The 70,404-nt window shown below is 51.8% G+C and overlaps 1 protein-coding gene across 2 annotated transcripts; it reads right to left on the bottom strand.

Annotated features, from left to right (window-relative positions):
• Positions 1 to 17,099: 17,099 nt before the first annotated feature.
• On the bottom strand, positions 17,100 to 51,968 carry VSTM2B (V-set and transmembrane domain containing 2B). 2 transcript variants are annotated; one of them, XM_021666665.2, is made up of 5 exons: positions 51,297 to 51,968; positions 50,580 to 50,764; positions 49,537 to 49,566; positions 47,715 to 48,186; positions 17,100 to 17,797 (listed from the first exon to the last, which is right to left on the bottom strand). In XM_021666665.2, the coding sequence occupies exons 1-5, from the start codon at positions 51,376 to 51,378 to the stop codon at positions 17,709 to 17,711; spliced, it is 858 nt and encodes a 285-aa protein (XP_021522340.1). In that variant the 5' UTR covers positions 51,379 to 51,968; the 3' UTR covers positions 17,100 to 17,708. The 2 variants fall into 2 exon arrangements, with proteins under 2 accessions (XP_021522340.1, XP_064237607.1); XM_064381537.1 differs by lacking the exon at positions 49,537 to 49,566.
• Positions 51,969 to 70,404: the final 18,436 nt, after the last annotated feature.

Raw genomic sequence — 70,404 nt, forward strand, 5'->3', positions numbered from 1 at the left:
CCTATCCCACGCTCTATCTGCTGATTCCCTTTGCAGATTCTTAGACTGTTCACAGGTTTAAGATTTGAAACTAAGAAATCCTGTCACTGCCTGGCCTGGTCTTGACTTCCCCTCTAGCTACTACTCTGTTTCCCATCTCAGACAGGCTTTGTGAAAGTGTGGTTTGTGCCATTCTTCCCATCTCATTCACTCACCCCACCTCAATCTTCTCTGGCAAAGGGGACCAGTTTGTTATATTAGCAAAACAAGCAGAGCCAGCACACGAGAAGCAACAGCACAGGTGTCCTCACAGCATGATGGAATCGTGCCTGGAGCCTGCCCTCCTGACATTGTGCCCACAGACTCTGGGGCATTAGGCACTGTGGATGCCTTCAGCTTCTTGAAACTCTGCAAGCCCTGGTTTCCATGACCTCCTTCTTTGATGCCTTTTCATGTACTTCTCATTTTCTTTTGCTTGTCTACTTTGTGGCCTCCTTTGTGTCCACCCTGTTCCAGTGAATTTTGTCTTTAAGACACCATAATTCCTCTACTAGAAGCTCCCCCAAGCTGTGTTTTAGTTAATAGCTTTATGCATTTGCTTCCAAAATGTATCTCTGGTTGCAACCTCTCTCATTACTTACAACTGTTTGCTAGATATCTGCAGTTTGGTATTCTGCAGGATCCTCAAATTCAAAATGTCCAGAGTAGGCTTCTGCTTCTGGCTGTGATTAAGTAATAGGGACTGGATTTACCTGCCCATCATAAACAACTAAAAAAGCAGACAAAATATTTGAAACGACTGTTTTTAGACATTGAACAAATGGCAGCACAAGGCAGTAACTCATGAGGGAAAGGAAACAAGTGGGATGAAGCCTGGATTGCCTGAGCTTACCACCTGGAGCGAGTTTCTAGGAAAGGGATGGGGGTGTGCCTGGGTGTCCAGACAGAGCCCAGTGGTTTCCTTGAGTTGGAGAGACAGTATGGGGTGGAGAGTGCTCAGATATCTGCTGGTCCCACCTGGGTCTTCTGCTGGGTACCCATCAGTGCATGCATATGAGGAAGCTGCTTGAGGCCACTGAAAAAACACCAGAAAGAAAAAGGTAGAACAATTTCTGGAACTGACAAGGGTTGGGCTAGGTCATATTCCCAATAACCAGAATGGAGAGACTTTGTAAGACACAGGTAATCAGGAAAAATGCTCAGCGCCCTATGATTTAGATGAAGTGGGCAAAGTTTTTGAAAGACACAAATGGCTAAAGCTTACTAAAAATTTTTTAGATAACCTAAATAGCCCTATATCTATTAATGACATTAAATTTAGAGCTAGAAATCTTCCTTCAAAGAAAATTCCGTGTCCAGGTGGCTTGAGTCATTTGAGAAATAAATAATGCCAATTCTACCCAAGTGCTTCCAGAACACTGAAGATGAGGTAATACTTCCTAATTCATTCTATGAGGTCAGCATTACCACTAATCTCAAAGCAAGAAAAAGGCATTATAAGAAAGGAAAACTACAAAGATTCCACATAAACACAGATGGAAAAATTCTTAGCAAAATTTTAGCAAGTAGGCTCCAATAGAACTTAAAAAATCATGACCAAGTGGAGACTTGATGACGAATCAGTATGATTCACTTTTACCAGGCTAAAAAGGAAAATCACATGCTTATCTCAATAGATACAGAAAAATCACTTGACAAAATCCAATATCCGATCTTGATAAAAATCCTAAGTAAACTAGGAATATAGAGAAATTTTCTTAGCCTGATAAAAAGTTTCTGTGAAAAGTCTTCTACCAACATCATACTTCACAGCAAAAAACAAAATGATTTTCCCATAAGACCAGTAACAAGACAAGGATTTCCACTCTTAGAACATCTGTTCAACATTATTCTAGAGTTTCTAGTTGCTACAATTAGGCATGAAAAGAAAAAAAGCACAAGCATACAGTTAAAAAAGGAAGAAGCAAAATCATCTTTGTTTGCTGAAAGCATCTTCACCTCTGGAAAAAATCCTAAGGAATCAATCTAAAAAGCCTACAGAACTTATAAATAAGTTCCGTGATGTTGCAAAAAAAAGATCAATATGCACAAGTTCGTTGTCTTTCTATATATGATCAACAATAAAAAAGTTAAATTTAGAATAATACAATAGCATCAGAGATTTGAAATACCCAGAGATAAATTTGGCAAAAGATGTACCTGACTTGCAGACTGAAACCTACAAAACATTGTTGAGAGAAATTAAAGAGATCTAAAAAATGGGGGGAAATATACCATGTTCATGGATCAGAAGACTCAGTTTTATTAAGATGTCAATTCTCTCCAACTTGATCTACAGATTCAACATGATCCCAATCAAAATTCAAAAAGTTTTCTTTTTGTAGAAACTGACATGCTAGTTTAAAAATATATGTGAAACTAAAAGAATCGAGAATAGCTAATTAAAAAATTTATGTGCAAGTAAAACAATCTAGAATAGTTAAAATGATTTTGAGATGGAACTAATTTGGAAGACTTATACTAACTGGAAAGAGAGCAGGTGTGGCTAATCCATATGTATTGATCTGAATTTGGTAAATCTCCTTCCATCTACATCCCACGGTCAGGGTCAAGTCATGTGGCATTTACAGATTGGGGGCCGTACCCACCCTGATCCTCTTGGATCACTTTTATCAACCCCATGCAGCTATCCCCAAGCATCTGTGTGCTTTCTGCTAATAGACCATACCTGCATCCTGCAACCTCCTGTGGGCTGCTGTTGGGCACTAGAGCCTCCTCCCACACATGCAGAGAAGTACCTTTGCATCTCAGAGCAGCCCACAGCCAATGACTGGTTGGGAGAAGAAAAGCCCAACATCGTTTGAGACCAGCCTGGCCAACATGGTGAAACCCCGTTTCTACTAATAATACAAAAACTAGCCGGGCATGGTGGTGGGTGCCTGTAATCCCAGCTACTCAGGAGACAGAGGCAGGAGAATTGCTTGAACCTGGGAGGCAGAGGTTGCAGTGAGCCAAGATCACGCCATCGCACTCCAACCCGGGTGACAAGAGTGAAACTCTGTCTCAGAAAAAACAAACAAACAAAAAAACACTATCACCAACAAAAAAACACACCAGCATCATTTCCTTGGTGCAGGTCAAAGTCTGAGGTGCAATTTTATACTCCAGAGGTTCCCATGGGGTTATGCTGGGTCTGGGTCTTCATCCAAAATCACACCCTTGTTTTCCTTCTCCCCTTCTCTATATCTGCCCCTTGCCCCACTTACTGACTCCTTCTGGCAGCTCTCAACCAATCAGTGGCATCCGAGAGAAGCAGGTCTGGTCAGCACCTAGTCTCACAGCCCCTTATTTACCTCACTTTCTTTCTTTCTTTCTTTCTTTCTTTCTTTCTTTCTTTCTTTCTTTCTTTCTTTCTTCCTTCCTTCCTTCCTTCCTTCCTTCCTTCCTTCCTTCCTTCCTTCCTTTCTTTCTTTCTTTCTTTCTCTCTCTTTCTCTCTCTCTTTCTTTCTTCCTTTTTCCTAGTAACTCTTTATTCTTCTATCTTTTTTTTATACTTTAAGTTCTGGGGTACATGTGCAGAACTTGCAGGTTTGTTACACAGGTATACACGTGCCATAGTGTGGTTTGCTGCATCTATCGCCCCGTCATCTACATTAGGTATTTCTCCTAATGCTATCCCTCCCCAACCTCCCCACCCCTGCTATTCCTCCCCTAGCCCCCCACCCTCCAGGCCCCTGTGTGTGATGTTCCCCTCCCTGTATCCATGTGTTCTCATTGTTCAACATCCACTTATGAGTGAGAACATGTGGTGTTTGGCTTTCTGTTCTTGTGTCAGTTTGCTGAGAAGGATGGTTTCTAGTTTCATCCATATCTCTGCAAAGGACATGAACTCATCCTTTTTTATGGTTGCGTAGTATTCCATGGTGTATATGTGCCACATTTTCTTTATCCAGTCTATCATTGATGGGCATTTGGGTTGGTTCCAAGTCTTTGCTATTGTGAACAGTGCTGCAATAAACATACATGTGCATGTGTCTTTATAATAGAATGATATCTAATCCTTTGGGTATATACCCAGCAATGGGATTATTGGGTCAAATGGTATTTCTATTTCTAGATCCTTGAGGAGTCGCCTCACTGTCTTCCACAATGGTTGAATTAATTTACACAGACTAGGTCTAGGCTTCCCTTCTCAAGGAAGCCTCCTCAGCTTGTCTCCATCGTCAAGTGGCTCTGTTGACATCTCTGTTTCCCCTTTGCTAGACTCTGGCCTCCAGGTGCCAGGAACTAAGCTCTATTTTTCTTTGCATCCCTGCTGTTCATGCAGCCCAGTGGCAGGCATAGAATAACTGCTGGACACATCATTCCTGAACTTCAGGTCTCTTCATGAGGCTGTTCTGCTGCAAGCATGAGGTGTGATCCAAGCAAGGGATCTTTGCTCTCTGCTGCCTCTCAGATGTGAAGAGAGGTGAGATATTCAATAAAGCAGCTGGAAAGGGAGGCCGTACCCCTGCTGCTGTCTTCAGGCCAGATTCCCCCAGCTCTGGGCTTTGCATGGAAAGTTAGATCATCCCTGGCCCCCCAGGCATCACAGCTCTCAAATTACACACTCTATTGCTCTGCAATTAAGCAATAATGCAATTAGAAATAATGCAGTGAAGATGATGTTCTGTGGGACCCATTCTTGAAAATGCTTGACTTGAATATTGAGCTTGGTGCAGGGAAAGATTAAACACACATATTTCTTTTTTTTTTTTTTAAACATAAAAAGGCATTGTCTTAAAACAGTTGTGCATTATGAGTCATCACTCCTGCTCAGCCTGCAGCTTTCTGCTGTGAGATGAGATGCATCGGAGGAGTTGCTCCCTTGTATATCTAATCTTCACCATTCGGTGGGGGTGGTTCCGCAGGCAGATGACATCGCTTGCCACTTTTGCAGCCCCTCTATGCTTTGCCATGCCTTCCTTGAGGACCAGATGACAGCTGCCTCCTATCTGCCACCCTCTTCCCTTTCTTGGGGCCAGTGGGGCTGGCTGGTGAGTCAATGGGATAAAGGAGGGGGCCGGGATCAGAGCCCTATCCCTGGATCACAGGGTTTCCATGACAGTGGCCTCAAGAGGGGCTCCCCTGGCATTTCCTTATCATGAGGGAGAAAGTCAGCCCAGTAGACTCCAGAGTGACATGGCTCCCTCGCTCTCAAATCTGGTCCAATGAACACAACATGGACAGCACAGCAAGGTATTGTGTGCTGAGATGTGACCTTCCTATCTTTTTGGTTAATATGTCCTTCCCGTCTGAAATGGCATTAATAATGACGTTTTTCTCAGTGTTCTTGCTCACCAAAACCAGCTTTCCGATTGTCTCATATTAGGTCAAATCACGTGAAATTGCTAACATTTGACTGTTTTTGACCCATAAAATGGCAAATTTGCTGTATTTCATCATCGTGACCCATAAAAATGGCAATTACAGATGGTTCAATCTAATATTTTTACTAATTTATGAGAAACCTAACATCTGGGACCCAACTGTGTAGTGGAAAGACCTTTAAGCTAGAACGTGGTGAATTTAGAGATTTGTTTGGCTTTCACCTCTTCCAACTACTCAGGAACTCCCCACCTGATGAGGCCTGGTTCCCTCGTCTGTGGAGTGGAACTCATAACCCATGTCCTTCCCGTCTCGCAGGGTCACATGAAATGATGCACATTAAATTGCCTCTTAAACGGTAAAGTGCCCTGTGAATGTGGGGTTAATGGCCTGCAGTTGGGATGACTCTTATGTGTAATGATCAAATCCCCAGCTTGTGTTCTCTGAAAGCAAAGTGTTCCTTCTTTAACCCCCTGTTTTTATTTTTTTGAGATGAAAACAAGTGGGGACAAACTCTGGGGACTGGCCGTAGTAACCCGCCAGAGGCTGGTGTTTACGTTTGCCATGGCAGCATGTAGTCAAAAGTCAGAACAATTGAGTGAAACATGTAAAAATCAATCTGTCAGTGACTTTGTCTCTAGAAGGTTATGCAACCGGTTTGGATCTTTTAAAAAAAGAAATTGACTTAAAAAAAACAAACAAACACTTAATATTCAGTTTTCTTTTCTCAGGATGGCTTAGAGACTATGTTATTTATAAAATGTTTTGAAATTCTTAGTGAGAATAATACCGAATTGGAATAAAGTATCATTCTCCAAGCAGACATTTCTAACATTTAAACCCCATAAAGAGACTTCACTCAATGGTCTGTCTATCAAAAATCTCTATTGACTATATTTTTGTAAGGGGCTTGACACAGCAGACAATGATATTCCTGTGCTAGACGTAGAGGGATCACGTGATTCTCCAGTGACTTTTGGATCTCCATGGCAGTGTAGTTCAACATAGTTATTCTTTGGAAATTGGTGTAGCAGATATGGTTGGCTCCCTGTCTGTATCCTCTCACCCTTCCCACTTTCGTCCGTGTCAATCCCACTTCCAGTGGCCAGAACCTGCATCTCTTTGCCTGGGGCTCCTTTGCCAATAAGCACAGCAAGCCAGAAGTGCCGGGAAGTCAGCAGCCCCAGGAACAGCTTTCAACAGTGACAGACAGCAGTGGGAGTATCACTAGCCCACTGTCGTCATCCCTTGGGTGGGAGAACTCTGATGTGTGTTTTGTGATCTCCCCTGGGACTGGAGTTCTCCAGTGGGATTCCACATTAGGATTACTTCCAGCCTCCCCAGTGTTCCTAATATGGTTTGGCTGTGTTCCCACTCAAATCTCGCCTTAAGTTGTAATAATCCCCACATGTCAAAGGCAGGCCAGGTGGAGATAATCGAATCGTGGGGGTGATCCCGCATACTGTTCTCTGGTAGTGAATAAGTCTCGTGATATCTGATGGTTACGTGAATAGTTCTCCTGCACACTTGCCTGCCACCATGTAAGGCATGTCTTTCCTTCTCCTTGCCTTCCGCCATGATTGTGAGGCCTCCCCAGCCATGTGGAGCTGTGAATCCACTAAACTTCTATTTATTTATCAGTTACCCAGTCTCTGGTATGTCTTTATTAGCAGCGTGGGAACAGGCTAATACAGTTCCTCAATGGGATTAGTTCCCCTGTTGGATTAGTTCTAATCTTCCATAGTAGTTACTAGTCTGACAGCACACGCTTTATAGGATATCTTCCCTTCCCTGTCTCACCTACCCTGCAGATATTTCATGACCTCCCTAAGAGACTACTTGTGCTCAAATCCTAATCTCAGGATCTTCATCTGGGTCAAACCAAATTAAGAATTTCAGCAATCCGAGAGTATGGTGTGTGGGGCTCAATTACATAAATTAGAATTATGGGATTATCCAGGACATGCTATTCCTTGAGTCTGTTGGCTAACTGCTTAATGTAATATTATGTGTAGTAATTGCAAGTAAAAGAGCAATGCGGTGTTCCCAATAATTTAGTTATTTTAGCCAAATTGTGATTTGCTAGCTTTCTTTTATTAGCAGCTCCTCAACATCTCTCTGGGGAGCCCCGCCTCCCACCCTCAGTCGTTAGCTCTAGTGTCAGGCTTATGACTCATGCCTGCCCAATAAAAGCACCACGTCTCCCTGCCACTGTGAATGGCTCCACATGGCACACAACCCAAGCCAGACCCATGGGCCCTTTCCACTGGTTGCTAAACTAGGAAGATGTGAGGCAGGAACCCTGGGAGCCAAAACATGGAGAGGAGCCAGCCTCGCAGCCAGGTCAGCCCGAGGAAAGCAGGATGAGGGAGAATTGGTCCTGATAATGTTCATACCCTAGGTCCAGCCATGCCTGCACTTTGCAGTCACATGAGCTGTTTTTCTGTTGCTTGCAGTGTAGCCAGTCCTGACTATGCTGCTGAATTGAGGAGTAGGGGTTTTCTGGGTGTGGGGTAGGGATGCAGAATTCCCTTCTCAGAAGTTGCTTCCCTAATGACAATTGCAAGCCACTTTGTGAGCGTGGATGCCCAGAAGAAGACTCTTGGCTCTGGGGCCAGGCCTACATCCAAGACTAACTTCCGTGAAGGCCACAGGTACATTCTGGGACCCAGTTCCGGCTCTGGATAGTATTGAGAAACTTGCTTTTCCAGAAGGCAGCTGTGCAGAGGGTGGGTCAAAGCATAGGGTACAGCGGCCGTGTGAAGTGCCGAGTACCTGACACATGGCTGTGTTCTTCTGCACCAGCCGGATTCCCCTTGGAAGGCAGTCCCCAGAACACAGTGCCATGTGGCCCCCCCAGGGTCCTCAGATCCCTGTTTCTGAGGCTCTGAGAAAAGGGACATATGGACCTCCGTGATCTGGCAGCCTCACAGCAGGCACTGCAGCATTCAGTTTGTAGGGTCACTGGTGAGATGGTGCTGCTGCCCTAAATGGGCCTTGACCCATGTCTGGGGTACCTTGTGCAGAGACCTTGGCCACCTGCTGACTGACGGCAAGAAGGGAAGCTCTGTGAAGGGCCACACTGGCTACAGCCACGGAGAGCAGTTGGAATAGAAGAGGCTGGGACCTGCAGCGATCCAGGTCACAAACACGACAGGATAGGAGCAGATGGAGACCAGGGAGGGGAAGGCACAGTATGTGTCTCTGCAGACCAGGACCCATCTCGAGGGAAGGCAGGAGACACCATGACGCAGGGGCTGAGATTGATAGGAGGCTGGGGGCCCGGGGTGAACAGCCGAGGACTCTGGGGACTGGGCAAGCAGACAGATGACAGACCACTTTGACATGGCCAGTTGATGTGGTTGAGGCAAAAGTGCTGTGTCCTGATGTAGAATTGCCATTTATAATTTATCAGTGATGTTCCCATCACCATCCCTGGCAGATGATGGGGTGAGGCTTAGGGCTGGGGTCTGATTGGATCTGATTTGCTCGCTACTTGGTGAAAGTAATTGCTTGGCTGAACATTTAATGGTTTGGTTTGTAGGCTGTGTTAAATGTCCCTGTGTAAAAAAAGCTCATCAAAATGTCAGTGACAACTCACCCCTTATCATATCGCAACAAGCTAGAAGGCTTCCTTTCAATCTTTGCAGTTAAACAGTCAGGTTTCTCTCACTGGAAGGAAGAAGGGGTGGGTGGCTTCCTTGGTGAGATGAAGAGGGGGTATGTCCTCCTTACCCGATCCAGGATGCCCCCTGCTACTCAATGTATGGCTCCTACACAGTCATATCAGCAGCCCCCGAGATTTTGCTAGAAATCAGACCCTCAGGCCTTACCCCAGGCCCAGTAAAGTAAGACCTGTGTTTTAATAAGGTCTTCCTATGATTTGTGTGATTGAGATCACGGAAAAGCACTGTTAAGGTGAACGTCCATTTTTTTTTTTTTTGAGGCCGAGTTTTGCTCATGTCCCGCAGGCTGGAGTGCTCAGCGCAACCTCCGCCTCCTGGGTTCAAGCAATTCTCCTGCCTCAGTCTCCCGAGTATTTGGGACTACAGGCACATGCCAGCTCGCCTAGCTAATTTTTGTATTTTTAGTAGAGATGGGATTTCACCATGTTGGCCAGGATGGTCTCGATCTCCTGAACTCGTGATCCACCCGCCTCGTCCTCCCAAAGTGCTGAGATTACAGGCCTGAGCCAACTTTTCCCAGCTGAGGGTGAGGATTTCGATATAAGAATATTGGGAGGACATAAACATTCAGATCATAACCCTGCCCTGATGCACAGGTGAAATTCCACAGTTGGGTTCCATGAGGCTCCCCCACATCCTGATACACACCCCTGGCTAGTCTAGGCTGGCTTGAGCTGACTCTGTCACTGCAGCTAACCATGTCAGCTGGGGATCCAGGTGGCACCCACAGAACCTGCACTGCTCTCTTCCACTGGGGAGAATCTCTTGGTGGTAGTGGTAGAGAGGGGTGTCAGGAGCTCAGGGGAGGTAGGTGGCATCAAGGGACCTGGGTGGGCCAGGCAGGAGAAGCCACAGCCAGGGCCATACAGCAGGGACAGTTCAGCAAACCAAGCCCCTGCCCCTGGGGACCGGCAGCGAGCTGCTCCCCTCACCCTTGCCTCCTTCCAGGGGAACCCGATGGCTCAGGCATGAGTCAGTGCTTGTCCCCGAGGTGGCCTCGGGGATGGGGAAGGGAGCATCTGGCCACTTTGGTTCTCTCCTGGATCTGCCTCCTCCAAATCCGTGCACACACCAAGAGCATTGTAATTCCCCAAGAAAACACCCAATCAGGCTGGGCGCGGTGACTCACGCCTGTAATCCCAGCACTTTGGGAAGCCGAGGTTGGGGTATCATGAGGTCAGGAGTTCGAGACCAGCCTGGCCAACATGGTGAAACCCCATCTCTACTAAAAAAATACAAAAATTAGCTGGGTGTGGTGGTGGGCACCTGTAGTCCCAGCTACTCGGAGGCTGAGGCAGGAGAATCGCTTGAACTCGGGAGGCGGAGGTTCTGGTGAGCCGAGACCTTGCCATTGCACTCCAGCCTGGGTGACAGACTGAGACTCCGTCTCAAAAAACAAAACAGAACAAAACAAAAACAGAAAACACCCAGTCTGCGCCCCGATGAAGGAAAGTGGATGCTGGCTATCACATAGCAGCATGGTCTGTGTTCTCATCAGAGCCTAGGGCAAGGACAGAGAGGGAAGTCATTTATTTGGGGGTCAGTCTCCAAAGTGGGAGAAGGAGCAAGAGAGAGTGAGTCTGGAAGAAGAAAAAGCCACGAAAGGTTGTGCTATGGAGTTTGCTGCTTGGGCCATAGGGGTGTGACTGTACGCTGAGGGGCAGGCACAATCTTCCCGGAAGGATGAACCTGTGGACAGGGAGATGCAGCCATTCAGCTGTGGAACCCTCCGGGAGCCACCAACTGCAGTGTGCTTCCGGGGAGTCTTCCATTGAGCCAAACTGGGTATATGGCTTAGAGGAAGCCCCGGAGGGAAAGTCAGAGAGGCGTGGGGTTCACCCTTGAGTAATTGCTTCTCCTCCACAGGAGCCTAGGTCTGTCCTGGAAGCTTCCACCCCAACGGGGGCCGAAGTCAGAGAGGCCTGAGGGAATGTCATTCACGGCACAAAAAAATTCTGCTATAGTCAGGATACAGCTAAAGGCCACATCTCTATTCCTGAGTGCCTGAGTAAGCCAGGCTGGGGGAAGATAGGAGATACCTCACATTGGAGTGGCTGAATCATTATCTCGAGGGTCATTTGCATATGATTTTTTTTTTTTTTTTTGAAATGGAGTCTCACACTGTAGCCCAGGCTGGAGTACAGTGGCATGATCTCGGCCCACTGCAACCTCCACCTCCCAGGTTCAAGTGATTCTTCTGCCTCAGCCTCCCGAGTAGCTGGGACTACAGGCGTGCGCCACCATGCTTGGCTAATTTTTGTATTTTTAGTAGAGACAGGGTTTCACCATATTGGCCAGGCTGGTCTTGCCTATGATCTTATAGAGAAAATCCCCCTTTTCATCTTTAACAGTGACCTACACTGGGAAACCAAGAACTTCAGAGCAACAAGCAGGGACGAAATCTCCACTGTCTCTCTGGTTTTTATGGATTTCTATTTTGTAGAAAATGTACACCATAGCATGCCAAACTCTGCACACCTCTTTAATAAATAACAACCAATTGCTAAAATATTTCCTGCTTGATGGATCATTTTCTTAGTCTCTGCCTCATAAAATTTAGGGGGGAAATGGCAAATTTCTCATTTATTTGACTGATTTTAGTTTTTGACACAGTCAACAAATGCATCCCATGGCTCTCTCTGACTGTTCATTTGAGAAACGTCCACCAGCTCTATTTCTGTTGTTTCGGCTGAGTCTCTGTGCATGGAGCAGCCAGGCTTTGGCAAGGCTAATAGCTGACATTTCTCTAGTTTCATTTGCCCGGAGTTTTCCTTGTTATTTTTGATTTGTGGTGTGCCTGGCTTACCCCACACATCTGTCTCCATCATGACAGGTGCCCTCTGATTCATGCGGTGCAGCCTGTCTCTCCCAGGCACCGCTTGCTGCAGCTGCTCAGGATGGCCACTCTCCGGGGCTGACTCAACGTTCCACATATGCCGCCTGTCACGGCCCTGTCCCGCCCTTGATTGGGCTCTGAGATGTATCCATGCTCTGGAGTGGGCTCCAAGACTCCCACACAGGCCGCCTGTGGCTCAGATACCCCGAGATTCACTGGCTCTTGTTTCCACATCTCAACACGTGCCAGAGAGGGATGCAGTGAGGCTGCCACTTCTGGTGACAGCCACTGGTGAGAAAGGATTGACTTTTACCCAAATGACAGTGGCTCTGTTTGTAGGGGAGATCCAGCTGTCTGTGTCTAATAAGACTCTCCTAGCATCAGGGAGCAACAAGGAGGCCTCTTAAGACACAGCTCAAATGCCACTTGAGCTCATATCCACAAACATTTGATAAATCCCTGCCGTCTCCCCACCCCCACCCATCACGATGAATTGTTTCCCTTCCTGAGTCCCTTTCTAAGCGCCCTACTGTGGGTCTTACAGTCCAGCTTGAACTCCACTTAGCTGTGGAGGTATTGATTGCTCTTACCAGACCACCAGCTCCCTTACGGGGGGATGGGGGTGATCCTTTCATAGTCATCTCTTTCTTCTGTACAGGGCTGTTTATGGAGTAGTGATCAATGTGTGTTTATTGAATGAATACACATAGTTAATGTCCAGGCGCTGCAGAGCTTTGTGGGGCCATGGTCCCTGGGGCACCCCACATTCCCAGCCTCTCTTTCCCCTGAGTCCTGGTTGCCACGAGGAGAACTCTTAGGGAGCCATCTCTTGGGGTGGTGGGTATGGTAGGAGATCACCTACCCAGAGTGCCTCAAGCTCCCTACCCAAGGGCTGTGCTCAGAGCCTCCTTCTCTGGTAGCCTCAGCTACCAAAGAACGAGGACTAAATAGCACATTCCTGCAGAGCCTCTTTTTTTTTTTTTGAGACAGAGTCTTGCTCTGTCGCCAGGCGCCAGGCTGGAGTGCAGTGGTGTGATCTTGGCTCACTGCAACCTCCACCTCCCGGTTTCAAGCAATTCTCCTGCCTCAGCCTCCCAGATAGCTGGGACTATAGGCACATGCCACCACGCCCAGCTAATTTTTTAAAATTTTTAGTAGAGACTGGGTTTCACCATGTTGGCCAGGATGGTCTCGATCTCTTGACCTTGTGATCTGCCCACCTCAGACTCCCAAAATGCTGAGATTACAGGCTTGAGCCACCGTGCCCGGCCAGAGCCTCTTTTTACAGAGCGAATATTCTTCCGAAAACACGTGAAGAGTTACATCTTCATAAATTGAATCTTACATTTTTGGGGGGTGAAATTATCTTTTGTTAAATTAAACATATTTTACTGCTTTTATCTTATTACAGAAGTAATAAATGTTCATTACAGAGAAGCCAGACCTCAGTCAGGCATTAAAGTACATACGATCCCACTTACATGGAAACATAAACTTCTAACACCTTGGTGTCTAACCTTCTAAATCTTTATTCATGTGTGTGCGTGTGCTTCTCTTTCTCTGTGTAATAAAGTTGAGATTCAGATCGTACTTTAAACGTGCTATAGGAGCTTGCTATTTAAAGGCATTCTGAAGTGAATCCTTTTTGAAATGTGAATAATTCTTTGGGGATTTATTTGTGGTGTTGGCTCAGGCAAAATCCAGAAGTCATAAACTGTTTATGGTTGGGGGGTAAGGGATGTCTGATAACCTTTGAACATTTGTCTGCCTCTATAGCCTTCTATCCATCCATCCATTCGTCCATCCATCCATCCATCCATCCATCCATCTACCATCTATTAACCTATCATATATTTCCTAATTGAGTGTTGAGAGATTGACATACAGACAGGCAGGAAAGCCAGAGCTGGGTTGATTGAGGGTCCTCTGCGGGGAAACTCACATGCACAGCACCACATATTTATGACATTCCCCAAGGACTGGATTACACGGCAAAAGATTAACATCCCTGCTGCACAAATTAAAAATGCTCTATTATTTGCAGCATGGAGCGGACTAGCGGAAGATCAGCATCTTCTCTTTGAGCAACATAATTGAATGTCTCTCAGCCTGAACCCCTCGCTGTATTGATTTGAATTAATTATTTGTGCATTTGTAATCTCCTGGTTTCCCCAAGCCAGGAGTGCCCCACACCGCAAGGCTGCATGGCTGCCTTCTCCCAAGTTGTCATCCCTTGTCTGGAAGCCTTTGACAGTTCTAAGGGCAATTAATCAGTCAAATGGAATCAGTTTTTGCTGATAAAGGAGAGCCTTCCTTGTAAAACTGACATCGCATTTTATGGGAATTAACGTTTTGAACAGTGACCATGGTCTGTCTTAGTTAAAAGCACCAATTCATTAGGGCGCAGTTTGGAGAAACCATGGCAGGTGGAGGTGGAGGGAGGAAAATTTTGCTACTGAAGGGCTTAGAAATGAGTCTGTGAAGGAGGCTTAAACAATAATGGCGACATCTCTTGGTATGTAGGGAGCAGGAAGATGTCTGGTTGAAAGCAGGGAATTAATCGGTTATGCAGATAAGTGTATGTTAGTAGATTGTGTTTTAGACACACGGCAGACCTTGTTCCAAAGCAAAACCAGAACATTTTGTATACTATAATTTACCAAAATAAAAAAAGCACAGAAAAACCTTGCACATAAAAGAAAACGCAGGTTATCTGCAATCTAATTTAACTTCTTTGCTGCGTTCTTAAATCGAAAACTGGATACATGTTATTGGAAAACATCAATTACCTGCTTCAGGAATGGGATTCTGGTTAACCCTAAAACTACTTTTGCTTCAGTTCTCTTTGAGAAATATTCTGAATGGCTACAATGTTCTCTAACCCTGTGAGGCCGGTACAGTGACCACAGCTGGCGGGGCTGTAGAGGGTGAAGCCAGGGTAGAGCCAGGGAAAAGACCTCCTGGGGTATCATGGGGCAGCTGTTACTTCGCATCCACCAATTGTCACCACTGCACCCGGCCATTCATTCATTTTTGCTTGATAAATTACCCAGTCTCAGGTATTTCTTTACAGCAATGCAATTAACAATGGGCTAACACAGATGAGGTCTTGCTATTAGGCCCAGACAGAGTCTGGAACGCCTGGCCTCAAGTGATCCTCCTGCCTTGATCTCCCACAGTGCCGAGATTACAGGCATGAACCAGTGCACCCGGCCTTTGTTAGACTTAAATTTTTGGTAGTTAAGTGGGCGTAATCATTGTGGCCTTGATTTGCATTTCTCTTATAACTACTGAGACTGAAAGCCTTTTATATTTTTTCTGGCCATATTTTCTGTTCCATGATATGGTGTTCATGTCCTTTGTCTATCTTCCCGTTGCATTTCTTTTTTCTTTTTGAGATGGAGTCTTGCTCTCTTGCCCAGGTTGGAGTGCAGTGGCACGATCTCGGCTCACTGCAACCTCTGTCTCTGGGGTTCAAGCGATTCTCCTGCCTCAGCCTCCTGAGTAGCTGGGATTGTAGGTGCACGCCACCATGCCTGGCTAATTTTGTATTTTTAGTAGAGACGGGGTTTCACCATGTTAGCCAGGCTGGTCTCGAACTCCTGGCCTCAGGTAATCCGCCTGCCTCGCTTGCATGAGCCACCGCGCCTGGCCTGTTTGTGCTTTTTTATTGATTTCCCCTATACACATCACACCTGTCCTTCCCCTGTATCCATCACACCTGCCCCTCCCCTGTGCATATCATGCTAAATGGTGGGAGCTTCCAGGCTGGGACCTGACCACCTGTGTTTGTACAGGGGCATCTGGTTTTGGTAATGGGGAGTGGCTCCCCAGCCCTCCATCCCCTGGAACAATCTGGCACAATGTCAGCCTTACTGACACATTGTACCGGTTCCACTGGTATCTGGGAAGCATGATTTGCTTTCCAGCACACCGGGCTGGTATTTAACATGACATTAGCTGCTGCAGTATTGAGTTAACTATAAAAGGAGATGATCCTTCTGGACAGAATCACTATCCACCAGACAGAGTGATTAAATTTACAGCTGGATTGGTGCTGATCAATATAAAGGAAATGTGAAACAACTTAATGTGCCCATCAGAAACAGCTGTCCCCAGGTTCTGTCCACACAGGACTCCCTGGACATCAGCTCCTCCCTGGGGGCCTCCATACACGTGGGACTGTCCAAATGCACAATGTCTCCTCCCCCAAACTAGATACAGTCGGTCAACTACACACTGAGCCAATCAGGACAGGCTGGGTTACGCTGGGATAATGCCCGAAGGTCAGCGGGGGAAGCGGCAATGGCGGACTCCTCATGGGGCTGCAAGTCCCAGCACTGGCCGCAGGGAAGGCTGTGTTCATCACAGTCACTCAGGGACCTAGGCTGGCAGAACACTTGCTGATGTGAACGCTGCGAGTCGTCACGTTAGAAGAAAAGTGCTTTGGAGGGCCTCGAAGCAGCAGTCCTGTGCCTTGGACTGGAAGCAGTGCGGGTCCCTTCCGTTCCCAGCTCATTCACCATAGCTGCGGTCGCACCCACCACAGGAGGCCAGGAAGTGCCATCCTGCCGCGTGCCTGGCCAGCAGAGAACGGAGGTATTTGGTAAACAACATCAATGACAACCACACTTATTTAAACTGCAGGTGTTGAAATCTGGCTGGATTTTAAACAAATCCATGGGCTCCAGCTATCTAATGAGAAGCTGTCATAGAATGAAGTATACGTGAGCCCCCAACCAGGGCATGCCAGTTTCCTTAGGACATGTGTAACCTGCCCCAAACCCATGAGTTTCAGAGGCTCAAAGCAATCTTCAGATGCACGGGAGAGAGTGTGGCAAGCTGTACCTCCTCCCCAAATTCCCTCTTCCAATGAGCAGCAACCACAGTAAATGCACCTTGACATACAATCTCCAAGTGGGCGAATGCATTGCATGATTGATTGAAACCAAATGGGTGAGGAATGGTTCTTATTTCACGCCTCTTCCTTTCCTTCAGGACCCAGGCTGGGGGCTCGCCTCATTATAGCCTTTATGTGGTGCCCTGTCCCTAGGGGAGGCTGGGCAGGTGCTCCCATCTGCTCAGTGTGCTCTCAGCCAGGTGCCCCGGGCTGTCCTCCATGCTGGGTGACACCCTGCCAAAAGTGCAGCTGGCATCAGAACACAGGAGGGGACAGCAGCCAGGCTGCAGTGGGCACCAAGCCTTGACATTCATACATGGCTGTAGAAAGGTTATTTCAAAGTTGTTTTTTATTCAACTGTTCTTCAGCAATATACAATACAGTTTATAAACAAGTGTCTGAACTTGTTTCCAATCTTTATTTAAAAATAAATATTATTGACAGTGAATTTTAATTATGATAGATGTGTTTTTTTAATCAAAATGCCTCAAAAGAAATAATTTAATAAAAAAGAAAAGCCCCCAAAGAAAAAAAGTAAATTAAAAAAAATCCTAAACACAATAATCTACTAAAAATATTTCGCTTTGTCAGAAAGGCTTTGACCCCAACATTTGTACATATTATCCTAAAGATAACTGCTCAACAGTTCGTGCAAAATGAAGACCTGGAGGAAAAGTGTAGAAAAGAAAACCACATTGAAGTAGAGAAATCATTGATTCCCATGAAGCATGGGCCAAACTCCAAATTATCTGGAAACTAGATGAATTATTTTAGGTGTTCCTACATTTGTGTAACTTCCCCAAAAATATGATTTATTTTCCATGTGGACATTTTCATGCGTCTCTCAGTCTCTCTGTGTCCATTCAGCGACTGGGTCCTCACCGAGGGCCCCTGGGCAGGTGGTGCGTGGCCTCTGAGATGCTCGGGTTGGCCATGTCTGTCAGTGTCCCTCCAGCAGGCGCAGGAACTTATGCAGAGCTAACAGAAGCAGGGACAAGAACGGGTCTGTGGTGTAGCTACTGCCGGTGCCTGCAGGGGATGAGAAAACAGGCAAGGTTAACTCCTAAGTCACAAGAACCAAGCAACTCACAGCAGACCGGGGACAGTGAGGCTTCCCCAGGCTGGGGCTGCTCGCGCTCAGTACCCAGCTGGAGGCTGGTGCCTGGTGGCTGCCTTGGTTAATGACAAAACATTTTGCTGCTGTGGTTTGTAATGTACAGACCACACGCTTTAAGATCCTAGTGAGATCAGACACAAGTGCCTGGCCTGAAGTGGGGTGTGACAGCTCTAATGTCCAAGCCATTACCTTATTTTAATAGAAAGATGGTATGGGCTGGGCAGGGTGGCTTACATCTGTAAGCCACCTGGGAGACTGAGACTGGAGGATCACTTGAGTCCAGGAGCTCGAGACCAGCCTGGGTAGCATAGTGAGACCCCATCACAAGAAAAAATAAAAAATTAGCTGGGTGTGGTGGCATTCACCTGTAGTACCAGCTACTCGGGAGACTGGATTGCTTGAGCCCAAGTTGGAGGCTACAGAGAGCTATGATCGTGTCACTGCACTCTAGCTTGGGAGACAGAATGAGACTCTGTCTCAAAAAAAGAAAAAAGAAAAGACAATATGCTTCCTCCTCCCCAGATACCATGCTGCAAAATGTCCTCATCATTTCCGGCCCTGCTTGCCCTCCTCCTCCATGAAGGCTACATGATTGCACACAAGTCTGTTCCTTGGGCATCTCCGCATCCTTTCCACACCACCACCTAAACTGCGCAGCTTTGCACTCCTACGCGCCCCGTCTCCGGCATTCTGATGCTGCTGGGTGAGTCTTTTTTCCACAGCAACCTTGTCTGTGCACCCTTTGGGCTACGGTGCGGAGCTGAGAAATTGCAGGTTGGTGGAGGTGAGTGGGCTCATTTGAGGAATGACCCCAGTGCCGTCTGGGTCACTCCCATCTGTCTCTCCAATGTGATCATAACCTAGCCCCTGACCTGCTGTGGCGGCTGTAACCCCTGTGCCTCACCCTGTTTCACCTGGGCCGCCCGCCTGGCTCCCCGTCGGTCCTTAGGGTCTTCATCTGTTGTAAGGCCTCCTGTGCAACTGGGGAAAGCCCACTCATGAACCCTGGGCTTCTCATCTGGAAAGTGGGATGCTCCCTCCAGGGTTATGAGAGGAGCAAGTGTGAAAGTGCCCTGCATGCTCCTTGGTGCTGCCAACCCCCCGGGGGACGTCACTGCTACTTGCTTAGAGTCATCAGCTTGAGCTGTTGCAGTTTCCAGCCTGGTCCTGCTCATCTGCACCATCCGGAAGCCTCTCTCCTCACGTCTCTTGACCCCATTAGCTGGGCTGCAGCCCCATGCCTTTGAGGAGGTGTGGGAAACCCCGCCCTGTGTCAATTTTCAGCAGTGCAGAAGGCTGCTTTCACTCTGCCACTGCAGCCAAGACGGCTGGTTCCCTCCAGCCTTAATAAACAGAAACTTGAGGCTTTGCTGACAAGGCTGGGTCTGAATGCACAGCTCTCCTCTCTCCAGGTGGGGTCACCCTTAGTCCTTCCTATCCAAGGCATTCCGATCCCTAATCCTCCCTGCTCTGGCCATAGCTGTCTCTGTCATGGAGTTCATGTCCTGGCCCCCATCATTCTCTTTTTGCAGAAGGAGGAGGTTGCACAAATCATCTGGCCTGAAACTCTGAGATTCCATCTGACCACTATGGGAAACATAGGCTGTGTTCAAACATCTGCATGCAAAGCGGGTGGTGCTGTCCGAGGGGCAGGTGAATTGTCCACAGACCATTGCTTCTGCACACAGTTCTCGGCCTGGCTGAGAAGTCTTAAGACACCACAATTCCAGGTGTGCAGACATTTCCTCTCTGGATCTTCATGCTTCAGGCAGTCATCCCTCCTGGCCCTCCTGCAGCACAGCTCAGGCTGGTGCTCTGCCTCTGGGCCCCTTCAGTGGGAAGAATCGTCCAGCGGTGGTCACTGCAAACACTCCAATCTGCTCTCGTTCCTTGCTCATTTGTGTCATGGATCACTGGGAAGGATGAGGGTTGGATGCGGTGATGGATGAATTGATGGATGCCCAGGTACCTGGCTAGAATTCACCGAGGTTCAGGTGTGTGGAAAGTGGGGATCCAGCCAGAAGAGCAGGGCGCTGCCTCCTGGGTACTTTGCTCACAGCCAGATTGGGCCCATGGGCCTCACAGATATCCTGGCTCTGATTTATTTTTATTTATTTATTTTTTTGAGATGGAGTTTTGCTCTTGTTGCCCAGGCTGGAGGGCAATGGCACAATCTCAGCTCACTGCAATCTCAGCCTCCTGAGTAGCTGGGATTACAGGCGTCTGCCACCATGTCTGGCTAATTTTTTGTATTTTTAGTAGAGACAGGGTTTTACCGTGTTGGCCAGGCTGGTCTCGAACTCCTGACCTCAGGTGGTCCACCTGCCTCAGCCTCCCAAAGTGCTGGGATTATAGGCATGAGCTACCATGTCCAGCCTTTTAAGATTATTTTTATTTTTATTTTTTTGAGACAGAGTCTCACTCTCATCCAGGCTGGAGTGCAGTGGTGTGATCTCGGCTCACTGCAACCTCTGCCTCCCAGGTTCAAGTGATTCTCCTGCCTCAGCCTCCTGAGTAGCTGGGACTACAGGTGCCTGCCATCACCCCCGGCTAATTTTTGTATTTTTAGTAGAGACAGGATTTCACCATGTTGTCCAGGCTGGTCTTAAACTCCTGACCTCAAGTGATCTGCCCACCTAGACCCCCCAAAGTGCTGGGATTACAGGTGTAAGCCACCGGGCCCGGCCCCTAGCTCTGATCTTTATGCTTCTGCAAATTCTGATGTGAAGGCAGGTGCAGGTGAGCCAGAAACAATCCACATGAGGTGATTAAAGGTGGATGCACCTGTGCATGGAACGCCAGAGCCTCAGGGTACGCAGCGGCAGGGGAAATGGTCAACTGGAGGGTGAGTCTGGCAAAGTAAACCTTGCCTGGTGCCCCGTGGGACTGTTGGCTTGGAGATTTCAGGAGACATTTAAAATTGCCTGAAGTACTCCCAACTAGTCATTGGCGCTCTCACAGTCTCACCTACTCATGTTTAAAAGGTTTAAAATGGCAAGGTTTTCAAAACACCGTTGATTGAAATAACCAGCCTGCCACTCTGTGCTGGGCCAGGGTGGAGGCTGCAGTGGCAGCGGGCTGCAGTGTTGGCTCCTGGAGGCTGACGCCTGGGAAGGGTTCAGCCAAGGTCTGCTGTGTCTCTGCTGGTGCATGTCTGCACAGGTAGCCAGCGTGTGGCAAAGGACATGATCTTGTTCCTTTTTATGGCTGCATTGTATTCCATGCTGTATATGCACCAATTTTCATTATCCAGTCTATAATTGATGGGCATTTGGGTTGGCTCCATGTCTTTGCTATTGTGAATAGTGCTGCAGTGAACTCATGTGTGCATGTATCTTTATAATAGAATGGTTTATATTCCTTTGGGTAAATACCCAGTAATGGGGTTGCTGGGTCAAATGATATTTCTGGTTCTAGGACTTTGAGGAATCACCACGCTGTCTTCCACAATGGTTGAACTAATTTACATTCCCACCGACAGTGTAAAAGCGTTGCTATTTCCCCACAGCCTTGCCAGCACCTGTTGTTTCTTGACTTTTTAATAATCACCATTCTGACTGGAGTGAGATGTATCTCATTGTGGTTTTGATTTGCATTTCTCTAAGGATCAGTGATGTTGAGCTTTTTAAAAAAATGTTTGTTGGCCGAATAAATGTTTTCTTTTGAGAAGTGTCTGTTCATGTCCTTTGCCCACTCTTTAATGGGGTTGTGCTTTTCTTGTAAATTTGTTTCAGTTTCTTGTAGTTTCTGGATATCAGACCTTTGTCAGATGGATAGATTGCAAAAAATTTCTCCAATTTTATAGACTGTCTGTCCACTCTGATGATAGTTTCTTTTGACGTACAGAAGCTCTTTAGTTTAATTAGATGCCATTTGTCAATTTTTGCTTTTGTTGCAATTGCTTTTGACACTTTAGTCATGAAATCTTTGCCTGTGCCTATGCCCCAAATGGTATTGCCTAGATTTTCTTCTAGGGTTTTTATAGTTTTGAGTTTTACATTTAAATCTTTTTTTTTTTTTTTTGAGATGGAGTTTTGCTCTGTTGCCCAGTCTGGAGTGCAATGACACAATCTCAGCTCACTGCAACCTCCACCTCCCAGGTTCAAGCGATTCTCCTGCCTCAGCCTCCTGAGTAGCTGGGATTACAGGTGTGTGCCACCACACCTGGCTGATTTTTGTAATTTTAGTAGAGATGGGGTTTCACTATGTTGGCCAGGCTGGTCTCGAACTCCTGACTTCAGGTGAACTGCCCACCTCAGTCTCCCAAAGTGCTGGGATTACAGGCGTGAGCCATCATACCCAGCCTACATTTAAATCTTTAATCCATCCTGAGTTAATTTTTGTATAAGGTGTAAGGAAGGGATCCAGTTTCAATTTTCTCCATATGGCTAGCCAGTTTTCCCAGCACCATTTATGACATAGGGAGTCTCTTCCCCATTACTTGTTATTGTCAGGTTTGTCAAAGATCAGATGGTTGCAGATGTGCAGTCTTATTTATTTCTGAGTTCTCTATTCTTTTCCATTGGTGTATGTGGCTGTTTTTGTACCATGATGTTTGGTTACTGTAGCCTTGTAGTGTAGTTTCAAGTTAGGTAGCATGATGCCTCCAGCTTTGTTCTCTTTGCTTAGGATTGTCTTGGCTCTATGGACTCTTTCTGGGTTCCACATGAATTTTAAAATAGTTTTAATTTTTTTATAATTCTGTGAAGCATGTCAATGGTAGTTTAATGGAAATAGCATTGAATCTATAAATTACTTTGGCCAGTACAGCCATTTTCACAATATTGATTCTTCCTATCCATGATCATGGAATGTTTTTCCACTTGTTTGTGTCCTCTCTGATTTCTCTTGCCTTATTGTCCTGGCAAGAACTTCCAATACTATGTTGAATAGGAGTGGTGAGAGAGGGTATCCTTTTTTTTTTTGCTGGTTTTCAAAGGGAATGCTTTCAGCTTTTGCCCATTCTGTAGATATTAGCTGTAGGTTTCTCATAAATGGTTTTTATTATTTTGAAGTATGTTCCATCAATACTTTGTTTATTGAGAGTCTTTAACATGAAGGGATGTTGAATTTTATTGAATGCCTTTTCTACCTCTACTGAGATAATCATGTGGCTTTTGTCTTTGGTTCTGTTTATGTTTACTGCCTAAATTTCAAAACTTATTATTGGTCTATTCAGGGATTCAGTGTCTTCCTGGTTCATCTTGGGAGGGTATATGTAACCAGGAATGTATCCATTTCTTCTAGATTTTCTAGTTTATTTGCATAGAGGTGTTTATAGTATTCTCTGATGGTTTTTTGCATTTCTGTGGGGTCAGTAGTGATATCCCCTGTATCATTTTTTATTGTGTCTATTTTCTTCTTTCTTTTCTTCTTTATTAATCTAGCTAGCAGTCTATCTATTTTATTAATTTTTTCAAAAAACTATCTCCTGGACGCATTAATTTTTTGAAGGATTTTTCATGTCTGTATCTCCTCTAGTTTCATTCTGATCTTGGTTAATCATTTCTTGTCTTTTGCTAGCTTTTGGGTTTTTTTGCTTTCTGTTCTCTAGTTCTTTTAGTTATGATGCTGTGGTGTCAATTTGAGATCTTTCTAGCTTTTTGATGTGGGCATTTAGCGCTATAAGTTTCCCTCATAACACTTCTTCAGTTGCGCCCCAGAAATTCTGGTACACTGTCCCTGTTCTCATTGGTTTCAAAGAACGTCTTGATTTCTGCCTTAACTTCATTATTTACCCAAGAGTCATTCAGGAGCAAGTTGTTCAATTTCCATGTAATTGTGTGGTTTTGAGTGAGTTTCTTAATTTTGAGTTCCAAATTGATTGCACTGTGATCTGAGAGACTGTTATGATTTCAGTTCTTTTGCATTTGCTGAGGAGTGTTTTACTTCCAATTATGTGATAAATTTTAGAGTAAGTGCCATGTGTCACTGAGAAGAATGTATATTCCGTTGTTTTTGGGTGGAGACTGTAGCTATGTTTCAGGTTTGCTTGATCCAGAGCTGAGTTCAAGTCCTAAATATCCTTGTTATCTTTATGTCTCAGTGATCTGTCTAATATTGACAGTGGGGTGTTAAAGTCTCCCACTATTATTGTGTGGGAGTCTAAGTCTCTTTGTAGGTCTCTAAGAACTTGTTTTATGAGACTGGATACTCCTGTGTTGGGTGCATATATATTTAGGATAGTTAGCTCTTCTTGTTGAATTGATTCCTTTATCATTATGTAATGCCCTTCTTTGTCTTTTTTGATCTTTGTTGGTTTAAAGTCTGTTTTGTAAAACACTAGGATTGCAACCCCTGCTTTTTTCTGCTTTCCATTTGCTTGGTAAATTTTCCTCCATCCCTTTATTTTGAGCCTATGTGTGTCTTTACATGTGAGATGGGTCTCTTGAATACAGCACATCAATCTGTCTTGACTCTTTATCAGCTTGCCATTCTGTGTCTTTTAATTGGGGCATTTAGACCATTTACATTTAAGGTTAATATCATTATGTATGCATTTGATCCTGTCATCATGATGCTAGCTGGTTATTTTGCAGACTTGTTGCTGTAGTTGCTTCAGAGTGTCACTGGTCTTTGTACTTCAGTGTGTTTTTGCAGTGGCTGGCAACAGTTTTTCCTTTCCGTATTTAGTGCTTCCTTCAGGAGCTCTTGCCAGGCAGGCCTGGTGGTGACAAATTCCTTCAACATTTGCTTGTCTAAAAACGATTTTATTTCTTCTTCACTTATGAAGTTTAGTTTAGCTGGGTGTGATATTCTGTGATGGAAATTATTTTAAGAATGTTGAATATTGGCCCCCAATCTCTTCTGGCTTGTAGGGTTTCTGCTGAGAGGTCTGCCATTAGTATGATGGGCTTCCCTTTGTAGGTGATCTAGCCTATCTCTCTGGCTGCCTTTAACATTTTTTCCCTCATTTTAACTTTGGAGAGTCTGATGATTATGTGTCTTAGGGTTGATCGTCTCATGGAGTATCTTTCTGGGGTTCTCCAGGTTTCCTGAATTTGAATGTTGGCCTGTCTTGCTAGGTTGGGGATGTTCTGAGTGACATCATGAAGTATGTTTTCCAAGTTGCTTCTGTTCTCCCCGTCTCTTTCAGGTACTCCAAACAGTTGTAGGTTTGGTCTTTCTACATAATCTCATAGTCCTTGGAGGTTTTGATGATTCCTTTTTATTCCTTTTTTCTTTAATCTGGTCTGCCTGTCTTATTTCAGTGAGATAGTCTTCAAGCTCTGAAATTATTTCCTCTGCTTGGTCAATTCAGCTCTCGGTACTTGTGATTGTATTGTGAAGTTCTTGTGTTGTGTTTCTCAGCTCCATCAGGTTATTTATATTCTTCCCTAAACTGGTTACTCTGGTTAACAGCTCCTGTAATGTTTTATCATGTTTCTTAGCTTCTTCGCCTTGGGTTAGAACATGCTCCTTTAGCGTAGCCAAGTTTGTTATTACCCACATTCTGAAGCCTCCTTTTGTCAATTCATGCACCTTGGCCTCTGCCCAATTCTGTGCTCTTACTGGAGAGGTGTTGCGATCATTTGGAGAAGAGGCACTCTGGCTTTCTGAGTTTACAGTGTTTTTTCATTGATTCTTATCTTTGTGAGTTTATCTAGCTTCGATCTTTTTTTTTTTTATGTGGGGACTTTTTGTTGTGGGAACTTTTTTGTGGAGTTGCTTTTTTCTGTTTGTCTTTCTTTGAATTGTCAGGCCCTGCTTCTGTGGGGCTGCTGTGGTTTCCTGGGGGTCCACTCCAGACCCTATTAACCTGGGTCCGTCCCACACCTGGAGGTGTCACCAGTGGAGGATGCAGAACAGCAAAGATGGCTGCCTGCTCCTTCCTCTGGGATCCATATCCCAGAGGGGCACCAACCGGATGCCAGCGAGAACGCTCCTGTATGAGGTGTCTGGCGACCCCTGTTGTGGGGGGGTCTCAGTCAGCAGGCATGGCATCTGGTACCGCTTCATGAAGCACTCTGGCTGCCTCTTGGCAGAGGGAGTGCACTATGCTGGAGGGATCCCACTTGTCCAGACTCCCCAGATTTCTTAGAGCCAGCAAGGAGAAAGACTAAGTCTGCTGATCTGTGGAGACCGCTGCTGCTCCTCCCCACAGCGGCTCAGTTCCAGGGAGATCAGACTTCTGTCCCTATACCCCTGGGTGTAGTTGCTGAAATTCCTGCAAGTAGGCCCCACCTGGTGAGGAGGGATGGGTCAGCGTCCAGCCTAAAAAGGCAGTCTGACCATGATCTGCCACAGCCGCTGTGCCGCACTGTGGAGAATTCCTCCTGGGTCCCCCCAGCACTGGCCGAGGGGAAAAACAGCAGACTGGCGCTGCAGTGATGACTGCTGCCCTTCCCCCCAAAACTCAATAGTCTTAGGCAGTCTGTAGTTGAATGGAGTGCTTGGGACCCAAGGCCCTGGTGGCATGGGCTCAAGATGGGGAGAATCTCCTGATCCACGGGTGGCGCATATCTGTGGAAATAGCACGGTTTGCTAGGTCAGGTAGTCTGATCCCTCACTGCCTCCCTTGGCTCGTGGTGGGAGCTCCCCTTGCCCCACGTGGCTCCCAGGTGGGCCACGGCACCACTCTGCTTTTCCTAGCTCTCCGTAGTGTGGACTGTCTACATTCCTGAATACCTCAGTTGCCGGTGCAGGATTCCTCAACCACTTATTCTGAGACATCCCTGGATTTTTGGCTAAAGAAGGACCTAGGATTTGCAACCTTTTGCTACCTGATTCATCAGACATATAAACATTCTAGGTTTCCCAAATGAATCGGGGCAGACCAAGGAAGACTGGCTTCCAGGCTGGCCCTGAGTCAGTGGGGTCTGTACATCAGCAATGGTTCAGAACTCAGAAGTCTTGCAGCCCTGTGTCCACCCCCTCCCTGGGCATCGCCTCCTTTTCCAAATGTGACACAAGATGCACAGAGGTGAAGGAGGTTGCCCTGGGTCACACTGTCTTTCCCACTGTCTAGCACTTGGCCTCTGCTGTCCATTGCTGTCCAGAATGACAGGTCCTAGCCCACATTGATCCTACAAGGCAGGACCCAGAGGGTGCATTTGGCTCAGCTGAGGTAGGATCTTTTTCCTATCCCTGTAGCCTTTTTTTTTTTTTTTTTTTTTTTTTTTTTTAACACAGTGTGGAGACATTCCACACCGTTCCTGGGGGCTGTGTGCTGAGCGGGCTGGCTGGCATGCAGGCTGATGCATTGATTGGATGCTAATGGTTTCTTTATCTATTCCCTCCTTTCCTAAGGAGTACCAGAAATAGCTTTGGAGCATGTGGAAGTTTATCTGTCATGATTAAGCTGTAGAATCAGGCTGCTTGAGAGGTGAGGGAAGCCCTCCGATAGAACAGTAGCTGATTCATTCCTTCTATTAAGCAAGTATCATCATTTTGCTGATCATTCTTCTTCAAGGAATCGAAGCTTCTTTGGCTCAAGATTAAGATATCAATTAAGATATTAATTTTTAATCATTCAGATAGTGAGCAGCATAAGATATGCTGGAGCCATTTGAAAGACACCCTCCACGAACACAACAGGCATTTCCACTTCCCCTGCCCCCCCACCCCACCACAAGCACACTGAAGGTGCCAGCCCAGCAGCTTCTGTCTGGAAAATGCCTCATTTCCATTTATCAAACAAAAGCAGAATTCCAAATCCCTGCCAGAAAGCAATATGGCAGCTCTCAGGCCATTTCATGCCTTGTGATAAAAGTAAAGGCGAAGGTTCCTCCAGTCTATCCTCTGTGACCCAAGCTCTGCCCAGACCTGTGAGTTAGCTTCCTGGAGAGTAGGGAGAAGGGCTGGTCATCCCCAGATTGGCTGGGACTTCCATAGGCATGGAGTATCTGGTCTGTGCTATGGAATGGAGTGCAGAGGGGGCTGCTGCTACCCTGTGGGCTTTGGGACCACAGTGGGGGGTTCCCAGCTTACCAGCCTGCACAGCTACCCAGGGCAGCCACTGCCCTCTCTCCACTGCCCATGTTTCTAGAATTATGGATGGCTTCCCGGTCTGCCTTTGGGGAAATACAGGCCCCTGCTGTGGTCTGTGGCACTTGTAGTATGGCTGTGGCTTAGAAGAGAATTGCAGCTCTCTTCACCAGGACTGAGGAGCCTCTGGGCCTGGCCAGCTCCCCGGCCCCTGCAAACCTTCTGGTGGCCTGGGAGCTGCAGCTAGCGTCAGGGGTTTGCAAACAGTGCTGTTTTTTGTTTGTTTGTTTGTTCGTTTTGTTTTGTTTTGAGGGTTGAGAAGAGTAAGTAAAATGAAGACACATTTGAGGCCTGGATCTACACACAAAAATGGCAACAGGCCGGGCTTGGTGGCTCACGCCTGTAATCCCAGTACTTTGGAAGGCTGAAGCGGGCAGATCATTTCAGGTCAGGAGTTTGAGACCAGCTTGACCAGCATAGTGAAACCCAGTCTCTACTAAAAATACAAAAATTTAGCCTAGGATGGTGGTGCATGCCTGTAGTCCCAGCTACTTGGGAGGCTGAGGCAGGAGAATCGCTTGAACCTGGGAGGCGAAGGTTGCAGTGAGCCGAGATTGTGCCACTGCACTCCAGGTTGGGTGACAGAATGAGACTCTGTCTCAAAAAAAAAAAAAAAAAAAAAAGTAGAAAACAGGCTGGTCTGGCTCTTGCAGCCTGGCTAAGTGGAGGCTCATTCTGTAGGCTGATGCTGTAATGCTTCTCCTGTCTTTCACGTGCTCTCTCCAGTATTGCACAGAATATTCCCATGTTGAGTACAGGCAGCCACTAGAGAAGAGCTAGTTCAAGGGGAGACATTGACATCTTAAGACAAAGCCGTTCCAACAGTAAGCTTGGATATTCTATCACGAGGACAACCACGGGGGTCTCAAGAACGGGCCCCTCCTCTGTGTCAAGCAGATCAAGGCCACTGGAGTCTGTTCTGCATTTTGTGCTGTCATAGCACATGGATTGATTGACAAGGTCTCATGCTGTCACTCAGGCTGGAGTATACAGTGGTGCAATCATAGCTCACTGCAGCCTCCAACTCCCAGGCTCAAGTGATCCTCCTGCCTCAGTGTCCTGAGTAGCTGGGACTACAGGCACAGGCCACCATGTCCAGATAATTAAAATTTTTTTTGTAGTAATGGAATCTTGCTATGTTGCCCTGGCTGCTCTTAAACTCAAGTGATCCTTCCCCCTTGGCCTCCCGAAGTGTTGGGATTATAGGTGAGAAGCACCACGCCTGGCTTATAACAGATCTTTAGTCAGAGCAAGAGCTTCTTGGCTGGAAAGGTTAGAGAACCAAGCCTAGGGTCCTGGATGGGGGCCCCTCAGCTCTGATGTTCAAGTCTATTTCTAGTCTCTTTTGCTGTCGTCTGAGAATGAAACCAGACAGCTGCCCTCAAGGGGCAACAATGGCCTTGATGGGCTGGACTTGAGCATCCATTTAGCCATGGGGACACTGGCCTATCTGCCTGGGGCAGCTAGGAGCAGACCTGCTCTTCCCTATTCCCCATCACCTGCCCTGGGACCCGCTCAGGAGTGCTGCAGAAGGCCACACCCCAGCTGAAGGAGGAGGCGCTGTTTCCGAGCTTCCTGGGGCCAGGGTACAACGAGTGTCTTCTGGGTTTGCAGGGGCTTGTGGAATGACAGCAGGAGAGGGCTCTAGTAGCTGTCCTGGCTACCAGTCAAACCCCTGTGGGGAGACCAAACCCCATCCTTTTCCCTGTGGGGAGACATACATGGTCCAGATGCCAAAGCCAGGGTCAGGGCCAGCATTAGGGCAGCACCAGGAGTCTCCTGGGCAGCATTGGGGCAGCATCGGGGGTCTCCTGGGAAGCATTGGGCCAGCGTCAGGGGTCTCCTGGGCAGCATTGGGGCAGCACCAGGGGTCTCCTGGGCAGCATTGGGGTAGCATTGGGGGTCTCCTGGGCAGGATTGGGGCAGCATTAGGGGTCTTCTGGGCAGCATTGGGGCAGCACCAGGGGTCTCCTGGGCAGCATTGGGGCAGCATCGGGGGTCTCATGGGGCAGCATTGGGGCAGCGTTAGGGGTCTCCTGGGCAGCATTGGGGCAGCGTCGGGGGTCTCCTGGGCAGCATTGGGGCAGCGTCGGGGGTCTCCTGGGGCAGGATTGGGGCAGTGTTGGGGGTCTCCTGGGCAGCACTGGGGCAGCGTCAGGGGTCTCCTGGGCAGCATTGGGGCAGCGTTGGGGGTCTCCTGGGCAGTATTGGGGCAGCGTTGGGGGTCTCTTGGGCAGCATTGTGGCAGCGTTGGGGGTTTCCTGGGGCAGCACTGGGCCAGCGTCAGGGGTCTCCTAGGAAGCACTGGGGCAGCGTCGGGGGTCTCCTGGGCAGTATTGGGGCAGTGTCGGGGGTCTCTTGGGCAGCATTGGGGTAGCGTCGGGGGTTTCCTGGGGCAGCACTGGGCCAGCATCCGGGGTCTCCTGGGAAGCACTAGGGCAGCGTCGGGGGTCTCCTGGGCAGTATTGGGGCAGCGTAGGGGGTCTCTTAGGCAGCATTGGGGCAGCGTCAGGGGTTTCCTGGGGCAGCACTGGGCCAGCGTCAGGGGTCTCCTGGGAAGCACTGGGGCAGTGTCGGGGGTCTCCTGGGGCAGCATTGGGGCAGCATCGGGGGTCTCCTGGGGCAGGATTGGGGCAGTCTTGGGGGTCTCATGGGGCAGGATTGGGGCCGGCATCAGGGGTGTCTTGGGGCAGTATTGGGTCTCTCCTAGGGCAGTGTGGGAGCAGCATTGGGGGAAGCGTCAGGCTTTCCTGGGGCAGCACAGGGGCAGCACTGGGGGCAGCGTCGGGGCTCCCCTAGCAAATGGCCTTTCACTCTTCTACTCTATTTCCCTACCTGCCCCACTCCCTGATTTCCTGGTTACAAAACGCTGTCTTCTGCAGAGCCCAGGGACAAGTAAAGGAATAAAGTGGCAACCTGAGGGCTATGTCTGCTTTGCAGAAGGGTCTAGTTTGGTGCACACAGTCTTACAAATTGTAAATTATAATCCGGCATGTAAAAAGTTGGGAGACTTCTGTGTAAAAGCAGAGACTCAGGTATTTCCTAGAAAGGCCCCAGAACCAGTAACCCCGGGCCTGCTTTTCCACCAAGCTACAGGATGCTGGGGTGGGCACAGGGCTGACTGCTCTTCCCAGCAGAAATCCTTCCCCTCATTCATCCCTGTTAGCCCCTAGCCTGGGCCCAGGGTGAGCTGCCAGTCCTGCTCCCGCCACCTGCGTGATTGGGCCCCTTTTGCTCAGCCAAACTGGTCCTTCCTGGGTGCCTAAATTCGCACTCTACGTGCCCGCCCTGGCGAAGGACCCAAGAGGCCTGGCTTGCGTCCTATCTCTGTCTTTACCCAGTTGTGTGGCCAGGCACACCTGTTCATTCATGTGGAGGGGGCTGGCTCTCCTAGCTCCCACATTCCCAGTTTCCGATGGGGCCCCTGAGCTTCCCCACCCTGGGAGCATCTGGCAGGATCTCCCAGGTCCTGCTGCGAGCCTGGCTCCCTGCTTTCCCCTGGTCGCACCACTGGCCCAGCCTGCTGCAGGGTAAGAACCTGCCACCTTGCAAGGAGGCTGCCTCCCTTGTTGACATTTTAATGAAAGACTCTTCACAGATATTTATTCAAAGGGAGTCAGCAAGGAATAAGTGAGCATTCATAGAGTTTGGGTAGAAATAGTTTCTGCCATGAAATGAATGTGTTCTGTAACTGGGCAGAAGTGAGGGGCTACTGATGCAGCTGGGCTTTAAAGGAAATCAAGATATTCTGAAGAAAAGTAGAGTGTGGGGTGCGGACCTGCCAGAGCAGACGAGATGTGTGCCCATCCTCCTGCCCTGTCCCTCGCGCCCAGGCCCTGGACAATCAGCTCCTGGGTTTGCAGACAAGCTGTCCTCCTGGGGGGTGACATCAGATCCCCTGGGGATGATGCCCAGATGGCAGCCTCCGTGTCCAGGCCGTGGAAGGAGCCTGAGCACTCCTGGGTAAATGGGGCCAGACTGCCCGTCCCCTGCCTGTTTTTGCTGTTCCCTGCTGTGCCCTCTCTCTCCTGCCACAGCCTGAGTTCAGGCCTCCATCATGCCCAGTGACAGCAGCGGCCTCTAAAGCATTCTCCTGCCTTCTTCACCACTTGTGCCCCACTCTGTCCTTCGGACGCACCTGGACACTCTTCCTGAGGTGCAGAACCTTTGATAACTGCCCTCTGCCCACAGGAGAAGGAGCCACTGCCTGGGTGCCACAGTTGGGGTTTCTCCATAATCTCCCATCCCCGCACTTTACTCTGGCCACTTCCCTGCTGCAGCCGTGTGCTCTGGTTCCCTGCAAGCATCTCCAGGCTGACTCCACAGAACGACTACCTGCTACTTTTCCTTTGTCTAGATGCCGCCTCCTCCAGGCAGCCCTCCCTGAGCACCCAGACACAGAGGGCTTGGCACAAATGTCCATGCTGTTTGTTCAGGTGCCCCTTGCCTCTGCCTTCCTCTCTTTCGCTACCCCATAAGTGCCTTCCTCACACATCCTAGCTCTCTAGTCATGGGGGAAGCCCATGCACCAGAGAGCTGGCCTAGAGCCTCCCTCTCTCCTCAGCTCCCAGCAGGCAGCCCCACCGGCAGCCAGGACATGGCAATCGCCTGGTGTTGCAACTGAGGACCTCCAGCAGAGAGCAGACCAGTCAGGCAGACAGAACTCAGCACCTTTAGGGTAATGAGGCAAAGGTTGCCAGTGATCAGGACCAAGTATGTGATCTATATTAAATTTAATCCTTGTGACGGCAGGAGTTACTTTCACCCCTATTTTATAGTTGGGGAAACTGAGGTCCAGGGAGGTGAAGTGATTTGCCCAAGGCCTGGGATTGCCATAAGAAACAAAACACCCATTGAATTTGAATTACAGAAAAACAATGGATACTTTTCAGTCCAAGTATGTCCCAAATATTGCATGGAACATACTTATATTCAGATGGTACTGGTGGTTTATCTGCAATTCAAATTTAACGGGGGTCCTATATTTTTATTTGCTGAATCTGGCAACCCAAAAAAGGCCACACTGAGATAAACAGCGGGGCGGGGGCTCACACCTCCAGTGGGGTGTGGATGGCAGGGACCAGGCCAGTCAAGCAGAGAGAACCCAGCAGCTTTAGGCCTAAAGAGCCAGAACTCTCCTTTCCCCAAATGCCTCAGCCCGACCCCGGCCCCCGGCCACTTGCAAGGGAAGGAGAATGGGGATGAGATTTTTCCCTGAATGTTAATATTCATGGCAGCTTTTTAATGTGGCCAACTTTGTCGTCACCTCCTCTCCAGTTTCATTTCTCTTTTGAAATAACATCTTGCCTCAAAGGCCCTTTAATGATGTCACTTACTGTGAATGGCAAACCAGCCTTTTCTCTGAGGTCCAGCAGCTGCTGTCAGAGGGCGCCACAGGTGGACCTCATCACAGTGGGCACCGGGGGGCTCCCCAGGCGGGGATGGTGAGACTGCCTCCCTCAGTGGGGAACCCATTCCTCACTTGGGGGACCCCTTGCCCCATCTGGATTGCTAATCTTCGAGGCTGTGGGCTGCTAACCGGCATGCAGTTCTTAGCACCAGCAGCTGCACTCCGCCCCTGCAAAACAATTTTCCCCTTTATCCCTCTAAGTGGCCTTAGGAGGTAAAAGCCACTTTCCCCATTCATAGGTGAGGTCCAGAGAGGTTGAGTGACTTGCCTAAGGTCACACAGTAGGTAGGTGGTAGAAAATTACCTCCAGTGACTCCTTAGTACCTATAAATGAGTCTAGGTTCCTTAGCCAACTGGGAGCTTCTTTACCCAGTGGCCAGTGCCGCCTTGCCTGTCTTCACACTCTTTTGAGGGCCTTGAGCTCCAGGTAAACAGGGCTCCTGCCCTGGGGGCTGCCTGCTCCCAGGCTCTCCTGCCTCCAGGCCTTTGCTCAGTCTGTTCCTGGGATGTCTAAGAAAGACTTTCATTCATTCATTCAACATACGTTTTGTGAGCTTCTCAGGGTATGAGCAGCGTGCTGGCTGATGAGGACATATACAGTTGAGTCAGCTATGATGTCCACTCTCTAGGGCACACCTTATAGCAGGGGACAGGAGTCAGATGGTAACATGCTCTGGCCATCCACATACAGCCCTGAAAAAATGGAGCTTGCCTTGGAGCCGTAGGACAAAGGGAACCTCAAGACTGGGTCAGGGAGGGTCGGATGTCTGAAGAAGACCCAGGGTCTCAGGAGGATGAAGATGAGTGAATGGGAGGTCCCCAGGGTCGGCAGGGTGGATGCATGATGGCACTGTGGGGCAGACTAGGGCGCTGGGAGAGGGCGTAGCCAGGTGAGAAGAGTTAGGTCTTCAACCTGAGACAGGGACTCCTGGGAACTTGAGGAGCAAGAGGAATTTGTGATCTGCATTTGAAAAGAGCACTCCTAGGTTCAAGCAATTCTCCTGCTTCAGCCTCCCAAGTAGCTGGGATTACAGGCATGTGCCACCATGCCCAGCTAATTTTTGTATTTTTAGTAGAGATGGGGTTTCTCCATGTTGGCCAGGCTAGTCTTGAACTCCTGACCTCAGGTGATCAACCTGCCCTGGCCTCCCAAAGTACTGGGATTGCAGGCCTGAGCTACCGTGACCAGCCCAGAGTGCTCTTGGGCACAGTTTGGGAATCACTCACCCTAGGCTCTCTAAGAGCCCCTTCCAGAGCTAAAACTCTGGGACCTGTGAATGCTAGAGCGCTGGTGTGTCCATTACGCAGATGGCAGAGCTGGGGGAACCTGTCCGTATTTTGAATGAGTGGAGCCTGCCCCTCCTTGAAGTCCCCTCTACTAGCGCCATTTAAACCCCAGTTGTGTGGGGGTATCTCACCTCCCCACTACTGTCTTCCCGCCCTTGGAGGCAGGGTGTGTCTTGGATCTTCTGGGTCAGGCAAATAGTGGGTAGTCAATTAATGCCTGCTTAAGAAGGCTGCTCACTGTGCAGGTTCAGGCTTCAGCCCCTTGTCCTGTGCACTGGAACTGGGCCTGGCCATGCAAAGGCAGGGATGGTGGAACAGGGCCCGAGGTCGGGGAGGAGGCTGCAGGTCCCTCCCGCCAGCACACACAGGACGTAACATCCATTCTTTCCCATTACAGCCCGCCTTTGGGTGCCGCCTCAGTGACACTGGATAGTTCTTTCTGTTTCACAGTGAGGACTTTTCTTTAGAAACACAATTTAACCGAAAAGGTTAACATATTTTAATTGCCCAGGGATAGTGCTCTGAAAATTCTATAACATGTGCTCATTAAATGAAATTAGCACAAAGGAGCTGCCCGGGATATGTCACGCATTAAAATACGACTCTGTAGAATAGAACGTATTATGAATTATTGCCTTGTGTATTTTCGTTACATTAGTCTTTACTGTGAATACAGTTATTCATCTGCCCACCTGGAGATGGGGTTTTTTAAATGCCTGAAAAACACGTTAATTTGTACGTGGACAAGAATCAGCAAATCTGGGCCAGGCTGCATTCACCAAAGTACCCAGTGCCCAGTAGAGGGAGGAGATCCGCTGCTCCCGTCCCCGGAGGCTGAGGAGTTAGGGGAGCTGGAAGCAGGTTGGGGTTGGCTGTGTCCACTCGCTCTGCCCATCCCTTCTGTCTATGTTCAGTGGCCTAGAGACTGCAGGCAGAAGCATGGAATGGCATGGAGTTCTGGGCCCTACCACCACCTGGAGCCTTTTTTCCTATGGCCTCCTTCCTGGAAGACATGGCTTGAGTGTGCAGTGTTCAGTTGCTGGAAACTCCAACCTTAGGTATACCTGCAACCCCAATCCCACCCATCCTGCAAGGCTCAACTTGTATCCCAAATCAACCCATCTTTAATCCACGTTTTGCCTACTTATCTATTTCTCCTTCTTTCTACTCTCCATTCACCTGTCCACCTACTCACATCTCCTTCTTTCTTGTGGCCCAGCTATTTATTTTTCTGCCCATTCTCAATCCACTCATCTATCTTTCCATCCATCTGTCCATTCATTCTCCCATCCACCCACCCATCTACCCATCCACTCATCATCCTTCTACCCACTCATTCATTCTCCCATCCACCGACCCATCTATCCATTCGCTTATCATCCTTCTACCCACCCATTCATTCTCCCATTCATCTACCCATCCACTCATCATCCTTCTACCCACCCATTCATTCTCCCATCCACCCACCCATCTACCCGTCCATTCATCATCCTTCTACCCACCCATTCATTCTCCCATTCATCCACCCATCTACCTATCCACTCATCATCCTTTTACCCACCCATTCATTCTCCCTTCTACCTACCCATCTACCCATCCACTCACCATCCTTCTACCCACCCATTCATTCTCCCATCCATCCACCCATCTACCCATCCACTCACCATCCTTCTACCCACCCATTCATTCTCCCATCCATCCACCCATTCATTCTCCCATCCATCCACCCATCTACCCATCCACTCATCATCCTTCTACCCACCCATTCATTCTCCCATCCATCCACCCATCTACCCATCCACTCACCATCCTTCTACCCACCCATTCATTCTCCCATCCATCCACCCATCTACCCATCCACTCACCATCCTTCTACCCACCCATTCATTCTCCCATTCATCCACCCATCTACTCATCCACTCATCATCCTTCTACCCACCCATTCATTTTCCCATTCATCTACCCATCTGCCCATCAACTTATCATTCTTCTACCCACCCACTTATTCTCCCTTCTATCTACCCATCTACCCATCCACTCATTCTCCTTCTACCCATCCATTTATTAGCCCATCCATTCATCCTTCCTTCCACTCATCTATTAATTCTCCCATTCATCTACTCATCCTCTCATTCTTTCTTCTGCCCATCCATTCATTCTTTCATCATCTACCCATCTTTTCATCCTTCCTCCCACCCATCCCCCATCCATTCATACATCCTTCCCTCCACTCACCCACCAGCTACTTGTTTTTTCCATCCATTCACCCTAGCACCCATCCAGACATCCATCAACCCATCCATCCAATGAGTCCAAGCCCCATCATCTCTTGACTGGATCACTGCCTCCAAAGTGGTCTCCTCCATCCACTGAGTTCATCCCACCTCTCCGATCTCCACATGGTAACTAGAATGACCATTTCTGAAAGCATCATGCCCTAGCCACTCAAATCCCAAGTTGCTTCCCATCCCACTGCCCTTAGGATAAAGTTAAAGCTTCCTGGTCTATTTAAAAGGACTTACAGTTCGACCCTGTTTGACCAGTAAACTCCTCTTGACTTAATTTTCCCTTTGCTTCCCCTTCTTGCTTTCTCTGCACCTACCACAGTAAGCTTTTGCCAGGCCTTTGCATTTCCCTAGATTCCTTTTGCCACAGGATGTTTGCACATGCGATTCCCTCTTCCTGGAAAGCTCTACCCTCTCTTTTTACCTGGCTAACTCTTAACTGTCTTCCTGATTGTGGCTCCAGTGTCACTTTCTTGGGGACCCTTCCCTGACTGGTCAAATCTCTCTATTCTAGCTTCCATAGCCCATGGGCCTCTCCTTTAGGGTACCAGCTGTGGTTGCTAATTTCCACTTGCTATGTGACTATTTGGTCAATGTCTGTCTCTCCCTCTGTCACTTTCTCAGGACCTCATTAGTCTTAATCACATTGCGCCCTCAGTGACTGGAAAAGTTCCTGCACATAAAAAAATGCTCCATGGACATTTGCTGGATGAGTGGCTGAATGAATGAATGAACTAGTACCAGGTCCAATGAATATACGATAGTAGGGAGACAGCAGTGAGAATGAACCAGGCCTGCTCTCTAGGGCATCATTCTGGATGGGGCACTCAGCCAGGTGTTGACTGCAGGACAGGGAAGAAACTGCTGGAAGCCCTGAGGCAGCAGCAAGACATATTTGGGTGCTCAGAATGAAAGAAACTCCTTTGTCTGTAGGGTCAGAAAGCCTTCACCCAGCTACCAGAGCACCCAGGCTCCACCTTTCTGAGTTCTTCCCAACTACTAGTCCATGCTGGCAGCCCATTATTTCTGAGTCCTTCTTGTGCCTCAGCTGAGCCTTGAGTTCTTCCTCCTGCATGATCAGCATAACTCGACCACGAGCTCCTCCCTGGGGTAGGGACTACATCTGCCTGATGCTCTGGATAGCCCCCTGCCCCTTGGCTGGGCCAGACCAGATACAGTGGACTAGGAACCCCCACTCCCACTCAGACCAAGCCTGATGTGATGTCAGCTCCCTCTTCTACGAGTTTATTAAAGATCCTTCCCTGGGCCAAGCGGCATTTGTATGAGAATCAATTGTAATAAAAGTCACTGTAAGGGGACTGACATTGCAGCTGGGCTTTCCTGGCTTAAAGAAAACTGTGCATTCCTCCCTGAGGGCAGCTGATGGGCAGCAGGCCAGGGTCAGCAGAGGGAGGGCTCTCCGTCTCTAGATCTACCCAATTACAAGTGGGTGGGCCTCCAGCAGGTAGAGTCTGCAGTGAGCTGTCTGTGCTGGGTGGGAGGCAGACTCACATGTGCGTGAGGGGTGGAGCCAGGCAGGAGTGGTCCTGGCTTCCTGGCCTGGCCTGCAGCCTGCTCGCACTCCCAGCACATCCCGGAGGTGGCATCTCTGTCCTGCATTCTTCTCACAGCCTGGGTGCCAAGTGGCACCTTTATTGGCAATCATTGGGCACAGTGAGCCACAGCAAGGGAAGATGGGTGGGTGTGAACACGAAAAGCAAAATGCAGGAACACACGTAGAAGCAGTACACATCCTGAGCCTGTAACGGTGGCCTGAGCCCCATCACCCCACAGGCCCATCTCTGTGGGGCACTCCCTGACACAGGCAGTGCTCCCTCTCTCTCTCACTTTATCTCTGTAAAGGCCCCAGTGACAGGGACTCTGGGCACTTCCTCTCAGCCTAGACATACCCCAGGAGTCTCTCTGGCTATATGACATGGTGAGACAGCTTTCTACCTTCTCCTGGCTTCTCCCATGGAGACACAGCTGTCCAGTGCTCCAAACACGAGGCTCTCCTCTCAGCTCTTCCTTGCCAGCTAAAAGGCCTTACCCCTTCCCGTCACAATGCCCCCCTTACTGGCAGAGGCCTATATGACAAAGAAGCAAGACCAGGCATGACACAATGCAGCTTTCCTCAGGAGCCCAGTTGGCACAGCCAGGCCATGCGAAACCAAGATGAAGCTGTCCTTGTTCACCAAGGAGCTCCTGACTCATGGCAAACAGTCCCAGCCAGGCTAGGATGAAGACATGGCACCATCCCCATTTTTCTACCTTCCCCCCTCCAAATGACACAGCCAGAGAATGTACAAAAATAGCAACTCTTTGAGCCATTTCAGTCTCATGGCCCTTTCTGTTCCTGAGCTCCATCAGCCCCATCACTGAGACGGTGTGCATGTTTGTCCCCTCCAATCTTGTGTTAAAAGGTGATCCCCAGGAGGTGGGGCCTGGTGGGAGGTAACTGGGTCATGGGAGTGGATCTCCCACAAATGACCTGGTAAGGAGGTAATGGGTGAATTCCTACTCCATTAGCTCCCATGAGAGCTGACTGTTTAAAGAGCCTGGCACTTTCTCCCTCTCTCTCTTGCTTCCTCTCCTACCATGTGACACACCTACTCCCCTGCCTTGAGTAAAAGCTCCTGAAGCCTCACCAGAAGCCAAGTAGATGCCGGTGCCTTGCTTGTACAGCCTGCAGAACTGGGAGCCAAATAAACCTCTTTCCTCTGTAAATTACCAGCCTCAGGTATTCCCTGATAGCAATGCAGAATGGATGAATACAATCACCATTAGCTCCATCATGCTCAAGGCATGTGCAGGAGGGAAGGCGGTCTCACGATCAGAGCATCCGTCCAGCTTAGTAAGCAATCTGGATGGTTAACGCCATTCCCATGAATAACGCTGGTTACCAAAGCCAGCATCCATTGAACGTATTCTAGGTGCCAGGCCCTGTGCTAAGCTAGCATCTTTCCATGGATTATCCCCCGATCCTGCCAACTGCTCTCTGGCATGGGAATTGGTGTCGTGTCGATGGTAACGGACGGAACTCGCATACGGGGAGTGAGAAGTGATGGTCTCAGGATTCCAATCAAGTGGTTGGATATACCCGGAAAACGGAAGTATAATACTTAGGGTCTGAAGGGTGAGAGGGAGAAGCCCACAATGTGACTTCTGCAGGGCCAGAGCCCTGTAAAGGCCCAGAAATGGGGCAAATTTGTTGGTATTCAAACCCTGGCTTACCTCTGAGCCAGCCAGCTGAACAGTGAGGAACATTTGAAATGTCAGGAGAGAATGCAATGGTTGGAAGTGGTGGTGAGGGTAACCTCCTCCAGAACCACACTCAGCCTCCCTTGGGTGACGCTTCGGTTCTCCCGCCAGCGTTGGCAGCTCTGGGGAGCGCTGACCTGCCTACGTCGTTTTCCTGTTCTCAGTCTCTAACGGGCATTGGATGCTCAGCTGGGACTCCTAGGGGTGCCCTGTCCCTCTCAGCAGCCCTTCTGGGAAGCTGGTTACTTCTGAGCTGGACCAAACAGGGCCTAGGGGTGTGGGAGAGTAGGTGGGTGGGTGGGGTGGGGGGAAAAGCTTCTGAAATGTCCCCTTTGGCTCCTGATGTCATGCCAACCCCAGGACCCCTCAACATTCCTCTCAAACTGAAAAAGCCAGAGCCAACTGAAGCCAGTCCAAAGTAGCTTTGATATTTCAACCTGGAGAGCAGTAACAACAGAACAGAACAACCAATAACTTCCAGAAACAGGACCGCTGGCAGGGACAGGCTTCGCACCAGGTCTGTCTCTCAAGGGGTGCCCTGTGAAGGATGCAGGCAGAAGGGGCTGGGCTATGCACACACTTTGCAGCCACTGGGGGTGCTGCTATCTGCAAGCAGCCCCCCTAGCCACCTCCACCGCTGGCTGCTCAACAGCAGCTACACCCTAACCCCCAGGAGGCCAGATTGGATCCTGCATCTTGGTATTTAGAGCACATCTTCCCTGAGAGCACCAGAGTCACTGACAAGCAGGCTAATTTCCCCAGAAGCACCACTCTGGGGAAGGAGGTATGTCATCCTTCATCAGGTATAGGCAGGAATCAGGAGTTATGGGGCTGAGCCTGTTGTCTTCCCATCTCAAACTTCCCTGCAGCCCTTACGTAAGGCAAAGTGAAACTTCTCACTGCTCTGGATACACGTTTCCAAGAGATGCCTGGTGATAGTCAGCAAAGCACAGGGGAATAAAAAAGATCATGCTTTTATTTTTCTCCTATGCTGCAAAAATGTCTTAAAACCATGCTGGCCTCTCCCAGAAAGCTCAGGGGCTTAGACCACAGCCAAGGCCTTGCTCTGTCTACACAGAGCAGAACTAATCAATATCATATTACAAAAGCACTTGACCTCGTTTATCCTCATGGATGCTTGGGGAATCCTTAATATTCAGAGCTTTAAGGATATGCACCTGGCGTGTTTAATGAGCGGTTCCTTGTTGGGGGTTTGGCTCCCAGTGACATTTAGCAAGGCTGGCTCCCAGCTCTTTTCTGCCACTCCAGCTGGGGAGAGAGTCTGGGCTTTGGCCATGAGAAAAGAGAGGCTGTATCTTCTGGGGGATGGGCTGAGGCTGGAGGCATTAGGGAGAACTGCAGGAAGGAGGAAAGCCGGTGAGAGGCGAGAGTGGCACATAATAAGTGCTCAGTAAAACGCAAATGTTATTATTTATCATTATTATAATCCAAGAGCAGCTGTTTTATCCTGAATTTAGCATCTTGCTGATGCTGAGAGGACGATTGCCCAGTGAGCTGACTGATATACAAAGGCCATTCCATTTGGTGTGACTTTCTCCATCGTTGGGAGGAGAGGGAGGGCATTTGAAAGCTTTCCCAGGTCTGACCTAAGGTGGGAGGACTTCAGCCCTAGGTGCTTTTTTCAAGCAGGAAGTCACACACCACCTACAGGAAGCCTCTCTTGATTGCCCCAGCTGGATTAGTGCTGGCACAGCACAGACTGCTTTGTCCTGGAATTGCCTGGGTGCCCTGGCTCCTCTAAGGTTGGATCCATGCTGCCACCCTTGGTTCCCCCTCATGGCAAGTGTGGGGCTGGGCCCAGCAGGCTCCCAGTGACTGGCTGCTGGGGGAGAGGATGCCATGTCGGGATAATGGTGTCAGATTGCTGCTGTCAGGGATGATGCAGGCATCGCTTGCCAGCTGTGAGGTTTAGCTATTTCCTTTATGAAATCCTTTAATTTTCTTTCAGGATGCTCAAAAAGCCTCACCCTCTCTTCTCTGGGACATTTCTTGCCAGATATATTTTCTTCTTAATTATAATTCTCATGTCACATCAGAACTTGGAGGAAGAATGGATTATTCATTTAAGGCGAGGGCCTTTGGGTCCTCGTGGGTCTGGGGAGATGGGAAGACCAGGCGGCTGCCTCCATGGCCTGCTCAGGGAACACAGGTCGGGGTTCTGCTGGTGACTCTGCTGCATCGCGATTCTCCAGGGTCACGTGGGTGCCATCCCTTCAGCTCTATCATCACCAGGGCATGGGTTGAGATGTAGTGACCATCTCTACCTGGCCCACCACCCCCTTTGGTCACAGTTTACGGTTGCCATGGCGATGTCCAAGGATGTTTCCCCTTGCCGGCTCCCAGCAGCCACAGCCTCTCTACAGCTGTCAAACCTATGGCCTTGGCTATCTTTCTCTCATTATTAATTGAAATATTGAGAGCCAGTTCTCCGTGTGGGCACCCAGCGGCAGCTTGCCACATCCAGCCAGCTCTCTGTGGGGGCCGTGCTGCCTTCCCTTGGAGCCAGAGCCCTGAGGCTAATTAGAGGTTCACACGCCACCGCTCTGATCCTGAGGTCCCTGCGGAGGGGAACCTCTGGCCAGCCATTCAGTCGCGAACTGGATTCTTTTGAGGCCGCGCTAGACTTCACTGCAGTGCCTTTTCCATTCAGAAGTGTTTGTCTGGAAGATACTCTGTTTGGTCTCTCTCTCTCTCTTTTCTAGAAATGGCAACCAGCAACAAAGTGTTCACGAAAAATGGGTCAGCGTTCAGATTAATTAGGAGCCAGATTTACGAACACGGCTAAGACGGGGCCCGGCCTCCTGAGCCTGCTCTGTTCTGCTAATCCAGTCCATGTTTATTTTTAAGCACAAATACCAAAATGTCTCTTGACAAATGAGACGTGAAATGAATGAGTTTTTGCACATCAACTTTTAGTGCAAATATGTATTTGGCTGTATTGAGTACACATGTGGCACGGGAAGGTCTTTCTTGCCTGGCTGTGCAGTAGCTAACGGATGAGGGCTGAAGGAAGTCCCCCTCTCTCCTTCCTGGCAGTACCAAAGTAACTCACTCAAAAAATGGGTAACTCACTCAAAAAAGCTTCTGACTTCCTTCTGGGAACAATCACTTAACGGGGGACTATTTGGGGACATGTCCTGGGACCACCCTTGCAGTTGCCAATCTGAAATGGTCAGCATCCTGAGCCTCTTTCTTTTCTGTTTTTTTCTTGAGATGGAATTTCACTCTTGTTGCCCAGGCTACAGTGCAGTGGCATGATCTTGGCTCACTGCACTCTGCCTTCTGGGTTCAAGAGATTCTCCTGCCTCAGCCTCCCAAGTATTTGGGATTACAGGTGCTTGCCACCATGCCCAGCTAAGTTTTTGTGTTTTTAGTAGAGATGGGGTTTCATCATATTGGCCAGGCAGGTCTCAAACTCCTGTCTTCAGGTAATCCACCTGCCTCAGCCTCCCGAAGTGCTGAGATTATAGGCGTGAGTCACAGTGCCTGGCATGTGAGCACTGCGCCTGGCTCTGAGCCTCTTCAGTGCCCCTAGGTCCTCAGCCCACCCTTCTCTACTCTGCTGTGAGCTCCTGAGGGCTGACCTTTGCAGCCTGCATCACCTGGGTGCCCCTGCCCTCAGATTCCAGGAGGGTTTGACCAGTGGGAGGTCCTGACAGGGAATTGAGGGTGGGAGGAGAGTGAAGTCCTTGCTGGGTGACTTGGGTTGACCATGTGCCTCCCATCCTACTCTCTGGGTGCTACTAGCTGCTCTGGTGCTGGCTCCTTTAGGCTAGGGGTGCTGATGGCTGCCACTACTGCCAGCCCCGAGACCTGCACCCATCCTTTGTTGGCTGCCCTAACCCTGTCCACACCTTGATACATACTCTCTTTCCACTTCCCCCAGTGACCCTGTTTGAATATGCCATGTGCCTCTCCCAGCACCCTGGCTGATACCCTCTGCAAACACTCATGTCTGTTAACTAAGAGGCAGTGGTCCTTTCTGGACCTCTCCCCATCAAGCTGCTGAGAATTGCCAGGCTGAGAGGAGAGGCCAGGCCCAAGGTCATCTGCCCTGAGCTCCCCCTGCAGCTCAGGCTGCTGTGGTTCGCAGCGAAGCGCCTGGCTTCCTGCCTCCCAGGGTGCTCAGCAGGACCCAGTGCCAGCAGCCGAGCTCAGGGCACTGGCTGGTGATGCAATCCCTACAGAAAGGTTACTGATGCCCATCCTCCAAAACACAGTCTGCAGGCTTCACGTTGACAGCCCACAGCCTAGGTGGCCTTGGGGGACCCGGGCAAGGTGGGACACAAGACAGAGCCTGGCTCCCTCTTTGGCATCAAGCCTATTTGGGTGTGTTTGTGAGTGACAGGTCTTGTCATACACTTTTCCATGCCCAGAGTGGGACACGGAGTGGCTGCAGCAGAGTGACTCTCATGAGAGCCTCACCTGGAGAGTGGGGACACAGGTTTTCTGACCTCCCAGCTGAAGGCCCACCTCCGGGCACCCCAAAGGAGGCTTGGAGAAAGACTGGAGTTTCTTTCTGAGATGTGCCTACACAGTTCTTGGCCTGTTCAGGAGCTGGCAAGGGTTAGGGGGTGACAGGGACCTCAGAGGCCACTGTACTTCTCTCCCGGGGCACTGCTGTCAGCCCCGCTGGGAGCCCAGCAAGCTATGCTTTCTGGATTGCAGTGGACACCAGCCCCTCCATGGAAGGCAGAGTGACCCACATGGGCATTAACATATGACCTGTGGCTGGTGGGTGCTCAAGGCCCTATCTGCTGGGATGGCCCTGGGTACTGTGCCATCAGCATTGAGCTGACCTGAGGACCTCCATATCTTCTAGGAAGAAGGGCACTGTCCGGCCCACCTTCCCCAGATGAGATATCCTGGACATCTTCACTCTCTCAGTCAGCCTCCACAGCCAGCAGAGAGACTGGCTATGGCAGGCAGTCAGGTCAGCTGTGGCTGAGCCCGGGACTCAGGCTGAAGGCCAGGGGAAGAGGGATTCGAGCAGCAGTGTGCTCATGACCTTGGTCTCATTACCATTTTGTGAGCACAACCAAGTTCACACTCAAAGATCTCTTTCACATGCTCTTGACCAGTCTTTAACCAACTGCCGGTTCCACTTGGCATTCAAGGTCCTCCATAGCCTGGCTTCCAAACGCCTCTTAGCTTTATCTGTCCAGCCCCTCCTCTCCAGCTAGTGCAGCTAATAACCAGGGTGATAATAATGAACGTCTATGTATAGCAATTTCCATACTAAACTCCCTCTGAGGTCAGAGAGATTATCCTGTTCATTTTACAGATGGCTCAGAGATGGTAAGACACTTGCCTAAAATCACACAGCCAGTAAGGGCACAACCCACATCTGGACTTCTGTCTTTCAAATCCTTCAGGAATATCTCAGAGGTATGTCCCAGCCTGTAATGCACATTTCCTTGCTGGGGCCCAAGGGGATGGGGAAGAAGGATGTTCTCTTCACCAATCAGCATCAGTTACGCCAATGGCTCTGTAAGTCAATAGGCACTCTCCCTGTGCACGGCCTGTATGCTGAACAGGGATGGCTAGCTCCTCGAAGAGTCATGCTCCCCTTGCATTGTGAAGATGAGGCCCGAAAGCAGCTGCCATGCCAAGGACTACATTTCCCAGCGGCCCCTACATCTGTGTTGGACCATGTGACTGAGTTCTGGCTGATGGAAGAGGGTAGAAGTAATATTTACCACTTCTAGACCTGGTGCTTAAAAACCACCTTGCCATTTTTCTAAACCAGCTTTTCTCTGAGAGAGTTAAGTGCTGCCAGAATGATTTGAGTGACTATTTTCTCAGTCTCCCATGAATGACAGATACTTAGGGCTGTCCTAAATGCATACGAAACAAGTTGATTCATTATACATGATGCATGCCTGAGAGCATTACAGCTTCATTCTCTCAGGGCAGTGAGGTGACAAGGGCTGCTTCTGTCTCTCCTCCCTGGTCTATGTCATGCCCAGAGTGACTTTGGAAGCCTCTTGCTGAGGCTGGTAGTCTCAGCCTGGGTCCCTGAATGACTGCATGGAACAGAGCCACCACATGCCCCGGGGCACTCCAGCGCAGGACTTGGTGTGAAAGAAGAATATCACATTTGAATTGTGTCAAGTCACTGACATTTTGGGGTTTATTTGTCACAGCACCTAGTGATATCTTATTGCAGAGGGTGGAAAGTTCCCAGGCCCTCTAAAGGTCCCTACCTTCCCCAATAGCCTGAGGGGACAGTCTTGTAGGGCCCTGTGTGGCATCCAAGAGGTATCAGGCCTTGGGATCAAGCCAGTAGCCTGAGACGCACTGAGGAGGTGGCCACTGTGGGTAGAGCTGAATGAGAAACAGAACTGGACTGATATGCCAGACAGACTGCAGGCTCAACTGTCAGAGGGCTTGAGAGTTAGCCAGGGAGGCAGGATAAGACCGTGACGAGAAAGACCTGCCCCTTCGGGTTCTGCAGGTAGTCCAGGAGCCCACGGGCAGACCACCCTTTGAGAACTACCACTGTAGGGGTGAGACAATGTGCTCTGCCACATCTAGGAGGTTTCACATGTGCCTGTCCCCAAAACCAGCCTCCCAGGGCTGTGTGGCCAGGAGAGATTTCCCCGTGGGACTCTGCATCAAACAAGGCTGAGCGGAGGGGCTGAGAGAGGGAGTCACCTGCTCACAGTCAGGCACTGGGGTGGGCCCAGCTTGGAGCAGGGGGAGAGAGTGGGGATGCCTTGGAAGAAGGAGCACACTGGGCAGGCCTTTCTACCCTCCGTAACCTCCCCCCCACCTCCACCTCTGCCCACAGCTCCTGCAGCTCCAGAGCTGCCTGCTGGGAGTAGTCAGGCCATCATTTTCTCTCCTCCTTTTGCCTTCCCACATCCTCCCCGCTACACTCCAGCCTCTCAGCTCCCTAAGAAAGCAAGCCTTCCCCTCTGGGTGTCAAGTTCTTAACAGTGACTTGGGTCTCAGTCCTTACTGCCCCCGCCCCGAAGACAAAGGGTGGGGAGCTGCGATTTATAGCACAGTACAGAGCTGGTGCCTAGGGCCATCCTGCATTTAGCCAAAGAGAGCAGCGGTTCCACAGCCAGGCCCCTCCACGCCCTCGGACAAAGTCTGTTCAACCGAGCACGCAGCATAGAAACCAACACAACCCGCGTTTTAACCGCCTCCCACTCTCCACCACGTGCCAGTGCCCGCACGTGGGGATAGCTCCTTTCCACTATCAGGGCTGGCAGAGTGCTGGCCCCTTGCCACCATCAGAGCTCAGCCCTCAGGGTCCAGTTCTCCAAACCCAAAAGAGGTCGCCTCCCCACACTACAGCCTCCAGCGAACCCGGAGGTCTCTTGCAGGGCAGCCCCCTCCCCCATTCATAAATGCACATCATAAATGCTTCCAGAGGCCAGGAGTAAAGACAGAGAAACGACGGAAAGACAGTTCCTAGGGGAGGGCGCTCCCGACCTAACTAGGAACGCAGCATATGCAAATGAGCCGAGAGGGTGGGTCCTGGTTCCGGAGTCCCCCAGGGCGTTCCCGCGCAACCCTAGCCCTGCGCCCTCCCGGTGCGTGCGCCCCTTCTCCGCGTGCCCTTACCTGAGCCGTGTCTCTGGCGTAGCAGAACCGCCTGTCCAGATGGCGGGGACGCTGACGAAGCAGCAGCAGCTGCCGCGACGGTGGTGGTGACCGTGTGGGCTGCGGAGGCTGCCGCGGCCTCAGGGACTGAGGGACCGGCGGCGGCGGGAGGGCTCCCGGGCGGCGGGGTCTTGTCTCTGCGGCCGGGCTCGGAGGTGGTACGGCCCGCGGCGCTCGCGTTGTTGGCGTTGGCGGCGCTGGCTGGGCCGTGGCGACGCGGGCCGCTGCTCTGGATATGGGACACGGCCTCGGCGGCCTGCATGTTGGGCGGCGCGAAGCGCGAAAGTACGCGCAGCAGCGCCTGGGCCTTGTGCTCCTGCGTGTCGTCGTCGCTGTAGTCTGACACGCGGCACTCGTACACGCCCTCGTCCTGCAGCCGCACGGCAGACAGCCGAAGCCGGTGTGAGATGTCATTGCCCTGGACGCGCACGGTCTGCAAGAGAGCAGGGTTAGAGGCCGGGCTGGGCAGCTCCTAAACCTGCTCTTCTGGCCGCCTTGGTCGTCGCGTCCCCTCGTCCGCGCACCTTACTTCCCGGACCCTGGTTTGCCCACCATCACTATCTGGCTTCCCTTTCAACCCCGGCTCCCCCGTGGCATCGGGCTTACAACTCTGTGTGGACGCCGGGCCGCCTGCTCTTGTGTCCCCACCATCTTAACCAAACTGCCACCTTGCATCTGCCCTGCCCACTGCCCTGCCCATACAAACTAACACTGCTCGTCTTCCCGTAGCTGGTCCTTCAGAAGGGCAGAGCCCACCTCTCCTTCCTCTCTCCCTCACCTTCAGGAAACCCCGGGCTGGGCTCCTTGTTCGCTAAGTGACCCAAGTCTTTCCTGCCGCGACTCGCTCCAACCTACAGCGCCGCCCCAGCCGGCCCTCCACACCTCCCCGAGCACGGAGGGACTGCCTGAATCGCGTCCTAAGGAGAGCCACTCTGTCCCTGGACCCCGCCTTCACAGCTCCTTCACAGCTAATACTCCACCCTCCCAAGGAGGCAGGCTAAGCTGAGGCTGCTGCCGGGCTCCCTGGACACCCCGCCTTTGCGCAGGATCTCCAGAAGCCCGCAGCGAAGTGCTCCTCCCCAGCGCCCCGGTGGGGACTTCTGGACCGAACCTCTCTGTGGCTCTCACCAAACATCCAGGGAACCCTCACCTCTAACCGAGCCCACGAGGAGGCTTCGTCATCGCCAGGCCCTTCTACGCTCCAGCTGGGAAGCTTGGGCGCATCTCCTCTCAGTTACCAACCCCAAGACCCGGGACCCGCGCAGCCTGCCACGACCACCCGCTACCCAATCCCCTGCAAGCCTGCAACATCCCGCACCCAGACCCGCAATCCAGGCAGAGGAGAGAGGGTTGCAGCGGAGGGCGCGGAGCGGATGCTTAGGGCGGGGCGGAGGGGGCGTGAAGTTGGAACCACGGTCGCGGCGAGGGCGAGCAGCTGCGCGCTCCCGGTGCTGGGAGGAATGCCCGCAGAACCGAGGCGATCAGACGCAAGGAGGCCTGAGCACGCGGTCCGGACCAAGGGGAGTTTTACAGGTGAGCGCCAAGCCGCATCAGGGGACTCAGGCTTTGGACCCTTGATTTACACAAAAGAGAACCCGACCCTGCAACCGGCGACAGATGGCGCCTGGACACGCCAAGCAGCCGCCAATACGAGGCTGCGATCGCGGCCCTACATGCGCAGCCCCCCTTGCGCGGCCGCCGTGGCGTGCTAAGGGGAGGGAGCTGCGGGGCGCGAGGCGGCCAGAAGGGGTCTCCCGCGGCCCGCGCTGGGCTCCACACTTACGCTGATTTTAGTTGCATCCTTATTTGTTACCTAAAATGCAAAGAGGGAGAGAGAGAGACATGAGGCTCGAGGCCTTCTGGCTGGGGGAACTCAGATCTGCCTTTAGGCAAGGGCACCCTCCGTGGGTGGGCTAGGACCGAAACAGCCCGAAGGGTGGGCGTTGAGGGCACAAAGGACGTCCGGATTTCCAGGAGTTTCCCCGGGAGAAAGCGGGGTTTGGAGCTAGCATGGTGCCTGGCCAAGGGGTGGCTGTCCTGGTGCACACCTGCCGGCTGAACTGGGGAGACTGGATGGCCACCAGGGTGGGAAGGAAGGCCCCTCTCCTTCTCGCCTGGCATTCTTAGGCCCTGCCTGGTGGCTCAAAATCCTCCCCCAGCTCACTGGGAGCCGTGAAGAACTGGAGGGAGGGGCCCTGTGTCTGGACGGGACCCTGCAGGAGGCTCAGTGGCAGTAACTCTGGGTGGGACCCTGGGAGAATGTAGGTGTGTATGTGCACGCGTGCACCCTAGAGTGTGTGAGAGAGTGTGGGTTTTGAGGCAGACGGGCAGTGTGGGCCTGTTTTCAGCTATAGGGAGGTTGCCCCTCTGTTCCCCTGAGGGCTAGAGGTCCTGCCGGCTTCCCGGTACTCGGTTTTCTGCTGGCCTCCGGAACGCAGCCCGCGGAAGCCCTGGGGTCCTCAAAGTGGCAGAGGGCAGGGACAGCCTGATGGGACCAAGGGGGCTTCCTTCACTACTTAGCACCCATCAGACGCTGGGGCCGCAGCCAGCAAGCACGGGCCAGCGACCTGGCTGAGGTGTGGCTCTTTAGGGGCTGGGCATGAATAGAGTTCCGGGAGGTGGCGGGAACAGGGATGCTGTCAAAACAATTGACAGGTTTGGGGGTAACAACTGCTGAGTTTGAAGATGCTTGCGAGGGTGGAAGATGGGCCGCGCCACAGGGCGGCGCCCTGCGCGGGTGAAGCCGGCTCCTTCCCTCCCCGGGTAGCCCTCGCCGCCCCGGGCCCGAGCCAGGCGCGCGCCGGCCCCGCGTGGGCGGCGGGTTACCTTGCTCCGGGCGCCGGGCACGCTGAGCGCCAGCTCGTGCAGCAGCTCCCGGGGCGGCTCCTTGAGGTACCACCACTGAATCTCCAGCGAATACGAGGTGGCTCCGCTGGCCCGGAACGCGCAGGGCATTTCGATGTCGTCTCCCTCCCGTACTGTCACATCTTTGGGGACTTCTGTGAATGTAGCTGGGGGTTGGGGGAAAGAGAGGCGTGACCAGCTGTAGGGCGGGGGCCTGGGGCAACCCAAAGGGAGGCGGTCGGTCTCTGGCTCTCTGGCCTTGTGTTCCCCACCCCGCAGCTGCTCCGTGGCGCACGGCCGGAGGCGCTAGCAAAGTTGGGGAAGCGGCAGCAGGGCCGCAACAGGGACTGGCCACTGGCTGCCCGCAGCTTCCCTCTGGATTGCTTGGGGCGGTAGGGGCAGCTTGTGCTTCCCTCCCGCGCCGGGCCGCACGATCAGAGTCTGGCTGGGGCTCGCCAACTCCCGCTCCCCGCAGGCCTCCTTTCAGCAGCCGGGCCCGGCTGGACTGGGAACGACTCGGGCGCGGCGCTGCCGCTGCGGCGACCCTTCGCGGCTCGCCTCCCTCTACCCCTCCGGGCCCTGGGCTGCACAGCGGGATTGCTGGAGACCGCGTAGCTTCCCAGTTCTCAGTGGCGGCCCCAGCAAAGAACCCCCCCCCACCCCCCGAGCCCACCGCGGCAGCAAAGTTCCCGCGCTCACCGTCGGCCAAGAAGAGCAGCAGGGCATGCAGCAGCAGAGGCGGCAGGTATCCGAGGGCACCGAGCCGGTTCCGCTGTTCCATCTCCCGCGGGGGGCGCGGCGGCGGCGGGGGCCCGGGAGCGGAGAGGCGGCGGCCGCGTGGGCTCGGATCGGCTCCGGCTCCGGCTCCGGCTAGGACGCCTCCGAGCCTGCCATGGCCCCGCGCGGCGCCCCCTCCCCTGGCCGCCGGCGGCCGCCAATCAGCCCAGCTCCCTCGGCCCGGCGCGGCTCCGGCGGGGGGCGCTGCGCGGGGTGTGCGAGAGCCGCGGTCCCGCCGGGAGGGTGCTGGCGATCGGTCAGTGCCTCTCTCTGTTCCGTCGTCCACGGGACGGTGGGGATCCGCGGTTCAGTCTTTGCCCGGAGGGCCGGGCAGGGGCTGGGCCGCGCCGGGACCCATCCCTGGCCGAGGGAGTGCGCGCCTCGGAGCCGCGAGCTTCTTTCTGCCTCCCTGTCTCCTGGTTCTGCTCCCGACTGCCACCTCCTTCGGCTCCCGCCGCCGCCCCCGCCGGTTCCTCCACGGCTCTTTCTGCAGGGCGAGTGGGCGCTCAGCCGCGGCGCGCAGACCTGGCGTCCGACCCAGCGCAGCGCGGGGAGAGCGGGTCCGGCGTGGCGGACCCGGAGCCGGAGAGAGGCGGGGAGAGGGGGAGGGGAGGGGAAGGGAGGGGGCGGTCAGTGGCTGGGCTCCAAGCCGCCTCCACCGCTGCATCGCCCCCGCCCTCCCCTCTCCTGCCACAGCCCGCCCCGCCCCCGCCCCGGAGCGAGCCCTCTCTCTCCGCAGGGGTCGCTCGGAGGGACCACCGTCTTTCTGGTTGGAGCACAACCCCGCCCCGCTCCCGCTTGGATTGGGAGTCCTCCCACCCAAACTCTCCCTGGCTTCTTCCTAGTCTCCACCGCTCCAGACGGCCGCTCATCCCTGCTCCCCGTGTGTCCCACGGTCCTCTCCGCAGCTCACAGCCCTCAACTCCTTACCCCAGTTTGGGCAACCAGCTGCCCCGCTGTTTGGCCCAGGCCCGGGCCATGGCGGGTGGGTGGGCGCCCGGGGCCGCGAGAAAGGCTGAACGCTGTGCCCAGCCGGGGACGAGGCTGGGTGGCGGCGGAGGCGCCGGGAGTCTGCAGTGCGCGAGGGAGAAGTGAGCGCACAGCTCCCAGTGAGCAGGTGCCTGTGGCGCGGAGAGCGCACCCGCGAGCCAGCCGGCAGCGGCCGTGAGTGACGGCAGGGGCGGCGGGGGTGGGGTGGGGAGAGCCGGGCACGACTCAGGGCCCGGGAGGTTTCCGGGCGGGGGCGGGGTTCCTGCCCCTGGATCGCGGGTCCCTGCATCTCCACGCGCTCTTCGCCGGTCGTGGGCCCTTCTTTACCCTCTGCAAAGCGCGATCCCGAGGCGGCAGGAGGCCGGAACCCATCCCCCGCCTGCTCTGGCATACCGGGAGTCCCGGTACCTCCCTCAGCCTTCACCTGGAGCCTGCCCCCTCCCCAGCCATGTGAGGGAGCGCAGTCTGGTCCCCAAGGGAATCGCGGGGTGGACAAGTGGTTCGGAAGCGACGCGTAGTCATAGTCATAGGGGCGAGTCCTAAGGCTCGCCTCGGGTCTCTCCTCTCTCCTTCTCCGTGGGAGTCCCCAGCCAGCACATTTCAGCACCTCTACCCCTACCCCGGCCTCCACGCCTCAGCTCTGACCTGAGGTTGGGATGGGGCAGCCCGGTGGATTCACGTGTCTGCTTCCCCGGCTACCAGCCCCAGCCTCCCGGAGGCAACGCCAGAGGGTTCCCGGGGAGCCAAGGAGAAGGAAACCCAGAGGGAAGACACTTTCCAGCAGCCACCCTGGTCCAGGCGGCCAGCGCAGCACAGCACAGCTCAGAGGGGAGGAGCCGAAGGCCCTCTCCAAGGCTGTCCTCGACAGCAGGGTGCCCGTACCAGTTCTTCGTGCCTCCCTCTGCCTGCCTTTTAGTTTCCTCGTTTGTGGCCCAGGAGTCACTCCTAACCCCTGGCTCACTGTGGTTCATCTATCAAGCCCCTCTTTGCTAAGATCTCCTGCTGGGGGCAGGGGGATCAAAGGGGTCCTGTAGGACTTCCCTCTTTCCCTCAAGTTCCTCTCTAGGGGCTCCACAGAGGCAGTTGCCAGCTCCTTCTGTCATGGCAGGAGCTTTTCCTTGGAAATCCCATGTACCCTTAGAAATCACTCTGGACCTCCAAATGTAAGACCCTGCCAGGCCCCATTGCTGTCCTCAGCTTCTGAAGGGAGAGGGCAGACTTGCACCGCGCTATGCAGATTCAGGTTCATGGTGGGGTTCCAGGAAAGCAGGCTCATTTGGGGACTGATTCCAAGCAGGGGTCTGAAGGAAAAGCTAGCCCACTGAGCAGCCGCCCACCTGGAGAGGCATCGGTCTCCTTTCCTGGTGCCAGATCCAAGCAGAGGCTAATGCTAAAGATCAGCGATGCCCGTGGGAGAGTCCCTGTAGCTGGAGGGAATTACCTGGAAGGTTTACGGATCCTTTATCCCTGTACCGCCTTTTGGGGTTAGGTGTTTCTTGTCTACTGCATGAGTTGATATTGCTCTAAGAGGGCTAGATACATGCTTTCACATGCTTTTCATGTACTAGACCCTGGTTGCGCACTTTCAAGCATCAGTTCTCAACGTGACAGAGATCCTTCTCACAGGGAAATCAGATCTCTTTTCCACGGCTGAAACCCCGCAGTGGCTCCCATTTCACTTGGCATAAACACCAGTGGCCTTGCAGCGGCTGCCAAGGTCAAAACCGTCTGCTTTCCTGCTTCCTGCTCGCCCCCTTCCTTCATCTCCTCATCTTTTCTGTCTTCTCCATAGCTCACACTTTCCTAGCCACACGGCCCTTCCTACAATGCAGTTCACTGGGCAGGCTCCTACCCCAGGGCCCTTGCACCAGATGCACCATCCGGCTGACATGCTTCTCCCGCAGATACCTGCTTGGCTAATTCTGCTGTGTTCTGGTTTTTGTCAAGCAGTCACCTTCTCTATGAAGCTCTCCTGGACCATCATATTTAACACTGTAGTCTACACTGCCTCTCCTCCTGCCACCCAGCACTCCCAGACCCTCGCTCTGCTTTTTACATTTTTTTTCATTTCACGAACCATCTTCCAACACATGGGACCACACCCTTATTTAGAGTGTCTTATTGAAAGTCTCTAAGTCTCTGCCTGCCTTGTTCACTGATGTATCTCCAGCCCCTAGTACAGAGTCTGGCACAGAGTGGGAGCTCAGTAAATACTTGTGGGATGAATGAATGAGCTCATTTTATCTCTATCACAACTCCAGGAGTAGACATTGTGATTTCACCCCATTTTATGGACGAAGCTCAGAAACTTACGGAACTTGCCTAAAGTCACGTAGCTAGTAAGTGGCTGAATGACGCATCAACTCAATGACGCATCATCATTATCTGTCTTACTCTGGGGTCTTACATCTTAACCAAACACTGAGCTCTTTCCTGCTCCAGGTGAGACTCTGGTCCTGATGCATCGAGTTGGTGTGGAGAGCAAGGCTCTGCCCTTGACTGATGGGAACCAGGAATAGCCTGAACTAGACTTGTAATCTTTCCCCTGCCCGTTTAGTTTGGTCTGTTTGTTTTCTGCCCTGCCTCGTAGACTGTGATGACAGCTGAACCACCTTCGCTATGTGGTTTGCTTGTTTTGTTTTGTTTTGTTTTGTTTTAGACAGGATCTTGTTCTGTTATCCAGGCTGGAGTGCAGTGGCACGATCTTAGCTCACTGCACCTAAGCCTCCAGAGTAATCATGCTGACCCAAGGAGGCTTAGCCCACTGTGCCTTGCTAACTTATGTATTTTTTGTAGAGATGGGATATTGCTGTTGCCCAGGCTGATCTTGAACCTCTGGACTCAACTGATCCTTCTGCCTCAGCCTTCCAAGTAGCTGGGACTATAGGTGTGCAGCACCACACATGTCTAATTTTATGTTTAAAATTTTCTGTAGAGGTGAGGTCTCGCTGTGTTGTCCAGGTTGGTCTTGAACCCCTGTGCTCAAGCCATCTTTCTGCTTCAGCCTTCTCAGTAGCTAAGACTACAGGCATGCACCACCACACCCAGCTAATTTTTTATTTTTAATATTTTTTGTAGGGACGGGGTCTTGCTGTGTTGCCCAGGCTGGTCTCAAACTCCTGACCTCAAACAGTCCTCCTGCCTCTGCCTCCCAAAGCACTGGGATTACAGGCCTGAGCCACCATACTGGCTTTCTCTGTGTCTTTAACTCCCAGCTGGGTCTACCCATAGTTAGCACCTAGTAACTGTTCAGACTGGGGGCACTGCTAGGAGCATTGGGGAAGAGGCACTTTGACTCCCCTTTGCTGTGGGGTTTCCGTGGGCAGGTCAAGGACTTCTGTCTCTTCGACTTAGCCCTTTGGCTGGTTGGAGGATTACTGAGCTAAGACCAGACTGAAGCTCCTGCCAGTCTCTGCCCAGCCTGGCTTCCCGCTTCCTCCAGGAGAGCCAGTTCCTTCTCACTATGTCCTGGAGAGATGTGATCTCTCAGTCGGAGACTCTAAAAAGGTGGCTGGGATGGAGCATGCGTGTCACTTCTCCCAAAGGGACACTAAGCTCTGGGGACACAGCCATTCAGCTCTACCTACTGTGGTGTCTCGGGCTCCTACAAAGATGACCTGTTTGCAGTGAATCATGGTTATGTGAAGCAATGAACTTGACAGTGTTTCACAATCATTTTGTTTCTCGTCCTGATTAGTCATCAGTGGGAACTAACATGGTTTCCCCTGCCTTCATCCACAGCTATGAAATGCCTGTGGGGTCGCGGTGCACGGGAACCTGGAGGCAGATCCTTTAGTAATGTGGTCGATGGGGCCACGGGTTGGCTGCCCTGGCCAGTTGGCTGTGCCCGGGGGGCTCGCTTCTGCCCGGGCCTGGCTACTGTGTGCCCGGCCTCGGGGCTCTCGCTCATTACCTGTTACGAGCTGTTATTATTGGGCTGCAAGCTGGGGTGTGTGGTGCTTGTCAATACCATTTTGTGGATGGATTCACTGGACTCTCAGAGGCACTTTAAAAAGCACTGTTTAAAAAGACTGCCCAGCCTTTTGTGAAAGCACCCTTAAATTACAGCCCTAAGTGAGTGTTTTTCCTGGAACACACTTTCAAAATTTATTTATTTGAATGCTCAGGTCCACTTGGAGTTGGGGTTTCAGTATTCTTGTCTCGGCTGACCTTTCCCGTCCTCCTGCACCGTGTACGGCAACATTGATTTTGGGTAATGTATTTTGATTTTAAGATGCAGCCCATCCATAAACTTTTCTATCAATAATCCCGGCACACTCTGTGTACCCGACAGCTTATAGGAAAATAGCAGATTTATGGGGGCTTTTATTTTTGGCCAGTTTCGTCATTCACACACCATCAGTATCAGGGATAAAGGCCTGAAGTCTGGTCCCGGGAAGACGCCTCTCCAAGGGCACACTAGGGGTGGAGGCCTGGTCCTGCCTATACTCTGGTGGGGACTGATGGAGAGGGAAGCAGTGATTGATGCCCCTAAGACGGAAGGAGGGGCAAGTGAAATGGCTCACATTTTGGGTTCCCGTGGCCCTCGTCTGCCCCATGTCCTCTTGCAGTGCTGAGTTCCAGGAAGAGGATAGCAGAAGCCACCCCGTGCATTGCATGGATACAAGAGAGGGCCCCCCGCTGTCACCAGGGCCATCAGGGAGGCAGCCTGCTCTTTCCCATGTGAGCCCTCACTGGGCAAAGCAGGTCTCCTCTTGGTCAGCCAGGAGTTGGCCTGAAGCAGCCAGAGGACGCACAGCTGCCAGGCCCCAGGGTCTGGCCTGACATCGCTGCGTCAGTGCCGTCACACTGCATGCTCAGAGCCTCGGGCTGTTGCTCGCGTGTCACAGGCAGGATCAATTGGCTTTGGGGGTAGTCAGGAGAAGGTGGACACGTCAGGAGAAACTCCAGGAAGGGCCTATTTCACCCCAGACATTTTTTCAGCCAACATGTCCTGAGGACCTGATCACTTATCCAGCATGTGCTTGTGGGTGTCTGCTCTGTGATATACCGGTGCAGGGGATGCTGCCGTGAGCAGGACAGACGGGCTTCCTGCCTGCAGAGAATCCGCATTTGCAGCCAGGAGGGGGTGGAGACAGACCCCCAGAGAAGAAACGAAAACTGGGTCTGATATTTCACCCATGCTGGGTAACACGCGGCACACATCCGCACGTAGTGGGAATTCTGGTGCTGGGGAAAGATCTGGGGATGTCAGCCAGGCAGATCTGGGGAAGGAAGAGTACTTTAGGCAGAAGACACACGAGCGCCAAGCCCATGGGAGGAGATGTGGGGGTAGAGCGTAGTGTGTGAGTGAGGTGGAGTTTGGTGGGATAAGAGGCAGGGCGAGGGGCACTGGGGTTTTGCAGCCACAGCAAGGATTCCTGTGCCCAGAAGAGCGGGGTTCAGAGCTGAACAAGATGTGGCCCTGGCCATGAGGCTCAGAGTCTCATGGGGATTCAAGCTAAGCACAGAATGATCCCAGCCCTGGCAGGGCCCCACTCCCCCACAGGACGTGAGCTGTGGGTCCTGCCTGGGGAGGCTTCCTGAGCTCCACCTAAGTGCAGAGTAGAATCTGGCTGAGATGAGTGGGACGGGGTTAGGGTGTATCAGCATCCCAGACAAGTAGCTGCCTATGCAAAGGGGTGGAGGCAGGAGATCTGGGGACTTCGCTGGGACAAAGAGAAAACTCCAAGGTAACAGGATCAGCAGCAGTAGCATTGGGAGACAGGACAGGAAGACTTTGGCCTTGGTAACAAGGAGCAGTTCTGACCCTGATGGCAGCACAACCAGGCGGTGGGATCTGGGAAACTGCTATCCCCTACAGGGGTGGGGTTTGGGAGCTGAGTGCAGAAGCCAGGTGGTTGTCGCAGACCCCTCCTTATTGGGTCGGCTCTGAGGAGGAGGCATTCAATTCGTCCTCACCTCCCACCTTCCTCTGCTGGCCACTCCTTTTGCCTGCAGAGTTGGCCCCAGCAAACAGCAGTCATCTGGCACAGTGAAGGTGTGAGGGTTTCAGGGAGAGCCTGGGTGCCCAAGTCCGAGGGGCCAGCCCTCCTCACCCCACCCTCCCTGGTTCCTCTGCCCTCCCTGGGGTGCCAGCTGCTGTGTTCCGTAGGGAAAGCCCAGACGCTGTTTCTGATGAGTGTCCTCAAGCAAGATCCTGCCTTGTGGCCTGGGCCAGGTATTGCCAACTGGACAATTCAGTCAAAAGCAGAACAAAACAAAGCAGAATGGAGCAGAGTGGAGTCCAGGGTTCTGGAGTCTGATGGATCTTGGCTTAGATCCTGGCCTTGCCTTGTCCTTTCAGAGTCTCAGTTTTCTCATCCATAAAGTGGGTATGCTGGCATTGCTGCCTGCAGTGGGTGAATGGGAGGATTGGTTTTGAGGGCTGGTCACTCAGCACTTGGGGTATGGCCCTAACAGCATTGGTCCAAATGTTGAAGCACACACCTTGCCAGCTTTGGTGTTGTGAGGAGGTAGCATGGGGTATTTGAGGGCATTGCCCAGCCACCCTTGAACCCAGGGGCTTGGGAGGGGTGGCGTTACTAAGGGGAGAGGAATGGCCAGAACTTGGAGGTGACGGGTGGAGCTCAGCACCCCCAAATGGATTTTATTACAGCCTCTGTGTGTGTGTGTTATTTAATCCTTTGCCAAGATAAATGTTATAGACCCATGGAGAGTTTTTTTTTTTCTTTAATATTCTCAATACACTTGGGGTTTTATTTCCCACTAGATCTATTAGTTTAATTTAGTAGAGGACAGACTGTGTACTTAACCAAAAATTGCTCTGACATTATGGAGAATTAAGAGGCTGGGGCCAGACGGATCTCAGCAGATCGATCTGTTGGAGATAAACTCTGTTATTTCCCCGTGCGCTTCCTTCACCTTAATGGCAGGGCTGGTGATTAGAAATCACGGAGCTGGCTCTTCATGACCAGGGGTCGGCTGGAGGGTCAGGCCCTGGCTCCCTTGTGCTCTCCAGACCCACAGAGCAGGCTCCCCTGTGGCAGGACGCTGTTTAATGGTTCCAGTGGAGATGCTATGGGGACCCGGGGGCATCTGTGGCAGCCTCCCAGGGCCCGGTCCTGCCAGCCTTGGTCCCCTGGGACTGACCAGCCTTCCGCAGGGTTGGCCTGATATTGTCAGGGAACCAGTGTGAGCACAGGGCCGGGGCACAGTGCAATGGAGGCAGCGATGGGGAGGTTGAAGCCTGGATGTGGATGCTGCTGCCGTCAGATCTGGGCTGTCTCCACCACACTGAGCCTCGGCCCCTCTGTGCAGAGGGCGCTGGGTTCCTTCCCTGCTCCCAGGGTTGATGTGAGGGCCACAGGCTGATGCCCAGGAAGTATCTTTTTTTTTTTTTTGAGACTGAGACTGGCTCTGTCACCCAGGCTGGAGTGCAGTGGCGCGATCTCAGCTCATTGCAACATCCGCCTCCTGGGTTCAAGCTATTCTCCTGCCTCAGCCTCCTGAGTAGCTGGGATTACAGGTGCGCACATCCACATCCAGCTAATTTTTGTATTTTTAGTAGAGATGGGGTTTCATCATGTTGGTCAGGCTGGTCTTGAACTCCTGACTTCATGATCCACCACCCTTGGCCTCCCAAAGTGCTGGGAATAGAGGCGTGAGCCACCGCACCCGACCTAGAAGTAGCTTTGCAAATTGTCATGGGGTGCACTCAGGTCAATGTTCATGGTCCCGTGTCTCCTGAATTTCTGGATCCCAGGTGGCTCTGGAAAGGCCAGTCACACTGAAGGGTAGCTTCTGATCCAGAGCCCCAAGGTTCTGGCATCCCTTCATCATCCTGGGTACCACCTAGAGGCTTCTGACCACAGCATCCCTGAGAATGGGGCCTGGGGCCAACTGGTGACACTATGGCCACAGGAGTTTCCTGGCCCTTCGCGGCTCACCTCCGTGCCTTAGGGGCAAGCACTCTGAAGCGTGGGGGAAGCAGAAGAACTCTCCATCTCCCCAACACTGTCCTGGGCTCAGTGGCCCCTGAAGGTCTAGGGCTCCACCTGGGGCTCCACAGCGGGGTGCAGGAGGTGGACTCTGTTCCATTTCACTCCCCCCATGGTTGCCAGCCCAGCTTGGACCTGAACCTGCTCGCCTGCCTGTGCACACTGCTCTCCTGGTGGACTCTGGCCAGCCGCAGTCTCTCCTCCTCCAGGAAGACTTCCTCCTCCTCACTTCCTCCCAACATGTTGGACTGCCCTTGTTTTTCATCCCTACACCAAGAACTGCCCATGTGTCTGGTGTTAGGCTCTTATTTCAGGAAGGCCCAGACCTGCTTTCATCTCAGACCAGCTCCCGGAGTCCGGGACTGCACCTGGGCTTAGCAGGAGAGTGTGCTGGGTCGCGATGTCTGCCACGGGCTAGGGGCTGAGGGAGACGGCAGGATTCGCCACCTCTAGAGTGGCTTTCTGGGTCTCCCTGAGTACTGGAGGGAGATAATGCCTTCTTGCGCTGTCCCCTAAAGGCCAACACAGGGCTGGCACTCTGGCAGGCTCTGAGAGGCCTGCTGTCCTTGTGAGAGGCGGCGTGATTGGGGAGGGGGCTGGGTCCTGGCAGGGTCTCATTTCGGTCCACTCCCAGCTTCTGCCCAGGTGGGGTTACCTGGAGAAAAAGATGCCTGCTCTGAGCCCTTCCAGGGCAGGAGCTGTGCTCTTGTCATCCTCGTACCTGCCTAGTCACCTTGCCTGGCATATGGCGGGGGTCAGTGGGTGCTGGGCTGTGGGAAGCTGAGGTCAGTGTGCAGCTCCTGGTGGGTCCTCAGCCCCAGGCTGTTCTTCCAGAGGAGGCTTGGTCTGTCCTGGTCTCATGCAGGGTGGTGGCCTCTCCGCACTGTGGGGCTGTAGTAGGTACAGTCACGAGCTGTAGGACAGTCACGAGCTCTGGACTTGACATCATCTTTGGCTTCAGAGGTCGGTTTATTCCCCCACTGTGGAGAGCACACGTGCAAACGGCTGGACCGGGTCCAGAAGGATGGGGTGGTCCTGCGGGGGCTGCAACCGTCCAGGCCTCTGTTCCCTTCGGTGCTGACTGGGGGCCTGGGAGGAGCTCGCTGGCACTGCCGTGACCTTCACGCCTGACTTGTCCCCTTCGAATCCCTCCTGCTGATAGATTGGCAGCTGCCAGCACCTCGCGGTTTGTGAAATGTCAGTGGTTTAATATCAATTCTGGAGGTTTTATTGCCTTTCCCCCCATTTTCCGATGGGATTTTCATCCAATCAAGGCTGACATAGAGTGAGGGTGGATTTGTGTTCCTGTCCGAAGTTGAAAAAAGGTCACTGTGCCTGGGGAGCCGGGGCTGCTGCGCCTTGCGTACATGTGGCTGCTGTCCCCCAGGCTCTGGAGGCAGACCACGCTTCTCCAGGGGTACAGGTCAGGTGGACACAGGCTGCTCCCCCTGGGGCCTGCTGGCTGGCGGGGAATCAGCAATCACCAGCCACAGAAAGCCTGGTTTTATTTGCAAAACATTTTTGACGCTTCAGATCTAACCTAATTTTTCACAATAATGTTGTAAAATGTCATTTTTCCATTTCAAAAAAAAAATAAAAAGCCCTACTGAGTGAGATTCTCTGTCTAGGGAGAGCCCCGGCACCGAGCCACACTGGGCTGCTGCGCCCCCATCTTCCTCTATCCGACTGGGCTCTCTGTACTCACCAGCGAGTGCCACTCACTGCCCAGCTCTTTCCAGGACCAGGGGAATGGCGAGGGGGGAGCATGGGTGCAAGATTCTTTGTCAAGTTTTAGTTGGTCCCATGACACTTTAGACAGGTGGTATCTAGAGGTTTTACCCAGCTTGGTGAGTCTCTAGGGAGCATCTGCGGTGTGCATGGCCTGGTGCTGGCTTGGAGGTGGGTCGTGGGGGGCACGCTTGGATGGAGGACCAGGCCCTGCTGGGCTCAGAGCTCTGTCTGCCTTGCTGTGGAAGGGTTGGTCCTATGTGATTGCAACAGTGCCATCGGTCTATGCTGTGGCTTCCAGAGCCTGTTTGGCTGGGGAAGGGGTGGAGGGACACTAGGGTGGCCAGGCTGAGGGGACAGAGGGGCAGGGGATGGGTGACAGAGCTGGGGGAGGCCTGGTGAGAAAGGGAGCAGCAAGTGCACCTGGAGGGTCGGCAGCAGCTACAGGTCCCCCACACCTGGAGTGCGCCTGGAGTGCACCTGGAGGGTCAGAAGCGGTTCTGGTTCCCCCACACCTGGAGTGCACCTGGAGGGTCAGAAGCGGTTCTGGTTCCCCCACACCTGGAGTGCACCTGGAGAGTCAGAAGCGGTTCTGGTTCCCTCACACCTAGAGTGCACCTGGAGGGTCAGAAGTGGTTCTAGTTTCCCCTACCTGGAGTGCACCTGGAGGGTCGGCAGGGGCTACAGTTCCCCCACACCTGGAGTACACTTGGATGGTTGGCAGTGGTTCTAGTTCACACACACCTGCTTCCCTGTCTTTGGGCCTGGGGAAAGACCCAGAGGTTGGCCACTTCTGGGTCTCAGCTTCAAGCACTGGCCTTTCCCATGACTGTATGTCCCCTAGCCCTTTATTCCAGGTGCTAGGGTCCCAGTGGTGTGACCTCAGGACACAGACAGTATGTATGCAGAGAGGATGTGTATGTGTGTGCATACACATGTATGTGGACAGTATACCTGTGTGTGGATGGCATGCCTCTTGTGCACAGAGAGCATATGTGTAGATGGGGTATCCCCTGTGTGTGTGTGTGTGTGTGTGTGTGTGTGTGTGTGTATGTGTACATGAATGCACAAATGTGCTGGCAACAGCTGATGTGTGCAGACGACACAGGTGTGTATAATGACATGCCCAGAGTGTGTGCAGGTGGTGTGTGTGCACACAGAATGTGTGTGTACAGATAAAAGGCAGCAAAGTGTGTTCCAGCCTGGTGGCCTGCAGTCCATGAGGGGCAGCAGGAAGTCAGAGACCTTGCTCTTGGAAGAGACCCTCTCCTTCCTCCTCATGCCCCCTCTCCTTCCTCCTCATCCCCCCTCCTTCCTCCTCATCCTCCCTCTCCTCCCTCCTCATCCCCCCTCCTTCCTTCTCATCCTCCCCCTTCCTCCTCATCCTGCCCTCTCCTTCCTCCTCATGCCCCCTCCTTCCTTCTCATCCCCCCTCTCCTTCCTCCTCATCCCCTGCCTCCTCCCTCCACATCCCCTTTCTCCCTCCTCATCCCCTTTCTCCCTCCTCCTCCTCCCATCCTTCCTCTCACCTCCTCCTCCTGCTTTCTTCTTTTTCTTTCTGTTTTTTTTGAGACAGAGTCTCACTCTGTTGCTCAGACTGGAGTGCAGTGGTGCGGTCTCAGCTCACTGCAACTTCCATCTCCCAGGTTCAAGTGATTCTCCTGCCTCAGCCTCTGGAGTAGCTGGGACTATAGGCATGCACCACCATGCGCAGCTAATTTTTGTATTTTTAGTAGAGATGGGGTTTTACCATGTTGGCCAGGATGGGCTCGATCTCTTGACCTCATGATCCGCCCACCTCAGCCTCCCAAAGTGCTGGGATTATAGGCTTGAGCCACTGCATGCAGATTTTTTTTTTTTTTTTTTTGAGACAAAGTCTTGCTCTGTCGCCCAGACTGGACTGCAGTGGTGCGTTCTTGACCCACTGCAACCTCCACCTCCTGGGTTCAAGCAATTCTCCTGACTCAGCCTCCTGAGTAGCTGGGATTACAGGCACACACCACCATGCCTAATTTTCATATTTTTAGTAGAGAGAGGGATTCACCATGTTGGCCAGGCTGGCCTCGAACTCCTAACCTCAGGTAATCCAGCCACCTCTGCCTTCCAAAGTGCTGGGATGACAGGCAGGAGCCACCGCGCTCCGCCCCATCCTGCTTTCTTCTAAGGGCACGCTTTTCCTCCTGGGACCGCAATTCTGGGCCTGACTTCCCTTTCTGCCTCATTTCTCAGAGCAGTCTGCCTTCCCCTGCTGGGCTGCTCTTGGGGGCAGAGTGGATGGTGACCTTTCTTCTCCATGCCAGGCAGGCTGGGGGTGGCCAGAAGGATGTGCTCCCCAGGACTTGCCCTGACCGAAGAAGAGGGGCCCCCCTGCCTGTGCAGCCCCAAGGCTTCCTTCCCTCTCCTACTGCCTGGAAGGTGGTCTCCTGGAGCTCTCAGAGGCCTGGGGCCCAGCATGTGGATTTGCAGGCAGTAAGGGGCAGGACAGGCAGGGAAATGAGTGGAGGGGTCTGCAGGGACAGGCAGACGTGGATTGGGGCTAGGGGGTGGGCCTGAGATGCTGAGGAGTGGTGGGGCCTAGGGCCACATGGCCCTCACGTCCTCCTGGGGTGGGTGCTGCTGGAGCTCTGGCCTGTGGCTGCCCTGCAGAGAGCAAGGCCTGGGTGGCCGGCTGTCCCAGTGTTTCAGATGAAGCTGGAAACCCAGACGTTTATGCAAAATCTAATTGTTATATGTTGGTTCTATTGCCAAAATAAACCCTGCTGGGTCTGCAGGCTGGTGTGAGGGCCCAGCTTCCCACCTCTGTTCAGCCAGTGTGGGGCTCCCGGCCTCCTCTGTCCAGCCCAGCTGTGGCTCCCTGGGCAGGATACTCTGGGTGTGGCACCCAACCAGGGGACCTGGGCTGGGTCCTTGCCCACCCTCCTTCCAGCCTTATTAAAATTTGAGGTGACAGGCAGAGTGTGGTGGCTGATGCCTGTAATCCCAACACTTTGGGAGGCTAAGGTGGTCAGATTGCTTGAGCCCAGTGGGTAGAGACCAGTCTGGGCAACATGGCGAGACCCTGTCTCTACCAAAAAATACAGAAAATCAGCTGGGTATGGTGGTGCATGGCTGTGGTCCCAGCTACTCAGGAAGATGAGGCAGGAGGATCACCTGAGCCTGGGAGGTTGAGGCTGTAGTGAGCTGTGGTCGCACCACTGCCTTCGAGCCTGGGTGACAGAATGAGACCCTGTCTCAAACAAATACCTGTGAGGACAGTGACAGAGGACTGGGGAGGATTGGGCACCCTCGTGCCAGCTGTGGGGACACGTGACAGACGAGGTGCCTGTAAGCTACGTCCCCCATGAGTTTGCAAACTCACCTGATTTTATTTTATTTTTTTTTTAGATGGAGTTTCGCTCTTGTTACCCAGGCTGGAGTGCAATGGCGCGATCTCGGCTCACCGCAACCTCTGCCTCCTGGGTTCAGGCAATTCTCCTGCCTCAGCCTCCTGAGTAGCTGAGATTACAGGCACGCGCCACTATGCCCAGCTAATTTTTTGTATTTTTAGTAGAGACGGGGTTTCACCATGTTGACCAGGATGGTCTCGATCTCTTGACCTCGTGATTCCACCCGCCTTGGCCTCCCAAAGTGCTGGGATTACAGGCTTGAGCCACCGCGCCCGGCCAAACTCACCTGATTTTTAATCTATTTCAAGTTTGGATGAGGATGTTACCTCTGAACTCGGCCCCCTTTTCAGTCCCGTGTCCAAGTTACCCTCTCACCTGTGCCTGGCGCTGGAGCGTTTGAGCCCAGGAATAATCACGGATAGTGCTGGTTGCAGGGAAGCATCTAGCAGGTGGTGCTGGCTGCAGAGAAATATGAATAATACATTTGTGCATTGCTCTGCCTGGGGGGCTGTGCATCTCTGCAGGTCAGGTTCTGTGCTTTACCTTCACCCTCATGGCAACCCCATGCCCAGAATTCCTCTCCTTTTTATAGACAAGAAACTGAGCTGAACTCGGGAAGAAGTAACTGGAGCGCCATCCCTGAGGTCCCTGCCACTGCCTGCTTAGCTCCTCACTCCTGGGCTTGAGGGTCCCGGGCTGGGGAGGACAGAGGGCTTGCCCCATTCCTGGGTCTTCCTGCAGATGTCGACAGGGGCCACCACCCATCTCCCTTCCCCGCACAGCAAGGCTCCCTGCCTCTCAGACAAGTGTGTCCTCTGTGCATGGACTTCCAGGCCACCCTGTCCCGGAAGCGGCTCCCGCTGAGATCCCTCCGCGCTAGCATGTTCTCACTCTTGAGGTGCACGTGTTCATCCTCATCTTGACTTTCTAGCACATTCGGCTGAGCTCTGTTTGCTGAAGTGCTGGGTTTCTGTGGCCGGAACTCTTGGCTTTCCTCCAGCAGCTCTGGCCACACATCTCCATCTGCTTGCATGCTTGTGCTGCTGGCCGCCTTTGCCAAACCCCAGAGTGTAGGGGTTCCCTGCAGCTCAGTGCCACGCCCTCTTCTCTAGCTCTAGTTGGAGGGCGTCCTCTGTCTTCGTGGGCTTCCATGGAGAGGTCACAAGGGAACCTCACGGTGTTCACATGAAGCTCGTGATTTTCCTTCACAAACCAGGCTCTCAGCAACACCTGGTCTACGAGGAACCTGGTAGTTTTTTTTTTTTTGGTCTCAGTAATTGGCTTGACACCTACATAGCCCAACAGGAGGGATCTCCAGTGCCTTTCCGTCCCTCCCCTCCATGGCCCGTTGCTAAGACCAGGGCTGTTACCTTTGGGATACTCTCAGATCTGTCTATTTCTCTTCACCGCCTCAGCCCCCAGCCTCGTCCCGGCCCCCATTGCCTCTCCCATTGCCCCGGCACCTAGGGCTGTGCCTCCCCGTAGAAGAGGCTCTGTGAACAGTTGGAGGGGCCCTCCTACGCTGAAGGACACATCCGTCTGGCTGTTGCCTTCAGGGCTTGGGCTGTGTCTGCAGACAGATGTCTCTGATTTCTCTGCCTCTGTTGCCGTGGTGCCATTCAACTCTGAGATGCCACTCAGACTCAGAAGGTGCCCATGGGCTTGCTCTGCCAGGATGTCTGTGGCTCCTCTTCCTCAGAGTCATCACTCCCATTTATTTTATTCTTTTAAAATGTATTTCAGAATCGGAGGACATGCGTGGGTTTGTCACACGGGTATATTGCGTGTTGCTGAGGTTCGGGCTTCTAATGACCCTACCATCCAAACAGTGAGCACAGTACCTCGTAGGTAGCTTTTCAGCACACACTCCCCACCCTCTCTTAGACCCCAGTGTGTGCTGATCCCATCACTGTGTCTGTGTGTACCCGGTGTTTACTGCCCACTTATAAGTGAGAACATGTATTTGGTTTTCTGTTTTGGTGTTAATTCCCTTAGGAAATAGCCTCCAGCTGCACCCACGTTGCTGCAAAGGACACAGTTTCATTCTTTCTTTATGGCTGCATAGTATTCCATGCATGATCATTTATTGAATACCTACCGAGTCCCTGACAGAGAGGAGGTGTGCCATGAAGTGTTTCTTCGATTAATAAATGAATGAAGGCATGCATATATTAACTTACCCTGTGAGAAAGTTACTATTACCATTCTCACCTTGCAGATGAAAATCTAAGTTCTGGAGCCATTTTGTAACATAATCAAAAGACGTGACGCCGGTCCGCGGTGGAGTTGAGACTGAGCCTGTCCCACCCGCCAGGGGAGGCTGCATCAGAGCTGTCCAGGGTCCCCCCTCAGTGTAATCTTGGTCTCCTCCGTCTTCTCTCCCCAGTGGGGCATTTCCCCTCTTAGCACCTCAAACTGGGAACTGTGTAGACACAGCCATTAGGTGAGTCCGTGCAGACTCTGGTGAGCAAATGGATAATTATTCCCCAAAATATTGACTTGTAATGTGAAGAAACTCCTCGCCGTGCCCCCCGTCAGCAGAAAATTGCCTTTGGGATTACATTTCATCAACCGCATAATGTGAATTGATGTAAATGCATAATTAGAAATAATAGCCTGGGAAAATTCACTCTTATTTTTAAAATTGGGCTTGTTAAATTAAAATGGAAGCTAACGACTTCCACGTACTGTTAAAACATGTCCGAGGCTTGGCCTGCTCTGCTTTTCGGAGGCTCTCCATCACACTGGAGGACACTGGGTCCATCAGCAGTCCTGTGGGGTGACCTTGGAGTGGGAACGTTCCCCGAGGCCGCATGGACACCACCTGTCCTAAAGGTGTCTCTCTAGCAACGTGAACGGGCCTTGTAAACGCCTCTTCATCAGCAGGACAAAAGGCAGTCTCCCAGGAAGGAAGACCCAGTGACAATTTTCTGAGCTCTCATTTTTCCCTAGAGTGGAACAGGGTGGGGGATGGGGGAGGAACCCGCCGGTGCGCCACGCCAGGGAGGTCGTGGGCTTTCTGTGTGGAGGGAGGTAAGCCCTTGCTCGCCTGTCTCATTGGGCCTATTCCACAGCCTCAGATGGGGAACCACAAGCCAGGTCTCCCCAGTCAGGACACTCTGGCCCCTGACTCAGCTCACTGCAACCTCCGTAGTAATAGGCTCAGGGGTGCACGGGGTCCTGGCTGGACCTGCAGGCATCATGGTGGTGAACTCGGCCAGCATCACCAGGAAAGTGGCACTCCTTTGTCCCCAGCAAGGCAGGCTGTGAGGATGGCCAGGCCAGCTCTGAGGCCGTGCTGGGAGGGAGGTGCGCCCTGCATGTCTCAATTCGTGGACCTTACTACCTTCCTTTTGCATTTCACACTCCAGTTGGAGCTCAGTTTTCTGAAACAGAAAGAGTCCTGGCAGTCTCTGTCCAGGTCTTTATCTCCCATTACAAATCACTCATTAAATAGCAGCTGCTGCTACATTTAATAAGGCCCAGGTTACACGATTCCCTGTCCCCACTAGAAGGACTCGCTGATCTGCAAGCAGCCTCACCTACCAACCTGTTGGCATGCTGTCTGCCCATTCCCGGAGGGCCCAGACTTCACCTTCCTGGGATGGTGGGTCCCACGTGCTCTGCCGCTGAGCTCTGGAGGGCCTGGTGAGCAGGGAGCTTCTGCGGAACCTGGGGTGAAGCCAGCAGGGAGAGGGCCTGCCCTGGGCTGCTCTGGTGTATAGTAGAGATTGGTGCAGACATAGGTGGAGTTTTTTTTTTTTGAGATGGAGTTTTGATCTTGTTGCCCAGGCTGGAGTGTAGTGGCATGATCTCTGCTCACTGAAACCTCTGCTTCCCAGGTTCAACCAATTCTCCTGCCTCAGCCTCCTGAGTAGCTGGGATTACAGGCACGCACCACCATGCCCAGCTAATTTTTTGTATTTCTTCGTAGAGACAGGTTTTCATCATGTTGGTCAGGCTGATTTCAAACTCTTGATCTCAGGTGATCCACCTGCCTTAGCCTCCCAAAGTGCAGGGATTACAGAGGTGAGCCACCGCACCTGGCTGAATTTTTTATTTTTATTTATTTTCTATTTTTGAGAGTTGAGGTCTTGCTCTGTTGCCCAGGCTGGAGGTGCAGTGGCGTAATCACGGTTCACTACAGCCTCCATTTGCTGGGCTCAAGTGATCCTCCTGCCTCAGCCTCCTCAGTGTCTGGGACTAAGGTGCATACCACCACATCAGGCTAATTTTTAAATTTTTTTGCAGAGACAGGAATCTCACTGTGTTGCCCAGGCTGGTCTCAAACTCCTGGGCTCAAGCTATCCTCTTGCCTTGGCCTACCAAATTGCTGAGGTTACAGGTGTGAGCCACTGTGCCCAGCCTGGATTTCTCATCTCCAAAGAAAGGTGTATGATTAATGATAAGGCCCATGGAAGAGGATTCATTCAAAGGAGAGGCTCCCCAGATAGTTTCAGTCCCTTCAGTTTTCAGAGGAGGGCTTCGGGGGTCCTGGGATGGTGCATTTGGGCTTCGGTGGAGCAGAGCTGATTCTAACTCTGCCTCCTCCAGCTGATTCCCAGCTCCGCCTCCTCTGGCTGATCCTAGCTCCGCCTCCTCTAGCTGATCCCAGCTCCGCCTCCTCTAGCTGATCCTAGCTCCGCCTCCAGTGCCTCCCCTTGGATGCCTTCCTGGGGCCTTGGGACCTGCAGAGTGGGTGGCTGTCCACACTATTTCCTAGGCTGGGCAGGGCGTGCTGAGGTGTGGGTCTACTTTCCAACCAGAGAGTTTTGATGGCTCTGTCTAGCCTCGTTCCACTGTGTCCTTCTACCCTCCTCACTTAGGGAGTCCAAACTTTCTTGTATTTATTTATTTACTTATTTTTTTGAGACAGAGTCTCACTTTGTCTCCCAGGCTGGAGTGTAATGACATGATCTTGACTCACCGCAACCTCTGCATCCTGGGTTCAAGCGATTCTCCTGC

Source organism: Aotus nancymaae, unplaced genomic scaffold, assembly GCF_030222135.1.
Source record: "Aotus nancymaae isolate 86718 unplaced genomic scaffold, 86718_ANA_hifiasm-v0.15.2.pri h1tg000028l, whole genome shotgun sequence".
Classification (NCBI taxonomy): Eukaryota; Metazoa; Chordata; class Mammalia; order Primates; family Aotidae; genus Aotus; species Aotus nancymaae.

Coding starts and splice junctions, on each gene's coding strand:
- VSTM2B (XM_021666665.2), bottom strand. CDS start 51,378: ATGGAACAGCGGAACCGGCTCGGTGCCCTCGGATACCTGCCGCCTCTG. Junction 48,187..49,536: donor AGGATGCAACTAAAATCAGC/GTAAGTGTGGAG, acceptor GCTCTCTTGCAG/ACCGTGCGCGTCCAGGGCAA. Junction 17,798..47,714: donor ACGCCAGAGACACGGCTCAG/GTAAGGGCACGC, acceptor CATCCCCTGCAG/GCACCGGCAGTAGCTACACC.